This window comes from Dermacentor silvarum, chromosome 4 (genome assembly GCF_013339745.2).
Source record: "Dermacentor silvarum isolate Dsil-2018 chromosome 4, BIME_Dsil_1.4, whole genome shotgun sequence".
NCBI classification, from domain to species: Eukaryota; Metazoa; Arthropoda; class Arachnida; order Ixodida; family Ixodidae; genus Dermacentor; species Dermacentor silvarum.
In genome coordinates this window covers 185672392-185744480 of record NC_051157.2, presented here as the reverse complement: position 1 = coordinate 185744480, position 72089 = coordinate 185672392, and the positions used below count along the sequence as shown (strand labels likewise).

At 45.7% G+C, this 72089-nt stretch overlaps 1 protein-coding gene and 1 pseudogene across 2 annotated transcripts; one reads left to right on the top strand and one right to left on the bottom strand.

Moving 5' to 3' along the window:
- The first annotated feature begins 20003 nt into the window (after positions 1-20003).
- Positions 20004-37571, top strand: LOC125944865 (neuropeptide-like protein 30). 2 transcript variants are annotated; one of them, XM_049666284.1, is made up of 2 exons: positions 20004-20101; positions 37274-37571. In XM_049666284.1, the coding sequence occupies exons 1-2, from the start codon at positions 20080-20082 to the stop codon at positions 37492-37494; spliced, it is 243 nt and encodes an 80-aa protein (XP_049522241.1). In that variant the 5' UTR covers positions 20004-20079; the 3' UTR covers positions 37495-37571. The 2 variants fall into 2 exon arrangements, 1 of the variants encoding a protein (XP_049522241.1); XR_007466565.1 differs by lacking the exon at positions 20004-20101 and adding an exon at positions 34619-34671.
- Positions 37572-44582: 7011 nt separating this feature from the next.
- LOC119449108 (uncharacterized) lies at positions 44583-65057 on the bottom strand (annotated as a pseudogene).
- Positions 65058-72089: the final 7032 nt, after the last annotated feature.

Below are 72089 nucleotides of genomic sequence, written 5' to 3'. Positions count from 1 at the left end.
GAAATCCTTGTTTTACTATCCGACACTCTCGATCAACAATATCGACAAAAAGTGAACACACAAGAAATCAAATAAAATTCCTCCACTGATTATCTCCGTCACCTCCACGTAAAGAAATTTAATTTTGTGTTGTTTTCTTCTAAAATATCGTAGCGCTGGCGCGACGACACGGACATAGAAGGCGCATGAGAGAACGGGCAGCGCTATTCGGTGGCTTCCGGTATCGCAAACACGCACCTGAGACCACGGAATCGCGCTGTGTGTTGTGTCAGGTGCCTTCTACGTCCATGCCGGGGCACCTGCGCTATATCAAATTAGCGGATGACCTACCAACAAGCCAATATGGCCACACAGAGCCATCTTCTTGTGTGTGTGTGTTTCGCCATGTTTAAAGGTGGGTAGCCGTTACGCTAGCAGAAACAAAACGATAACATCATCAAATGCAGAAACACATGTTCAATCCATTATGAAGTACGAAGAACACACCGTTATTTGCATATTAGAGTTACAGAACACGTACAATGCTGCATATTTGTCTCGCCTTATCCTTGCATTCATCATCATCATCATCAGCCTATATTTATGTCAACTGCAGGACGAAGGCCTGTCCCTGTGATCTCGAATCATCCCTGTCTTGAGCTAGCTGATTCCACCTTGCGCCTGCAAATTTCCGAACTTCATCACCCCACCCAATTTTCTGCCGTCCTCGACTGCGCTCCCCTTCTCTTGGTATCCATTCTGTAACCCTAATGGTCCACCGGTTACCCATCCTACTCGTTAAATGGCTTACATCCTACGCGTTACAGTCAAATGTCTGTCTTGGCAATGTAAATTTAAGATGTCAAATTTAATACGAAAAATAATCTACATATTCGCACAATACTACCATTTGTCCATATATGCGCCGAATGAAATGCACTGAATCGACACTTTTGTTCTTTGAGTATTAGGTACGCCACGTATAATTACGCGCAAGCAATCCGTGCATAGATTGTGGTTTAGCAATGTTTAAATTGAAGCTCGTCAGGTGCGAAAACAAAAACTATTGGTTGTGTGATTCATGAGGTCTTTTCGCCGAGAAACTGGGCGAATAATTTACGCACCTAGATTTCTCTCTCTCTCACTGTAGCCGTTGGTGGCGTTTGCGCCTACAGAAAATTACTGCAAAAATAGCCAGGAGACAGACGAGAGATACTTCTGGGGTGAAAGTGCGCTCGCAGACTAGGTCACCGCACCAACGGTGTGCATAGCAGCTGTAAGAGGTGTTGTCCCTTTATCGTGAATGCTATTGGAATCTATTTCCATCGAGTCATCCACCTGTTCGCACTCGCAAGGCGAAAGGAGCTTCCCCCTTTCGCAAGGAATTTCGCAATCAAATAAGGAATTTTATGCGTAATAATAATCAGAGTTTTCTTTCATACACCTGGGACCTCGGCATTCCTGTGTATCTGAATGAAAGCACGGACAGTACTCATGCATATATTGCAGTAATTATCTTTTATTAACCAACGCCTATAGCTGTCTATATATAGCTGTGCACATCTTGTCTGCCTCGATTTTGTCCGTGTGGGTTAGCGCAGTTAAGAAAATATACTATATCTGCCTGCTCCGTTCGTAGCTTGGAAGCCGTTGGAATCATCTCTCGCATTCGTTTTTCGTTTTTCGGTATACGATCCACAACTGGGGTACAGTTCCCGCTCCATATGCTGAAAGAGCCCGTTTCAAAGCCTCCACAATGATATGAAGTGTTGGACATGCAAGCCCATGTGACGGAGGGTGAAAGCGTCACACATCTCGTATTTACTAAAGGAGAGACTTCGTCCACCCGAGGAAAATTACGGGGAAAGGAGCAGACGAATGGAGGGCATAATTCCCGCGTCCTGATGGAGACGTGACTCTTGGGCTAAATTATTAGGGCCGGAATAACTGCCCTGGATCTGAAGCGATTGGTGTCTAAGAGGTGTAATTGCGGGTGCGGAGCTATGGCGTGCTTTTCTGCCGCTAGACGACTGCGTTGTTTCTGACCCAGTGTAAAATGACGGTTGAATGAGAATGAGCAGCAAAAGAAAATGGTGTATATCTTCTTGCCCGACAGGAGGAATGAATTGTGTTATTATTTCAGCGTTGTTTTGCTACGACACGCTGTTTGTGGACGGGCAACTGGGCTAAGAGTACAAAGGAGGAATGTCGCCGAAGGTCTTCGAGCAACCCAATTTTTATAGATTGTGTGTTCAGTTTTTATAGCCAACGGACACACCACGAAGAATATTACGTGAGACCGTAGGATAGAAATTTCGAATCGCATTCGAATTTTCCGAGACGCGTCCATCATAAGACGCGTCAGTAATTAAAAAAAATAGAGGAGATAGCATAATTAAGCGGTTTCCTCTGGAATGCTTTCACCACAGAGTAATCGATGTGAGAATGACTCGATGTAGTTTTTAGACGAGTAATGATGCAAATTAGACTAATATTTTTTTTACAAGAAGAGATACGCAATTCATTCAAATGGAAGACTGGAAGCGTGTGTACCGAGTAGCTCATAAATGTTTCCAGAAATGCAAAACGTTGAGTCTGCTAATTTTCATAGTGCATAGAATTCCGATCAGTGTCACACCGAAAAGCGACACGGAACAGCCGAAGAGCGCAACTGCCACGCCGTTAGTCGAGGGCCATAATTGACGTGACTGCTTGCGCCTGCCTTTATGTTCGCCCGACGGTGAGGTGCAATGGTGTCTACTAAGCGTAGGGCAGTTGCAGTCTTGGGCATTTCAGAATAACTTTTCTCGCTGAAATTTGCCAGAATTCATTACCCTGTAAAAATGGTTATGTGCTCCTCGGATGACGCGCTTCCAGTATTCCATGCGGATGAATCGCGTAGCTCGTTTGGTCAAAAAATGCATTAGAATAATTTACATCATTACTTCTACAACTATTGTATCATGTCATTATCAAACCTATGACTCTTTGTTGATAGCTAGCCGAATAAAATCATTTAATCGCCTGATTTTCTTTATGGTTAAGGCATTTTGAACCCATTCCGTTCAACACCCGCTATAACATGATATTCAACGAAATGTCGTCTTTCGAGGCAGAAAAATTGGCTAGGATTTTTGTTCAGGCCTTAAAACCACTACGGATTTTCTGCAGAGAGCCCCGGGACACCATATATTACCCAGCGTGAGAAGAAGCCATAACTTTTTTTTGTGTGTGGTGCACAAATCTTACCTGCTAAATCGCATTTTAGGGTAATTGTATATGTTAAGCTTAAATATTACTAACTCAAGTGTGGCCGTATTCAAACGTTTCACTTAGTTATAAAACGTGCATTGAAATAGAGTGCAGGGCACTCAATAACTTATTAGTGAATTATAAGTTTTGTGCCGTAGAGATATATTTCCGCAATCGGTGCTGACTCGATGGAAAAAAAAAAACGGTTAATCGACTTGCCTCTAGCGAAAGCCTCCGCGCACGCTGGTGTGCTGTGCTGCTTATCTCAGTCCCAGAAGGTCAACTGCGGGCAGTCCAGCAGCCGACGACGCCGCCAGAGCCCAAGTACTCGTGGCAGACGCCTAGGCAGGGTGAAGTCCAGCCGGTTAACTTGCCGGTCAAAAAATAAAGTTTTTACCTGCGTACCTATTCGACTTCTAAACCAAACTAATTTACCGCAGATGCTGCGAGTTCCGTTGAATTTAGTGACGTTGTTGCAGCCACAGTTGCATCGCCCGTGACAAACTTCTTATCTGACGCTGATTCTCCCCGACGCCAGCAGCATATTACGTGACCTCCGAAACGCGCCGCGCGGGTCGAGAGGAGTCGGTGGGCTGTGCCGCACGTGAGTGAGCTACTTGGAACAGCAAGGCGGCGCCGACGGCGACTCTGTAAACGCACATCGTAGTTTCTATCGCAATAAAAACAGGAACCGATATCAACGCTTCCACCGCAATAAATATTTTATTCGGTTTCGGATTCTTGCCCTACAAACATCAACATAATGACAGGGCACGCAGTTAGACGAAACAGGCGATCTGCATATTAGCCGTAGAATCCACGACCGAATCCACCATAGCCTCCCAAGCCGCTGCCGTATCCTCCTCCAAAGCCTCGTCCGTAGCCGCCGTAGCCTCCGAGTCCGCGGCCGAAGCCTCCCCCGAAGCCACGTCCGATGCCGCCTCCATAGCCGAGCTGGGCAACTGCGATGCTGCACAATATGGCGAGCACCGAGACGACGAGGAGGAAGGACTTGCTGCTCACGGAAGTCATGGCTCTGTAGGCTGCTGTCGAGTGAGAAGACCATTAGGGGTGTCACTGGTTTATTCACACGTATTCTGAAGACGTAACCGAGGAAGGGGCCAAACATTACCAGCATTTATAATACAGGGTCTTTCACTTAGCTTGGGCCAAACTTAAGAAATATGCAATGCTACGTAGCTGAACAGAACCACGGTAATGTTGTTTGCCATGGCTTACAGATAGTCAGATAATTTTTGCAATCCACCTTATTGGATAATTATTCGCCCAAGTATTATAATAAGATCATCGTCGTCATCATCAGCCAATATTTATGTCCACTGCAGGACGAAGGCCTCTCGCTGCGATCTCCAATTACCCCTGTCTCGCGCCAGCCAATTCCAACATGCGCCTGCGAATTTACTAACTTCATCACCCCATCTGGTTTTCTGCCGACCTCGACTGCGCTGTTTATGCCAGCCTTAATTTGTGGTGTGTACCCAGAAACTACCAAGAAAGAAAAGAAAATAAACTTTCTTGCCGAGGCGGGATTCGAACTCGCGTACCTCCGGTCCCAAAGCGAGCGTCGTCACCACTAGGCGATAGAGCCAAGCTTGCAGAGCATGAATTTATGCGAACCATATGATTGCGGTCGAGCGTCGTCATCTTCGTCCACAGCTGGCGCGTTCGTACGCGCGTACTCTGCGAGGTGAAGAGGTTTTGCGCGCTACGAGAGCGAGCGAGAGAGAGAGAGACGCATTCACGTACCGGGTCACCTGGAACGCGGTGTCGGTGTCAAGCTGCGCTGGACAACGCGCAGTGACAGCCGTAAGTCTGAGACGCGCGAAAAGAAATTATCATCATCATGAGTAGTCATGACGAAGGCCTCTGCCTGCGGTCTCCAATCACCCCTGTCTTGCGCCAGCCAATTCCAACTTGCGCCTGCGAATTTCCTAACTTTATCACTGCACCTAATTTTCTGCCGTCCTCACTGCGCTTCCGTTCTCTTGGTATCCATTCTGTAACTCTAATATTATATTAGACAGACTGGGCAGGGCATAATATTATATGCCCTGCCCACCTCCACTTTTTGCGCTTAATGTCAACTAGAATATTGGCTATCCCCAAGAGAAACTCCCGATACAGCTCTCTGCTACTCAATGCGTGCTACATAAAAGTGTTTTTCCTAGCGTGAAAGATACTCGCCAATACACACAATGTGTTTGCACGGCCAGTCGCGTGGCAGTCTTGCGTGTATTGGCGGACTTCTTTCACACTCGGAAAAACACTTTTATATAGCACGTATTGAGCAACAGAAATCTGTATCGGGAGTTTCTCATGTTGCTCTACAATTTTCTCATTGACAATTTTCATATAAATATAATAATGGAGAGGTTAATTAAATAATTAGTTAAGAATAATTATCTAATTCGGCGGAATGCAAAAAATATGAGTACCGCCAAGCGACGGCAAACAACATTACCATGGTTCAGTCTAGCTACGTAGCCTTTGAATATTTTTAAAGCTAGGCCTAAGTTAAGTGAAACACCCTGTGTATGCGTGCGCTTCTGAGCCACTTGTACATTTCCGCAAGGTGACATGACTAAGCTAATGTTTTCATGTTATAATCAATAACTGTGCACAGGCTGTCGAAGCCGAGCAAGGTACATGCCAAATAACAACTTTTAAAATGTGCTTGAATGTTTGTCTCTTGTTTCGTTAAAGGCATTCCTACTGCAAAATGTAGCGTTAATGGGTCCACTGAGCTTAAACACCGTGTCAATAGGGAAAACATGTGCACACAACACCATTACTGCGTAATTAGATGCCTTTTAAGAAATGAGGGTGACAACGGATTTGACGTTAGGCTTGTTTACAATTGGTAACCCGAAGGAAAAATGAACTGAGGGAACGCTATCATTGAAGTACAACATGTAACTACATTGCTTGTTTGTAAGTGCAGACCTTTCGTCACATTTTGTTTGGACGTATCACATGATAATAACTAAAATATAAACTTTAATCAGTAGTTCTGTGGCTCTTGCCCCTCTACAACGCTTAGTGCTCTGATGTGCTGCATGTTACGAGGCAAACAGGTCAATATGTTATTAAGGCTGGCCTTTGTAGAAGCTGTAAACTGAGTCAAAGTGCGGCAGCACTGGTTAGTAGATTCATATTTCTTAGCGACTGCCCATGGTGAAAACTTATTCATCAGAAAGTAAAAAAAATTCAAATAAATTTAAGGTCTTCAAAACAGAAACAGAAGTAACTAAGCTCAATGGAAGGCACAGAAGGGGGGAGTAAACTGCGAGCTTTCAAAGCAACCCTGCTTACAATTTCTAGAGCAACAGTCAAGTGCAGCGTATGATACTGCTGGCAACAGTCGAATATCACCTGTTTGCTGTCTGAGGCAGTGGCTGTACAGAATGCTGTACTTTGGAGCACGCAGACACGCGTTTATATTGCGCTCTAATTGGACTCGTGGCTCTTGCTGTCTGTCTGCGTCACACTAAGTGCGCGATATTAAGTGCGATGGGGAAACCCCTTTCGCATTGAGAGCGCGAACACGTCGTCGGCAAGCCGGAAACAAATTCCACTTGCAGTCACGCTAAAGGGACAACCCCGTTTATAGTCGGAATAGACATGATTGCTCCGTTGACCTTCTCTGCAAGCATACTGTCACACTGGAAGTTTTTCCTTTTTTCTGTTTCCCGACTATCAGTGAAGAACGAGTGACTTCTTACGTCATTTAACTTGTGTCTGCGCGGACGTAAAAATTGACAAAAACGAAGACGTGCCGGTACGTGAAATAAATGTTTGATATCTCGCGTAAATAGCCGTAATGAATAACGCAACGAATTGGTTTTGTTTTATCATCTAATGAGTTTCAAAGGAAATATTGTTACAGCGAAGTCTATGAGATCATCATTTCAGTTTGGTTAGTTCGTGGTCGTCATTCGCCTGTGGCTTTTATTTTTTGAAGTTGTTTTGTGCGGTGAACTTATTCGCCTATCAGAATTCCAGCCACAGCAAAGGCTCTGCGTTTGCAAAGTGAGCCAAACTGAGGGCCGCTCACTAAACGCACCTGTTGTTTGCAGCTATTTTAGAAAAATAATATACTTCAAGGCAGTTGAACATTTTATTCTTTCAATATACTTGGTTCTTGCAATCTTGCTGCGTCTTGTTTATTTTCATTACTTAATACTGGCAAGCCTTAGAGCGCCCTCTATAATTTATTATGTGGTTTTTCTACGGTAAGTTTTCTTCCCTTTTCTAAGGAAGTGCATGTCTCGTGACATCATGACACAGAAGGCTGTCACGTGGGAGCAGGAAATCATGGCGTTTGAGTGCTAGCTTCAACTCATCCCATTTCTCCTCCAAACGGGGAATAGGGAAAACTAAGCGAAACTTGTTAGGGAACGAACTACTTCCGAAACTTTAATGAAGCGCGGGAGGTTCTCCACAGGAAGCTAATTGAAAATTGTGGAAAGCCGACGAAAACTACAGGGAATTTCACATTGACCTCTTTAACACTAATAATTTAGTTCAAGGGTGTGGCCGAGGCTTGTCGAGTGGTGGGGATGTTTCGGCTGCAGCAGCAGTTTCCCCCTCTCTCAGCTGCGACTAAATGTTTAAATAAATTTAGCCTACTTAGATGGGCGAAGACTGAAAGTGCTAAAGTCTGTCGCTGTACGTAGTTAGAATTCCACAACATGCATTACTTTATTAATGAGAAAGAAAGTTGCTTGCTTGATGAAGAAGAAAATGTCAGAACCTACTATTCTAATCCGCACTAGCATTTCTGCACTACTACATAATTATAATTTTCAATACTATGATAAATATTTTTATGAAATTCTTACGTTAAATTATTTCATTTATTTCTAACAAGTCACTCTGAACTGAGTTTTTGTCAAGTTCCCCGTAGTGGGTGGACGCAATTATTTCAGGTGGAAGCAGGCAAGCGAAAATAAAATGATGGTATATACAATGGGACCATGCTCCAGTTGCAGTAAATGAGTTCAGAGGCGAAGGAATCACTGAAGTCTCCTGATCTTTTTTTTTCTATGTTTCTTCTAACGTAGCGGCTACCTGCCTTTAAATATATCGGAACGAAAACAAGGACACACGCGCTCAACGGTAGGGTAGGTATACATAGGCGCGCTGGTAGCTCATTCGCTCATTTGTTGTAGCGTAGGCAGAACGACACAGACATTCAATGTGCGTGAGACAACCCAAGGAGCTATTCTTAGCACAGTCTGTTGTCTCATGTGTCTTCTTTGTACGTGTCGCTGTGGTGGCGCCAGTGCCCATCAGAAGCAAACGGCAGATTTCATCATTTCAGTGGAGGCGATGAAGAAGATGAGGCAGGAATGAAATCTGGGTCCAAAGTCACAAAACCTTCTTACGATAGAATTGTTCATAAGAGAAAATTTTAGCCAATATTGACGCTGGACATATGATTAACAAAGGCGACCGGCCAATAGCAAGGAACACTTACGAAATTAAAGTTTAGTGAATTCGGTGTATGATTTCTGGCTCGTCGACCTATTTCGATTCGACGAATATTCTTTAGTGATTGCACCACATTACCCCAGTATTTATTCCATGATCACTTCTGGAGGTGACCTAGCCAGAGCATGCAAAATAGTGTTTTTTCTTCTTATTTGCTGAATCTTCAAAAACATGTATCAGAACATACAACAAAAGTTTGAATACAAGTAAGCAGAAGCATCGATGTTTTTAAGCGGCTTTGAGAAGCGCTTTCGTCTTTGGCTCAGAAAAAATCCACACATTTCGGCGTAGCGAACTTGCATAACATTGCAACAGGACAGATAAATGGGCGAGTTGGAATGGATACACATAGCTGCGTTAGGTAACACGACAAGAAAAGGGCAAACAGCGTGCTTCTGGTTGAATCTTTATCGTTATGGTAGTATTGTACTTTCCAGTTTCCGCTGTACGTAAGCGTTTGGACTTCAATAAAAAATAAGTTGTCAAGAAATACAACTCTTTTACTGCCAGTTTTCTCCTTTCTCGTGCTTGTGCGGTCGATCATGAAGCTGATTCGAACAGAACTTGCTCATAGCATTTGAATCAAGTAATGTTGTACTCACGAAAAACGGTTAACATTTTCTCACACTGTATACGCTTCTAGTGTGTTTTCTATATTGTTTATTTATTTCTTTATTATTTATTCAGATATTTAAAGGCAAGTTGCCTTTCTGCTAACTGTTGTTATCCATACTTGTAATTTTGTGTATAATCTTTATTGCGGTCAGTTATCGTGTCCTTACTGTCGAACTCTGTAGAGCTCAAGAGCTCGTCAAACTATGGCTTTTTCACATGTAGCCCTCTGCTGATTGGAGCAAAAATAAATAAAATTATTCATTGATTTATGTACAAGATATTGATCTCTAGAAACGACGATTACAAAATACCGATACTGTCCTGATTATATATTTATTGAAGGTGTGAGCTCATACATAATTAGAGAACAGAGCGAAAGACAAGGAAGTAGAAGAGGCACACAACAACCACACGTCCCCCTCTCTACCACAGTTTTCTATTTTGATTTATTTCTTTTTACCTATTATTGGAGTTTTTTATTCCCCCCTGCCCTCTCGCACAAAATCTTACTTTCTAAGCTCCAGCGTTCAAATAGTTAATGCCCTTGTTTTTATACACCGAATATAACCACCCGATTCATATATCCAATCCCCCACTGTTGTATGCGCCACAACCACTCAGGTCAACAACAACACGTAGCGCGGAGATCATGGCTATGTAGGCTGCTGTCGAAGGAAAAGAAACAGGTTGGATATGACGACTGAATGGGTGATTTATTAGGAAGCATCTGGTGTACATAGGTCTATATTACCAGTACGCTTTGCTGAAATATATCTCGCCTTATTAAAACTACAAGAACTGACAGGCAGCAGCCAAGTCGGGGTTAGTCCCCGGCGATATAGAAATATATATATAAAGACTGTGCGTTATAGTTATTGACGCGCACAAATCGCACGGAGAATCTCTGAAGCTTTCTTTCCAGAAGCAGCAGTAATTTGTGGTCGGTGGTTGTATTTGTGGAAGCGCGTCTGCGGACCTCCTCCTTTTTAATACAAGTGGTCTAAATAAGGCTTATACAGGTGGGTGTAAGGCCGATGAAGTCCTTAATGAGCACAATATATGAAACCATAGTTATATTGTTCTTCACTATGCACTGTTGTAAAAAATACTGGTGAATGATAAACTTTGTATTTAGTAGGGGTAGTCGAATATTCGTAATTTCTAATACCAATCGAATACTGCACACTATAGCTACCTGTATTGAAAAGGAAATATTCGGTATTTTCGAATATTCAGAACTAAGTGTTTCGCAAGAACCGAATGGTAATGCTCAGTTAAATTTCTACCTAGTATAATCGTAAGGTATCTGATTAATAGTTATCGGAGGTGACAGAACAACAAACGTTTCTTGCAAATATGCGGGAACCAAATGAATAATGCAAGCTTTATTTTTGGTTTAGCGGCGGAAGCCTAATCAAGAGTTACCCGCCGTGGTGGCTCAGTTAGCTAAGGCGTTGCGCTGCTGAGCCTGAGGTCGAGGGATCGAATCTCGGCCGCGTTGGCCGCATTTTGATGGAGGTGATATGGAAAAAAGTCCGTGTGCTTGCGTTGTAGCGAACGTTAAAGAACACCAGGTAGTCAAATTAATCCGGAGCCCTCCACTATGGCGTGCCTCATACAAAGAACTGGTTTTGGCACGTAAAACCCCAAAAAGAAGAAGAATGAAGTCGATGATTTTTGCTTGTAGTCTGTCATTTGTTGTTCTTGGTCGGCTGGACACATAGCACATTTTATCTTATACACTACAGCTAATGTTTTCCTTACAGCATTCCCTTTTAGATCTGTCTACGACAAAGAAGCCTTTCAGATGATTTACATTTTCCCCGCATCATTTGCCCTTTCCTTTTTTGTTGCCAAAACAATTGTATGGGCACTCCAAGTTAACTTTTACAGTCGACGTCGACGTGAGGTTGCATATATACTTCGGCATATGCATGCTATATCCCATTCCATGCTATATGACATGCGGTGTAGGTGGGTTATATTGGCCCACCATTGTATCAATGAAGTTTCTTGTACCATGTCTTACATTCTTGACAAACTTATTCCTCAGAATTTTGAGAATGGCAACCCAGAAACAAATGCCGCGAATCAAAATACCCGAAGCGCATTCATTTTATCATAAAACATCTCAGACCTAAAATTAAAAGCGCAAAACAATATAAGAGATGAAACTTGAAAATGCTACAATTTTGCTGGCGCTGCTGTCACTACCTCCGGGATCAGCTTAGGAAAGAAGTTTGAACATACGTGACACGGAAAAGTGGCCGTAAAAGTTGATAAGACGACGGCTTTGTTTAATAAATATAAAGGAAATTGTCCAGTGGCAGGATTCAGAGGACACCCCTACTACAACAGATCGTTTTGACCAGCTTACCTTTACGTTAGTTCATACTGGTACTACAGCTACGAATCTTATACTTCGTATAATATTCTCATGCCGCTATCGCATTCATTCCATTGCCCTTATGGCAAAACGTCCGTCGTCTTTGTCGGCGCCAGGGCGCACTTGTGCACGAATACCGACGCGGCAATATTCTTTTGGCAACTTGTGTCTTTGCAAAGGTAGTCACACGGCATTCATTTGTTCTTGGAAAGCTTGTTTCCAACCAGTCTGTAAAGCTGTTGGCAGGCTATTTATGTACTTTCTATTGACAATTACAGATCTTTTTTCTAGAACTCACCCTAGGTATCTGATAGCCAGCTGACTTCTTTTACGCTTTAGTCTGTACAAGTCTGGTACCGAACTATAAGGAAATAAGTATTCCTGCTGCAAATATACGCGTCGGCGTCTGACGATTCACTATTCCATTCGATCCTTACTATTTGTATTCGATTCGTATTCGAAAAAAGTTTATATTCGCTAAAGCCTATCTTTAATGATAAATTAAAGCGCACACTGGCACGCATAAAGATAGAACATTGCCACACTCAGTGATAATTTTATTCTGTCACTTCTGCGTTGGTTATTGTCTAGAGCGCAGTACATTTACTGCTCGTCATTGATCACCAATAAGCCGAATAACGACCTGATTGAAGAGAATGTCGATGAGTACGACGTTCTTTATTTTACGGCCCCTTATCTCCTCGTGCACGCTTGTAGGCGCTGAAATTTTGCCATCTTAATCAGGAAGTTCTAAAATGTAGCCCCACATAGAGGCTCGTATGAAAACTCTCCTTAAAATTGCTGTACGACTTCAAAAATTTAACAGCCTCATCTCCACATTCCTTAACGCTTTCACGCACAACATGTTCCGGCGTAAAACTGTCGCTACATCTGAGCATCAAGTACAGCATTTAAGGAAAGAGAAGCAATATTCGACGTGAGGTTGCTCATGGTGGCGAACGTTGCAGTAGCGCAGTATATGGTAAGCTCATTTTTAAAATAATAATTGTAGAAAGGACTCAACCAGGAAACTTAAAAACATATATTTAAAAGGCTAGTTACTAAGAACCGCAAGTAAGTTAACTAAGTGTCGCAGGCAAAATGATCATCTGATACCTACCAAATATGGCTGAAGCCTCGTCACAAATAATTCAAGCATAGAATTCGACTTTAAGTTGCGCTCGTTACTGACCTTTTTGATGGTGATTGGAGCTGTTGCAAAGGCGGTCCTGTGCTTTCGACGAAGCTGATGCTCTCGTTTATATAGCGCCCTAACTAGCACACGTGCTGTGTCGGTAACGTACAAGTTGCGCAAAGTTACAACGTGGGGCCGCCCCTTTTTCTTCGAACGTGGAACCACGTCAATGATCCATGGTTATAACTGCTAAATTTAATAATTAATTCCAGTTGCGTGCACGTGAAGAGACCTCTCCACTTTACAGCTGAAATCGCAGACAGCGTCTGGTGACCTTGATCGAGAGCACTTCAGTGCGCTGATTCTTTCTTTAGGAGGTCTCTCTTGGCACAGTCTCTGTGATAGGCTATAGGTCATTTCCCTCGGCCTAGAATAAAAACCACGACCTAGGGAAGTCTTTTCAAAACAAAAATAAGATAAAGAACGACTGTTCAAGTGGACATTAAAATTAGAATCAGGACTTTTTTTTCCAAGGAAGTGACATTATAGCAGCCTTGTACAGTAAACGTACAATAATAAGTTATATTCTAATAAGCGCCGTATCCAACAGGATGCTGTTGGCCGTATGTAGTACCAGACAGAGAATGCTAAAATCTCTGCTAATGAATGTTCTTCTTAACTAAAACACAAAAGAAAAATTAATTGCAGAAAACCGAGGAAAGTTACATGTTGGTAGCACTATTCACCGCGGGAATATACATAGGAATCCAATTTCCCAAGAAAAAACTTGGAGGTCTCGGAAGACTGCATGATGTGCTATTTACGGAAGCCGCGAGCAAATCGGAGCACCACAGGAAGTGAGCAAAGAAAACATGGCTACAAAATGTGACTCCTCAATAGAATGGCAAACTGCGTGGCCGGACTAAAAGGAGTGTGCATAAGAGAATAAAGAACAAAGCAAACATCTCGGAAATTTGCAATCGATAACAAAAGTATTCGAAAGATAAGCGGTTGTATAAAACGACGGATAGACATGAACAATTTACGTGCATCCCTAAAACCTGAAATGGAAGAATTGTTTATTTCACCTCGTAGAAAATGTGCGTCATACCATTGCTTGTTTTTTTTTTCCAACAACCATTGATCACATCAGATAACGCTAAGACGTAGTCGATTTCTCGCTGACGACTTTCTGCAGTAATAAAAGATAGAGGCTGTAGCAAAATGACGCCGCGGCTGTGGGAGGCAAGTGCTGCCGCCGGGTACCTACCGGTAAAATAGGTACAAGCGCGCTCCCGGCCTGGTGCTCGGCCATTATGGGACCTGAACGCTTGGAAAGGGGTGTTTGACCTCAACCCGAAGGTGCCCCCACCTCAATAGGTGCTTGGGGTGCCACATGGGAAATGACCGCCATGGGAGCGGCCCAGACACCACTTTTTTTCCGTGCTCACGTTGGTTTCGACGGGAATTCAGGGCGCAGGCTCCTTTCCCAAGCGTATCACCCCTGAAGGAAGTCGAACGCCAGGCCGGGGTACGCTTGTACCCTTTTGAACCAGTGGGTACCCGGCGGCGGTGGGAATCGAACCCACAGCGGACTTGAGCAGTTGGACGACAGCAGTAATGAGGCTGTAGAAGTAAGTCCATTTTTATTTATTATCTTAAAAAGTAACTATCGGTGTCCTGTCGAAATTTTGGAAGACGGATTGTGTGTGAAGCGAGCCTTTTTATCAACATTTTTTTCGATTAAGGTTCGTTTCGAGATATGCGCCCTTAAAAGTTGCGGCGCAGTGCTTTTGCGTCCATGTGTCATTTTCTCACAAAGCCTTCTTTGTGCTCTTCAATACAAACTAATGTGGTACACCGACGTCTTCGGTCGGCGATGCTGGGGACAAATATCTCAAAATTGATAACGGTCTTAGTATTCGTACTAGGTAGAATAGGCGTTGACAGCTGAGTCAGTTTTGTTAATCTATAGCGAGCACCAAGGCCTTTTCCCATTATATGCGTTAAAAAATATTTCGTTTCCTTCTGTTCTCCTACGCCGAATGTTTCGAGAGGTACCTGACTGCATTATCTCTCGAAAATGTGAAGACTTTTGATGAAAGGAGCACACGCCAACAGGCCTAACCAACTAACTCATACTTAAGATATGCCGATATTTATATTATTCACTAGGCTCAAGGTGGCATTAGTCGCCTTCACTCACCCCGAAAGTGACCTATCATCGTCATAAAATAACGTAGTCAACCGTTTCTGCTTAAGATATTCTATTAAATTATTCTGTGAAATTGAGCTAGTAATGAGCATACGGAGCAGTCTTCGACGTCTACCAGTGTTATAAAATATGGCCAGGAAAGATTAATTTCTATAATACAATGTTTTCATTGTCTCTCATACATGGCATAACCTTGATCGAATATAGCAAATGTCACACACGGTCCGGAAGCGCTACCTGCCGCACAAGTATATCTAAATTCTCTCATATCACCGCACCGGTATAAGGTCTAATTTGCTGTAGCTTATTTTTGTCACCTCGCTTATTTCCGCATGGCATCAGCGTTCATATCACGATTACAGTTCTTACAAAAATCAAATCGAGCATCAAGATTATTGCGTGACTAGCTACAAATCTGAAGTCTCATGTTTCGCCAAACGTATGAAAGGAAAGGCTTTTCATGGAAATTTCTATAATTACTCATTTCGTGGTAGCCCAGTGGGTATGCCGTGGCCTGCTTCCGATTAAGTTCTCGGGATCTATTGTGATCACGGAAGCAGCATTCTCATATGGGCGGGTATGCAACTTTGAGATTGCATACTTACTTTCAGGACTCGCCGATATTTGAACAAAGTTCAAAGACGAAGTGCGATATCAGAGTAAAGTAAAACTTTTGACTGTGTGAAAGCGCTCCTATAGATAGATGATTTCACCACGTGATTATAGGAATTGAAATGGCGTGTCAACTACATCTTGCTTGTGTATATTGTTTGGGCTGATTTCGATGATGGCATAGATTCAACGGAAATGTCAGTGACGATTCTTGTTTTCGACTTGTTATCCGTTCCTTTTCAGCGTAGCATCACCAAGACTGTGTATAGAGAAATATGTAATAGATCTCCAATCCATGATATCATGATCGCGCTTCACACTTTGATGTCCCTCTTTATGAAAGTGGGAACTTTTTTTTTTGAAATGAATAATAGACGTATTCGGTTGCTTCATCACTGTAGGAGTACATCATTGCATCTTCTTTCGACGAACACCTTCCACTGCTTTGACTAAGCTTAGCGTTTAGTATTCCTACAGAACATGTAACTCAAGTGCCTGCACGTAACTCGTAACACGTAACTCAACCGACGGATGCGGCGGCGGTAGCATCCGTCGAGTAGCACATTGCGTGCTCCAACGTGACACGTGATTAGGACTTTCCCGTTACAGCGCCGCCTTGGTAGCACATTTCACGCGTATTAGGAAACGGCACGTGCCTTGGTTGGGTATATAAGCGCACTGCTAAGAATGTGCCCTTCACAAACTTCCCTGCTTGCAGTGCTGACAAATCCAACAGGTAAGCGTCAGAAAACCAGATTCGCTCTAATGCAGACGCAGCGACTTGCTATTGCGTGTAGCTGACACATCGGGTTTCTGTAGCTTTGTGGGCTCAATGTTTAGCGCATCTCCGGAAGCACTCTTTTCTTACATAGTCGATGTTTAGGAAAGCGCCAGAGTATAATCGTGAATATTTCTCATATTTTGTAGAGATTATCTCAAATGTAACAGCTAATATTTCTTTCGCGAATACTCGTTAATTAATGCCTAAGCCTCCATTAACGTGCATGCCCTTGGTAGGCTGCTCCTGCAGCAATATTTGGCATAAAATTAGTTTCCAGACGCTGTCATGCCACAGTTTTCGCTTCTACATTGCGGCGCATAGCGCAAGCTCCGTGTGACCGAGCGGCGAGCGTCCTCAAGGCTAACGATTTTCCAAATTTATCGTCATTGCGAAATAATTTTACTACTTTCTCACTGTGTTTTTTTTTGGCAAGTTTATTAACCGGAGCTTCTATTGTGTCAATAGAAACTAGAACACCTCGCTGCATGTGAGTTGGGTGACATTAATGGAAATGACTAGCTTTGGCCACTTGGTAAGTTTAAGTTTGTTGTATTTTTACCAATGTTATCAGGAGCAAAACCAGTCATGAATACCTTGGGCAGCAAGTCCTTCCTCCTCGCCCTCGTGCTTCTCGCCGTCCTCTGCAGCCTGGCAGCCGCCCAATCAGGCTACGGAGGTGGATTCGGACGTGGCTATGGCGGTGGCTTCGGGCGTGGATACGGAGGCTACGGGCGAGGCTTCGGAGGAGGATACGGCAGCGGCTTGGGAGGATACGGTGGATTCGGCCGCGGATTCTACGGCTGATCCGTACAAGTCTGCGTGTTCAACAGAAACGCAACACTGCCACACGGGACGCGAGAAATAAGGATGTAATTTGCCCCTACGACGTTCCCGAGAAATAAATTGTTCATTACATTAAGGCAGTTCTTGATTTTAATAACGTGCTTCCACGGTGCTTCCGCTAGATACATTGCGCGATCAAACGTGGAGAACCAGAGGGAGCGGTATGTAATGCATAACACATAAGAGTTTAAGTGGCACCTCGTGATTTCTGTCGATAGAAAAAGTAGCAAAATGATCTGATGCATGCATTTCTTAAGCCTCCAGTTTCTTTAACGCTTAGTTATCGATAACAACTGGAAGCGAAAGACGGAGTGGCTCCACGTTCAGTGGGGTGGGACACAACAACAAATGAGACCCAATAAATAAAAAGAAAACACTCAATTGCGCAATCCAGAAAATTAGGTTAATGTGAATGTACGAGTTGCATCCGCTTATGCACAGTGACTTGTACTTGCACAATGCTTGTGCAAGTACAAGCTAGCATCATTCGATGACGAAATATGACTTCATGTTGGCGTGTGTTTTTCTTTCGTTTTAGAATAGGCATGATGATGCGCAAGCGCGCTTTCTGCAAATAGACTAAGGTCCTTGTCACTATGTCCCTCAAATTGGTCACTGTTGTCCGAAACTGCCCAGAAGCGCGCTATCGACGGCCCTACCACTCTTGAGACGACCAACAACATTTGCCAAATCCGTCGCTGACAGCTTGTTGGCCATCATTCGCGAAGAATAATATGTCACAATAAAATCAACCAAATATATGTTTGAAATAAGGAGGCGCTACTTGAAGAGCAAGTCGCTATCTTTGCAGTGTAGTTTCACCGTAAACCACAAAATGGCATGTTTACTCGCAAACCAAATTTAGAAAAGGCTTTCTTTATTTTAGCATGTCACCGTCAATATGTGGCTGCATCAAAATGTCCTTATAAATTTGACTGCAACGCTTATTTTCACGCTGCCAAAACAATAGGTGTTCCTTGTAGAATTATGCCATGAATAAAGTGCAATGTAAACATTTCGAATCGACACGACCCCTTCGTCACACAAGGCTGGTACGGCGTAGACCACAGTGAAGTAAATTCGCTCCCAATAGCTGTTCATGATAATCTCCGAGCGTCTTAAGTACTCGCACCTAACGTTAGTAGTGCTCGCACCGTTTGGCTTGGACATTGTGCTTGACGTGCAAGACGTGTTGCGATCATTGAGGATATAGTTTTACTGCAGGGACACTGGATTCTCAGGAGTGAGCTAGGTGCCTCGCTTCCTATGGAAGTTGCATAGAGATGCCGATTTATGCAGCGATTGGTTACACCCGCCGGGGTGGCTCAGTCAGCTAAGGCGTTGCGCTGCTGAGCACGAGATTGCGGGATCGAATCCCGGCCACGGTGGCCGCATTTCTATGGAGGCAGAATGCAAAAACGCCCGTGTGCTTGCGTTGTGACGTTAAAGAACCCCAGGTGGTCAAAATTAATCCAGAGCCCTCCACTACGGCTTGCCTCATAATCAGAACTGGTTTTGGCACATAAAACCCCAGAAAGAAGAAAAAAAGCGATTGGTTACGTTTATCAGTGCTTGCTAATCGTGAACGATCACTCAGTTGTTGTAAGTTAGACTTGGTGGAGCATCGTATACCCACGCTTCGCTTGTTAAACCTTCCTGCTAGCGTCATCGATATACGTGACGGGATTGCGCTACGTTTAACTCCATGGCCTGTTTAGCACGACACACACACAAAAATAGGAGTCGCTTGGCCGGCCCACCTGTTTTTGCAGGGATATGTCCACCTGTAGCTAAACTTCACCTGCCATGTGCTGACCAGTAGACAAATAAGTGGAAGGGGATATAGCTTTGTCTTAACGTACGCATAAAAATTTAGCTAGTTGTAATTCAAATGAGTGGTGAAAACAGTCTGTGGCTTCGTAGCGCACATCTTGCATTGCGTGTTCTGAATAAGAAAGCAGGGAAAATAAAAAGATAATGCGCTGCGAGTATCCTGCATGCTTCTCAAATGACGTCCACGTTCGCAAGTGCCACATAAGTACGTGGGATAAACGTCAGTGTTCGGCCTCATAGCAATGGAATACTAGCGTAAGCCTGATTATTTATACTGCAGGGAGCCACATTCACATGTACAGTATGACGGGTTGATCTTCGTGAACACATGGCTGTAATTTTAAACCAATGGAAGCTCATTGAACGTGTTTCATGTGGGCATAAAGTTACTCTTTCATTTATTCATTTAATATTTCATGTCATTATCAGGATAATTCATGACGAGTATCAGAATCGGCCCCCACCCACGTCATCATCGGGAGTGCTTTCAGTTTTAAACCACATCATCATTGCTTAGATGGACATAACGTAGTATCTTGTTTGAAGCATAAGAATCTGTTCCTAACAAGGCAGTGTTCCCGAAAAGTCAAATCCAAAAGCTGATAGGCATATTGTTTGGAAAAATGTGGTGTAACGTATTGGTCTCACTATCCCTAGGTCATTTTCATCAAATATGGGAGTTACATGGCCTTTTGTGTCCGCTTGTGCCTCTTAGTAGACGCCTTTAAAATTATCGAGGGCAACCCCTGTACACTATGCTTCTGGACAATGTTCCTTGGTCATGAAGCGAAAGCTATAAGGGCGGAACTTCTGCCTATGTATCCAACACGATGTAGGCCAGACAGCTTTTTGTTTCGGAAGTTAGTCATCACGCAGCAGTCTCCGAGGAGAGCTGACCGAAGTCCCAGCAGGCGATGACAGTTCACCAGAAGGCGCGTACGTGATTCATGCTTTTCAGCAATAAGTAAAACATGTGACGGTCTCACACGGTCCAAAAAGAGGGCAAACAAAAAGTAAAAAAAAATGGTGATGCATCCATTCTTTGGAGATAATTGGCGACCTTAATTCTGTTAGAACTTGATCTGATATGTATTGCGTAATTGCTGATGTTTATTGATTATTATGAAAGGTGGCATATACCCAGTGGCACATGCGCTGTGACTCCGGCTTACGTTACCGAAGTTAATGAAGAGATGCACATGTCGAGTGGTACATATGCAATGACCCATGTGGGTCCAATGCTTGGTTTTCAACACGATTCCCTCAAGGTCGTTTTTTTCGTTATTTTCCGTGTGGTATACGCATGATTTCGCCCGTCGTCCTCGATGAACAAAACCGTGCACTAGGTTTATGTTTGCTAATAGTGAGGTCCAAGTAATGCATGATGTGTAGGCATAGTTCAATGTGGGTGGGTTAACTACGGCCTTTGCAGTAAATTGCGTATTCAAGCCCTCCGGGGCGTTGTTAGTGTCTTTGACGAACAATGTAAAATTTATCCCGCTGCCCTGGGGAAACATCAACACAACTGAGATTGAATTTAGGCGAACAAAAGGCTGGGAGGGGGGAGGAGAATAATATGGACAATGTTCTGGCAATGTAAGTTGTGTGCAGATGAGTTGCTGCGTTTGTAAAATTTCCTTAATAAGTGCTCGAAAGCATCATATGCGGGCAAGGCTTCAAACGGGCGAGTCTTAAATGGGCAACGTTTTAAGGTATATGGTTTGATTACAGCTATAAATAAAGGGCCTCGCTGAAAATTGGGTTGTGATTCTATATGGATGCACAAGTGCGTTGCCGTTTTTTATTTTTTATGCGACTAACATTATTACGGAACTTGACGAAAATTCCGGGGACTGTCTGCCACATCTCCGTTTTCCCGCTAACTTGGGGCACTGCGTAGCCCATGATATAATGGTGACACCATCGTTCTGCTGTGATCAGCGGGCGTGGTTTGAAACCAAGCGTCGGGCCAACTTGGGTCATGGGTATGTTACTTTGTGTGTGCCCCTCATCAAATACCCCGTTTCTCGCCATCTTGTTTTACTGGGTATGCACTACTGTTTTGGTGGTGCTCTTCAATAAACCTCTTTCCTCGCCACTTTAAAATGATATCCTGGGGTTTAAAGTGCCAGAACCACGATTTAACAATGAGGCATTTCGCAGTGGAGGACTCTGGATTCATTTTGACCACCTTGGGTTCTTTAAAGTGCAGTCAGTGAACGTGTGAAACGAGGTATGTGGCACACTTGGATGCACCTTTTGATGTCTATTTGGGTGACCGGGTATGAGCAGTGGGCTATGTACCGCTCTTCGTTGCACCTCTTTAGCCAAACTTGTGCCACTGGAGTGTTGCACAAGGAATGTGCCGCTACTCAATAAACCTGTTGTATGCCAAATTGTATCACTCGGTATGTAACTTGGTGTGGGCTGCTCTTTAACGATTAAAAGTCGTTTAAACTTCTTCGGTGGTAGGTGGAGTCCAACCCGCATCATACATATTCCATAACCTTGTCTGAATATACAGGGTGCCCCAACTATCACGCACCAAGGTTTAAAAAATATACAATTGTCACGTATCTGGACAGAACCAAGACAACGTTGTTTGCCGTCGCTTGGAGATACTTAGAATATTTTTCTGCATTCCGCCTAATTGCATCATTAGTCTCAATATTATTTTTTAAATTTTAGTCTCAAAAATTAACCAACTTCCGAAATATTATAATCAGATGAAAAGGGTCAATAAGAAAATTGTAGAGCAACATGAAAAACTCCCCGATACAGCTTTCTGCTGCTCGATACGTGCTACGTAAAAGTGTTTTTCCGATCGTGAAAGAAGCCCACGTATAAACGCAAAACTGTCGCCCGACTGGCCGCTCGGGGAACTTTGCATATATGTATCACGTATTGAGCAACAGAAAGCTGTATCAGGAGTATTTCATGCTCTCCAATTATCTCACTGACACTTTTCATCTAACTATATTATTTGAGAAGTTGGTTAATCAATTAAGACTGATTATGTAATGAGGCGAAACGGGAAAAAATAAATAAGTATCTCCAAACGACGGCAAACAACATTTGCTTGGTTCTGTCCACCTGCGTGGTATTCGCATATTATTAAATCTTGGTGCATGGTAATTGGGACAGCATGTATACGTATATACACACACCTCACGCGAGGACTTCAACGCGCCCTCAACAGATGCCGCAGCGTGCTTAGAGAGAAGCGTGTGAGAGTAGCCCGGCTGCATACAGGCTTCATACACACCGCGTTTCGAATTAATGTCCACATTCATTGCGAGATGGGTTCTGCGGGATTTTTGCGATAGCATTAACAAACGATTAATGATGGCAATGGACTCCTTTTGGACACAAGCGCCTTATTTAGAAAGTGAAAGGAATTACAGAAATATAAAATGACTCAGGCAAACGATTTCAATTTATATGATGAGCATAACTATGCAAATTCTCGCTCGCAGGCATTAATTACTGAAACCACATCCACGGAAACAACAAGTATGAACGTTATTGCAATCCCTTGTTTGCTTTGTTATAGGTACTTTTTAATCGTAGGAATAGAAAGAAATATCTAATACTAGTGCCCATGGGCAGGCTTCTAAAGAGACGTGATTCTTTTCTTAACTTGCAAGTACTGGTCGGCACTCATTCGATTTCTTCATGCATCCTAAAACTGTCGGGCCTATCGACCTTGTGGTGCTCTTTTACTGCTTCGCTCTATATGCCTTTGGAACACAATTAATAGAATACGAACTAGTCCAATCTGTCACTCTTCTGTGGATATACATTGTTCGAAAAAACGTTATCTCAACGTTACAGTTACCATTCGCGATGCAGATTAACGGAAGCGATACGTATCGATCGTTTCGTAGCGCATCACCGCCGGGTGTACTGCGATGGGACGCGCCATTATCGTTTTCATGTATCAAACGTCGCTTTAAAAGTGCAGCAAGCTGTCGTCCATTCCAGGCCAGCAGGCTCTCAATATAATCTATATAATTTTTTTGCTTAAATGTTGATCAAACAGAAAGCACATATAATATTCATAAACGAATAATATTATTTTATCTAATATCTTGACCACTTGCTCAGACAAGTCGGGCAACCTTCAGTGATTTTATGATGTGTGAATCTTATCTCGCCTTTTACGAAAGGGCGAAACTTAAGGGTGAAACTGGGTACAACTTGATTTTGACCAAACTTGTTCGAAGTGCTAAAATCGCAAATAAGCTCGTTTTATCTGACAACGACGGATGCTAGACATACTGTGTCCTGGTATCATTTGTCATTGTGGTGGGCAGGGAGAGTGCCACTTCGTGTGTCTGCTGTGTATCCATGGATGACATGGAGATACGGTATGGGGATAAAACAATCATTATATGACCATTGTATCGTATAAAACATATCATCACTACTTGTATGCCTACCATGAAAAAATTGATACTCGCATTATCGTCGCGAGTCATCTCCGATGAATGATGGCACCGTCAAATGTTTTAATGACAACTACGGGGGCAAGTGGGTTTGGGATTTTTCAATTTTTACTCTAGTGAATCAAGAAATTTTGCTGAAAGGAGCCTATACACTACATTTTCTACGCATTCACTATAGTGTTCTGATGGCTTGGAGATACACAAATGAAATAGAAAAAGGACAATCATTGCCACTGTTCCACGTTATTGATGAAGCAACGCGAGTGGTCTAATTGGCGTGGATCCACAAGTGGGTGTAGCACGAGCAGGAGTACAAGAACAAGAAAAAGAAACGACGAGCAGTATGGCAAATCTTCAACTACGGTTTACTGCAACGTAGGCTGGCCGTTATATAGGCACCCGGCTGTTACTTAAACATAGTGCTACGTGCATTACGCATGCGTCTCTTGAACGGTGCACATCGTCGTCGACTCTAGCGCGTTTGAATCAGCTCTTACTCATTATACCGTTTAACTTTCTTTTTCGCTGGTACGCTTCTCCTGAGCTTATATTATTGCGTTAGCATTAGGATTGTCAAAGAGGGAAAAGTGTACGTGAGTGAAGTGTGTCAAGCCGGTCACGTCGTCGAGGGAGAGAGGGGTTGGGGAGCTTAGAAGAACGTTTATGCCTGTATCTGTGTGTGTATGTATGTATGTATGTATGTATGTATGTATGTATGTATGTATATATGCATGTATGTATGTATGTATGCATGTATGCATGAATGTAGGTATGTATGCATGCATGCATGCATGCATGTACGCAAGTATGTATTTATGTATGCATGTATGTATGTATATATGTACGCATGTATGTATGTGTGTATGTATGTATGTATGTATGTATGTATGTACGCATGTATGTATGTATGTGTATGCATGAATGTAGGTATGTATGCATGCATGCATGCATGCATGTACGCAAGTATGTATTTATGTATGCATGTATGTATGTATATATGTACGCATGTATGTATGTGTGTATGTATGTATGTATGTATGTATGTACGCATGTATGTATGTATGTATATGTATGTATGTATGTATGTATGTATGTATATCGAGAACTGTACGTAGAACGTGTGTCGAGTGAGCTTTTTACGAACACTTTGCAATGTGATGAAGGCGGTTTTAATCATAGCGCCGGGACCTCAAAAAGGTGCGACGTAATCTCCACGCATTTCACTGACATTTGCCGCTAAATCGCCACTGACGTTTATCACTGTTGCTCTACTTGTGCTATCGTCGTTAAACACGTCTCCTCTTCGCAATGGATGGGTACTATAAGACAATAAATGTATGTCAGGGAGGATATACTGCTATTTTCTTTCCGTGCTTCATCAATCATCACTATATATATATATATATATATATATATATATATATATATATATGTGTGTGTGTGTGCACGTCAGAAATAATGCCCGCTTTTCATGCTCCTTCTTTTTGTGTTCAGGCATTACGCGCATTGACTTGTCAACGCGTGACGCGTAAGCAGGCTTACTTCATGAAACCTCAGTGAATACGACATCTTGGAAACATCCTGATTTTCTTCTTCAGTTGCACACTCATTGTTTGTCCAGTATAACACGCCACACGCTGAATTTTCCTCTGGCAGAAAAAAATACCCCATAGAACTTATCCCAACTTTGGTATTTTAAACTCGGACGCAAGTCAAGCTTTTTCACTTAAGGTTTACAGAACTACTTTAATTTTTCTGCTCGGTCGAAGTTCTTGTAGGAGCTGTGGTTTCTTAGAGACGATATCAAAAATACTCTGATGCGGAAGAAAGACGAAATGAGAACAATCGCGAGGTTGTATTTCCGCTTTTGTAGATACGTCGACAGAAAGTAAAGAAGCGCCATTATAAGCGCTCATGCGCTGGTCCCGGATCTGCTCAGAGACCTATTATTTTCAATAATAGCATGGGTACAGCTCACGACGTTTTGACGCGACTTTCGGTAGCGTGACGCAAGGTTTTTACGCGCTTCATCAAATCACGTGTCTTCTAGCGCAGATGCTTGGAGAAAGCATGAAGGCACCACTGATGGGCGCCTTTTTGTTTTTATTCTACGGCTGCTTACCCGACATTCCTGTAAATATTTTTAACGAAACATGCGCAACCTTTGGCAGCCTACATTTCTAATCGGCAAGGGTGACAAAAAAAAAAACTCGGCTTCTGTGAGACCGCTTCCCAATTCCGATGAATGAATCAATTAATCAATCAATCAATCAAGCAAGAAAAAAGCAATAAATTAGGAAATCAAGCACTAAACCTTTATTCTGCATTGTCAAACGGAACAGTCGTGCAAAACTATTGGGACGATAGCGCTTCCGGGTAGTACCCGGTCTAATACAAAAAGGTCAGCGTAGGTCAGTCACAGGCCTATTAAAAAGTATATATATATCTAAAAAAAGCAACACTTATTTAGTTAATAATAGACAATACATTTAAAAGCAACAATATGTACAACGCTAATGAAGAAATCATGATACTCGATGACAGATATAAAAGCGTTTGCAAGCAAGCTCAATGTTCCTGCAGATTGTGGTGTCCTCTCCCTGCTTTCCTTGTCTGCTGGCGCTAAATATGCTTTCCAAGCCAGTTTACCAACGCGCCTAACAAATGGCAATGTTACCGGTAGGTTTTGTTTCAATGGGCACAGAAGTCCGGTCTAGTGCACAAAAAAAAAAGAAAACTGCAGCAGTCGTTTGGCATACACATTTCAATTGTCATTAGTTGCTTGTTCAGTGTGCATACCTGGTAACGTTAACGTGTTATTCTGAAAGCGACAGTTGCTCCAAAGCATAACGTGCAATACAAAAGCGAACTTTTTTTCGTAAAGTTGTGAACCAAAGCTCATGGTAGTTGTCAAATAGGATGCTACTTATATGCTGGCTAAAAGAAAACATATTTCTAGAGCTTGTTGCAACAGACAGCGTAAAGGTGTCAAATAAGTTACCTCACACAATAACCCCCATGTTTCACGACAGTAAATCAGGTGAGAGTGAAATAAAGATATACAAAGTCCGAAGTGAATCCCGCGAAAATATAGCCGGGTGTGTAGAAGGGTGTAACTACTATGAGCTTGATTTTTTAAGGAAAACAGTGGACTTCCTGTTTGCAATGCAGTCTTAAGTCCTAAGTGAGACCTCGGTATTTAAAGGTGTCAAGTTGCTTGAGCAGATGGTCGTCTAAGGTAAAGACCAATGATTCATATTTCAGTTGTTTCTTATATGAAGATGAAGTATCACATAAGTAATATTTTATCCTCATATAAACAAGAACTTAAATATAAATCATTGGTCTTCACCTTAGACGATCATCTGCTGAAGCAACTTGACTGGTGCTATTTATTAGTGCCTTAATAAACATTCACGAAACAATATTGTTTTATAACTGTTTAGCACCAATCAATGTTTTGAGAATGGTAAGTAGTTGATAATATATTCTGTCCTGAAATTCTGAGTGTGTTGCCAATATAACGGTCGACCCACGTATTTTGATCCAAATAAAAAAATGCAAATGCCACGTGGCACAACAGAACCAAGGTAATGTTATTGGCCGTCACTTGGAGATGGTCAGACAATTTTTTTGCATTAAGCCTAAATGCACAATAATTCCTAATCCTTTAATCACCTTCTCAAATGTTATAATTACATGAAAAGTGTCAATGAGAAAATGGCAAAGGAACATGAAAGACTTCCGATCGAGATTTGTATTGCTCAATACGTGGTACGTAAAAATCTTTCCAAAGCATCAGAGGCCCGCGAATACACGCAAAGTGCGCAAGCGGCCAGTCGAGCGGCAATTTAATGTATTCGCAAATTTCGAGTATTATCAATTTTGCGCCGCACACAACAATGCAGAGCGCTCGCATGAGGAATTTATTGCAAAATTCACAATGAGCCAACCCACTTTGATTCTTACTTTCACCAAGTAGAGAAGAGGTGCTGCATTTAGTTCACAGAGGACATCGGGAGAACTTCGTATACCTCATCGAATTACCTAAAAAACTAAGGTTCGTGAATTATTTGTAACGCTCCTGATTAGGCCAGTAACGTCAACATTTGATTATATAGCATTTAAGATGCCCCGCATTTCTACTAAGCACTTCGTGCAACGCAGAGTTCTTTCGGGACAACGTGAAACGTAGTTGATAACGACAGCGTGACACTTGCGAACACTTGCCCAAGAAATATTTTGCAAAAGCTGTAATGAATCCACACACATTTCGCACACAGATTTTCTGTTTAGATGTGACCAATCTGTTTAGACCTGTTTAAATCTTAGTGGTATACGTAGGAAGCGGGCTAAATATTGCGCAGCTTCTGAAACACGCTCGCATATCTCCGGAGCTCCAGCACACATAATTTATTTAAAATTCCGCCATTAGCCCCCATATATTTAGAATTTTGTGTACGCATTAGCTGTAACATCTCCCTTATTTTAAATGAATGTAAACAAGGTGGCTTGTCTAGTTCACCGATGACAATGCAGAAACCAGTTGCAAACCTGGTGCGAGGCATAAAAGCACGAACACGAGGGTTCAGTAATTCTTTTAAACGCTGTTCTTTACACCAGGAACACGAAAGTTTCAATACAAATTACGCTTAATACTAAAACTAGTTTTACCGAATATGAGGTTGCTGTCTTACGAAGTTGCTTTAGGTCTTTGGGGAAATATAGCAATAAACGGCAGTATTACAGTCGCAGATTTGAATTAGTAAATTTCTAAAAAAGGCCGTATTTAGGCTAAAGAAATGAAACATTTATGATTCATCGCGAACAAAACGCGCCCTACTTCAACGAAATATAAGCCACGAGCTTCGCATACTTTACCAAGGAGACCGGGCAACGGCAACTGCATGCCGCGTGTAAAGTTTAAACATTTGGAAAAACAAGTATTCAGTAATTACTCTTAAAGCACATTATTACCCTAGACACTTCAAACTTTCGGCACTTGTCACGCATGGTTTAAGAATATGAAATCCCTGCCATATATTGCCCGCCCACAGAAGAGAGAAAACCTTTTATGCGTTTCAGAACGACGACGAAGTGTCTTCTTGATAGAACACTTGTCTCTGTGCTCTCTGAATTTTTGGTGAAATCTTCGCCTTTCGAGGTGCCTCGCCTCCCCGTCTTGCGGCCATGGACGCGGAGCATTCCAGAGGCCCGCCTGGCCAGCAGTCATCACGGCCGTCAACCGCAAGGAAGCGAGTTGGCTCCCCCAGCGACACCGAAGACACCGAGCTGTACTCTATGTCGGACGACGACTCATCCGACGACAGCTTCATACCCGTTGGAGCAAGAGGGCGAACAGAAAGATCGTCAACACATCGCCGTCAACTCCTGCGAGTACAACGACTGTGAAGTCAAGGCCTGCGCGCTGGCCGCACTTCATCATTTTTATGCCGGAAGCACCCTCAAGCAACCTACGGCTGCTGAACAGGCAAGCCCTATCCATTTTTCTGGAATGTGCGGTGCCAGATCAAATTAAGGACATCCGAATAAACCCGCGGAAGAATGTACTCGCCATAAACGTGTGCAACGTGAGTGCGCTTGGAAAACTTCAAGCAATCACGGAGCTAGGCGGCACCAAATTCCGCCCCTTTATCCCCATTGACGATACATCCATAGCAGGTGTAATTTATGACATCGACATTGCCATTCCGAATGACGACTTACCTAGCCTCATCAAGCCGGCAAACGAGGGAACTATCATTACGCAAGTGCGCCGGCTTGGGAATACGCGCTGCGTAGAAGTAATATTCAAGGGGGATTGTACACCATCCCACGTTAAAGTAGGACATTTCCGACATCCGTTTCGACCATTCATCCAGAAGCCGCTTCAATGCCATCAGTGACTCAGGCTAGGACACGTCCAGGGCGTGTGTCCCAACTCGCTACTGTGTCCCCGTTGCGCTGAACCTCATGCAGAAGAGAACTGCGGTGACACGGTTCTGAAGTGCGCCAACTGTAATGGCCCTCACGCTGCCTCGTCGAAAGACTGTACCCGCATCAAGAAGGAGAATGCAGTTCTCAAGCAAATGTCCAGAGACAATTCGAAACACAGCGAGGCAGCCGAAGTAGTCTGGCGTCGGCGTCGACGTCGGCACCGTCGTACGTCTTCAAAGAAGGCGCATGCTCGAAGTGATAGTGCCCACTCCACTGCGGCACCACTTAGTAGCGCCGCGAAAGGGCCCACCACTTCCACGAAGGAAGCGGATAAGACTCTTTCTTTGGAGGAATGGCCTACGCTACCGAGCCGCTCCCTTGCCAAGGAACCTCAGAAGGTCGTCGTCCCGCCGGAGCCTTCTCCAGCCGTGGATGATGCACCTAAAACAGATCGTCAGGTCATTTCGGTTCTGCGTTTCCTCATGGAAGCCATATCCGAGCACTTTTGGTGGACATGGGGACAACATCTGCTCGAAGCGGTCTCGAAGTGCTGGACGCCTTAAGCCCAGTGCTTGAATCCCTCAACTAGAAAGATGGCTACCCATACCCCATCCTTCCGAAAAGAAGTCAAGGCAGCGTCCGTCATCCAGTGGAACGCCAGAGTGCTAAAATCACGCCTTTTAGATTTTCGTCAGTTTGTGTGCACCAATGTGTTTCCACTCATCGTCATTTGTGAGCCCAACTTGTCGAAACCAATCAGACTGTCAGGGTACGAAGTTATCATGTCTTCAACAAATGATGCATGCAGCAAAATCATCGTTTTTGTTCGTCGTGAACTTACCTCTGTTTTGCAACCAATTATACCCCACGACGACAATCAGCATATATGCATCACAGTTAAAAAGAACAAACTCTTGTTTACTCTCATAGGCGTGTATATATCGCCTTCAAGCAATTTTGATACGAAAAGATTAGCGGATATCTTGAGTGTGTGTCCTGCCCCATGGGTTATCATAGGAGATTTCAATGCACACCATCCGGCATGGGGAAGTACAAGAACGAATGCAAAAGGACGAAGATTAGCAAGCATCGCCTACAACTATGACCTTACTCTCCTGAACGATGGTAGCCCCACCTTTCTTCGAGGCGTGGCATACGGCAGCTGCCTCGATCTTGCTTTCGTCTCCAACTCTCTCGCCAGATGTGTGAAGTGATTTCCGGATATTGATTCCGGATATTGATTTCCGGAAATGAAACGCATGGGAGTGATCACATTCCCACTTATCTTAACATCAAAGGCTTTTCGTCTAGATCTGGTCCACGGAAGACCATTCGGAAGATTCAATGGGCCACCTTCAAGTCTGATATGGAAGATGCGTGCCGCGAGGGCCTACCATCTGGGTTAGAGCAAACAATTAAAAGTACGATGCGAAACGCCACTCGCATGGTGACGATCTCTTCCACGCGAAACGACTTCGACATAGAATTAGAGCGACTACGAGCACTTCGTCGCCGGGCGGAACGTCGATATCGGCGTACAAAATCTATCCATGACCTCAGGGCGGCCAGGAGGATGCAAAAGAAGATTCAGTGTCGCATGGATAGATTAGCATCGGAACGTTGGGCAACGTTTTGCCAGAAACTAGACCCCCGGAAACCACTGTCTCACATTTGGAAAACGGTGCAAGGTCTGCGTTGCCTTCCGGAGCAGCGTTTTCCATTCAAGGCGCTCGCGCTCTTCCAAGGGCAGCAAGACGTCGATGTCGCAGAAGACTTTTGTGCGAGGATCGCCGACCAAGCGACTCGTCCAGATCCTCCAGCCCAAGGTGACGTCCCCCATTCCCGTGATTGCCGCATGGACCTTCCTTTTACAATGGAGGAGCTCGAGGCGGCACTAGCTCTCTGCAGACGCTCTTCATCTCCGGGTCCAGATGGTATATCATACCGAGCCTTGAGCTATCTTGGAGAATCCGCACGGAAAGAATTGTTGAGCCTTTACAACTCCTCATGGCAGGAGGGAAACGTTCCTGACGAATGGAAAGTAAGCCGCCTGGTGCCAGTCTTGAAGCGGGGCAAATCCCAACTCGAGCTCACCTCTTACCGCCCAATAGCGCTGGCCAGCTGTGTAGATAATGGAACGGATGATCCTTGGGCGCCTGGAATGGTACCTTGAGCACTACAAGATTTATCCGAATTCCATGGCTGGTTTCCGACGTGACCGCTCTTCCATCGACAATGTAGTTGATCTCGTTGCATATGTTCAGCACGGAAGGTCCCGTAAGCGTTTATCTGCAGCTTTATTCCTAAATGTAAAATGCGCATACGATAACGTACTACATGAGGCCATTCTCGATGCTCTTGCAACGGTTGGCCTAGGTGGTCGAGTCTTTTTGTCGATTGCAAGTTACCTATCTGCAAGATCATTCATTGTGTTAACTGACGATGGCCCGACTACGCGAAGCTATACCAGCAGAGGTGTTCCTCAAGGCGGTGCTCTCAGACCGACGCTATTCAACCTCGCTCTTCTTGGACTTGCTGAATACTTACCAACTACCATCAAGACTTCAATATACGCAGACGACATCTGTGTCTGGACTTCGGCAGTCACACGTCCACAGATACGTGCGCGGCTTCAAAGAGCAGCAACTTTGACAGCGAGCTACTTGTGTAAACAAGGTCTCAGCATATCACCATAAAAATGCGCACTAGTGGCATTTACTCGTAAACCAATGTCGCCTTATGTCATCTCAATCAATTTGCGGACCATTTCCTATGTCAGAACCCACAGGTTTCTTGGCGTAATCATTGACCGAGACCTCTGTTGGAGCCCGCACGTGGCTTACATGAAACGGCACCTGACAGCAATTTCCCAGTTGTTTAAATACTTGACAGGAAAGACGTGGGGGATGTCAGTAGACGCAATGATGAAACTCTACAGAGCTCTCTTCCTCGGTTTTTTTAAGATATAGTCTACCTGTACTGAACAACACTTGCTAGACAAATATTCGTGTTCTGCAGGCAGAACAAGCTCAAGCACTCAGAGTTTGCCTTAGGTTTGCCCAGATGCACGACAACAGAGGCAACTATTGCGATTGCTGGGGACCATCCGATGCAAACTCACATTACGGTGGAAGCCCTGAGAACGCACATCAGACATTTTGCACGTGCCCCCTATCACCACCTTGCAACACTACCTTCAGACAGGAGCCAAGCATCGTTCTCTAAAACTATCATCAAGTACAACGACAAACTTCCCTCGGGCTTCACCGCTGCATCTAAACCATCGATGCCCCCTTGGTGTCTTATTAGCCCCACAGTACATCTCGGTGTACCAGGAATCAAGAAAAAATCTGAGCTATCGTCACCTGTGCTGAAACAACTGTCTCTGCTTCTTCTACACGAGAGGTATGCGGACAGCGTACATATTTATACTGATGGTTCCACAAACCTCCAATGTTCGTCCGGTGCTGTGGTTGTCCCAGCAAGAGCTACTACCATCAGCTTCATGACTGACCACCCAACGACATAGACATCTGCGGAACTAGCTGCTCTTCGCGCTGCACTTTGTTTCGTCAATCGGCAACCACCTCGACAATGGTCAATATTCAGTGACTCTAAGGCAGCCCTACAATCTGTGCTATCAGCTCTGCGTCGCGGGCCAAACGAACAGCTCGTATTCGATATTAGGCACCTACTTCATACATCACATGAGAAAGGACACCACGTGGCATTTCAGTGGCTTCCAAGTCACTGCGGTGTCATAGGGAACGAAGACGCCGATAATGCCGCTCGGGCAGCTCTTGACGACACACAGGAAGAGGCCATACCACTCTCACGGTCCGACGCTTACAGCAGACTTCGAGTGCTTGCCCAGGAGATCACGCTCACACCCAGCGGCCAGATCAACCGGAGCAATCGTCACTACCACCTGCTGCCCTCTTTGATGCATCTCTGTATGCCATCTGGACTCGGCCGAAGAGAGGCTACTATGCTTTATCGCCTATGCCTAGGGGTGGCATTCACTAAATCTTATTCATTTCTGATTGGAATGGCCGACAACGCTCTTTGCGATGCCTGTCTTTGCGAGGAGACGCTGGAACACATTATATGCGACTGTCCATTATAATGCGACTATCCTGTTCAGAGATAGTCCCTGGCGTCCGTTCTAGCGCACCTGACAACATACCAATGTCAGCTTGAAGTGATTTTCACATGCCGTCGACAGAAGACATCGCAGCTGAAGGCGACGAAGGGACTACTTCGGTTTTAAAAGCAACGGGCTTGGACAAGCGGCTGTGACAGTGATGTCAGGTACCACGCAAGAGTGACGGACTGTGACTGACGATGTGTGTGCTGTGCTGTGTGCTCTCTCTCTCTCTCTCTCTCCTCCCCATCTTTCATTCCCCCTCATCCCGCTCCCATGTGTATGGTAGCAAACCGGTTGTGCTGAACTGGTTAACCTCCCTGCCTTTCCATCTCCACTCTTTCCTTCCTTCCTTTATGCGTTTCATATAAATCTTCTTTATGACCCAAACATGAAGGCTTAACAATTTCGCTTTAACCCCTATTTGACGCAGGCATGTCATAATTGCTTGATTATCTTGATTAACAATCCCCACATATCCTCAAAATATAGACTTCGCGAGTGATTTATTTTTTATAAAACTATGAAAACTGGTATATAACGTTTTGGAGCGGTTCTAGTCGCAATAACCGCTTCGCTGCAAGAAATGAAAAAGATCCCTCTCTGTACGCTCCCAGCTGACGTTAGATGTGAATTTATTCTATTCAGGTCGTTCTCTTTTTGCCTGCCGATTGAAGCAAGCGAAAGGAACCAGAAAAGGAAGAACAAGGATGCCCTGCAGCATTCTCTCATTCATCGTGATAACTGCTTTCCGCACCATGGATTACATGCAACATTCAATTCGGATTCTAGCGCGAGCTGTTTGGGCTTTTCCGCTCGTTAGTACGTGACTACTACGTGAGACAAATTGCGGGGACCGACTAGTGCAAGGCACATGCTGCCGGCCTGGATCTTATATAAGCGTACAGGTGCAGTCACACCGTTGTCGGAGTAGGTAAATACTGCGCATCTGCAGACACTACGCCTAAGAATACAAGGTAAGCTATGTGCACCATGTGTGACGAAGATCAAAGTTTCGCTTCAAACTTGAATGCCCAGCCCAGTCTAAAATGATCCGAGTTGTAGACGAGCGCGCACTGGCAGAGATAAACACATTTAAACTACGCCGCTTAAAAATTACCTGGGATAGACACTGTCGGGTCCGGGCACCTACATTTTCCGTGCTGCCTGCTCGTAGTTATTTGTCGGTGCTAAGAAATTATAACGAGGGAAGCGAGTATGCAGCACATATTGAAACCAGAACAAGTTGAAACAGAGTTAAATGTGCCATTTTATATGCGACATGGCCGTTCTGCGTATTATCTTCGGTGGGGAGTTCCGGGATTCGGGTATATATATACACTGACACAACGCGCTCCAGTCTTTATTTCCTCTTCTCGTATCAATTTATGCTGATACTACAGCCACGACAGGATAGCCTATATAACCGAGGCCGAATATTTCAATAACGGCAGTGGTCGTTCATATGACTCTGTTCTATATCCGCGCACGTCTATGATCGAGCACCTTGCGGACGGCGTGCATGTGCTACGCTAGTAAGTTTGACTGTACATATAAGAACAGGCTCCCAAGCCTCGGCAACGAATATAATAAAATAATACTTACGATTAGCTAGGTAGTAGATTAGTATTCCAGTTAGTTTCTTAACGAAACGTCGCTTTAGGCATTGAAGCACAAAATTAACTGGAACACCAATGCATTTCTCCGCAAAGTTCGGGAATTAATATCTCGAAACTGGTGTCATCCCGAGAATTCGTTCCAAGTGGATCCGCCTTGCAAACTCCACGGCTACAATTTGTAAATTGCAATATGAGCCATCAGGTAATTAGTTAAAAACTTAATTATTGATTTTTGTTGATTAGTCGATTGTGCATTTCATTTTTTTTTCTGCATGTAATGTCCGCCTCTTCGAGTAGACCAACTCATTAACTAGAATGGGGCTATCTGCCTCAGGCAACTTTAAATAAATTTTGAAAGTGTTCGCTGAAACACCCTGTAAATGTTGATTGTAAAGGAGGAAAGAGACGCTTAATTCTGCAGCCCTTATGGAGCACGGCGCAGAACGCGCGTTTGCTCTCCGCCGTGCGTTCGCTCCCCGTACAGTGCCTAGAATATACTTACTAGAGTGCCGACCACCGAGTGTTTGCAATGGGAGACGCTGGCACCACCGGTGATGCCTTCCGCCGGAGGCCACCAGACGGCGACACTCTTTGGGACCGTGCTAACCGAGCGGCGCAGCGCTTGAGGCGCTCGCGCTGCACGCGCGTGGCTTGCGCTTCAGATGCGCGTTCGTCGTTTCTAAGCGCAGTCGGTTGCGGTGCGTTGTTGCTTCCGAGCAAGTAGCTACGGTAAAGTAGCGTATGGTGCCTCCGCATGTCGATGTTGAGTTTCTTTTCTGTGCGTGCGTTTCGTCACTTGTGTCTGTTCACGGATGGAACCGCGATGTCGTCGCAGATAACGAGGCCTAAAGACAGAACCCGTTTTGTCCCATATTGTACGAGTGGATACCGCTTAAACAACGAGCGGGTCTCATTTTTCCGCGCACCTGCTGACCCGGAACGTTTAGTCGAGTGGGAGAAGAATGTAAAGGGGGCAGATCGACGACTCCCACGGCTGTCGTTTGTGAGAAACACTTTAATAATTGCTGCATTGAGCGCTCGTTCAGAATTGCAGTCGACGGTGTGTCGCCCATGAAAATCTGACCTGTTTAATTACCGTCAGTCGCAATAAGTGGCGTTAGGTGATTAAACAGATCATTAGTAAATTTATGGTAGCTAGCTACAAATTGGGGTGAATTTAGCATTTATGGACAATTGTCGCATATAATAGTTAAAAAAAGTTATACTTCTTCCTCGGAAACCACTTATTGATATTTTTAGAAGAAACACACGGTATCGTGTAGAGTAATAATACATGTCTGTCTGTACGATCGTTTGGAAGTGCAACGAAATTATATTCTTTCGATTACGCTTTGCACCTCAACCAACATTCGCAGCGCGAAACGGGCTGGGACCGCCCACCGGCATCTCTTGCACACGCACGCTTTGGCTAGAGACGCCACTCGGTATAGCACGGTGCCTACGGCTATCACCGTATGGTGGCCACCGGCCGATGGCATCATTCTCCGTGCCACCGCAACGTCGGCGGTAGGCACACTAGTAAGCATATTCTAGGCACTGTACTCCCCGTGAAAGCGCGCGTCCCCCGCGCCCTTTCACTCGAACATTCAGCATACGGCGTGCGGCGACAATTTCATCGCCGTTGACGTCATACGGAACCTCACGGCGACAGCGACGGCGAGCCGACGGCAGAAATCCGCTTTGGAGTGTCCATATAATTGCTATCGCAATAATAAACTTAATTAAATTGACTAACTGGCAGCCGTGGTGGTACAGCTGTGACGCAGGAACGCGCACTTGTGCTACTGCGACGGTGCGCCTGGAGCCTGAGCGCCTGCTGGCAGCAGAGTACAGCGTGCTTTGGAACCCTCTTTCCTGAGGCTCATAGACATTTGACAATGAAAAATAAAACAAGCAACAAAACAGGTCTCACGATTTTCCGTTGCTTTCTTTGCTTCAGCCCGATACAAGGCAGCGATGCTTGGCCTCAGCAGCAGCCGCCTCCTGGTTGCCCTTGTGGTGCTGGCCATCCTCTGCAGCCTCGCTGCTGGCCAGTTCGGTGGATTCGGACGCGGCTACGGTGGATATGGCCGCGGAGGCTTCGGTCGCGGAGGCTATGGTCGAGTTCTCGGAGGTTACGGCCGCGGATTCGGAGGCGGGTACCGTCGCTTCGGTCGTTGATGTTCCGGCGTCGGGAACGCAACAAACGTATGCGTGATGCCACACAGGAGCACCACTTCTCGAAATAAACAAATTATACCGACCAGTAATCTATTCGTTCATTTTACTGTTAACGCGGGAGTGAGTATATAATTTACCGGTTTTTGATTGCATAACTCGAACAGACTGATTTAAGTAGGATTTGCGCTACGCCACCACTGCCGGAGGGCGTTGCAGTACACCGTCTGTTTTGGCACACCGAGAATGTTCGGTACGGGAAATGCGCCAAATCTTTTTATCATTCGCTAGGTTGTTGCTACTAGTGCATCAGGGTGGTTTATGTTCGGATTGATGTGCTCTGAGTCCCCGTATTGCTCTTAAGCACCAAGAAAAAATTTTGTGTGCTGGCGTCTTTCGGAAATAAAACAACGGGCTGCAAGAATAATTATGCAGTGCTAACTCAGCCGGACTTTCGTCAAGTGGGGTAATAATAATAAAGGTAATGGCCCCTGTCCGTAACACGACAGAGCTGGAGAGAGAAACAGGTAAGAAATTATTTGTTGCTGATTTCTTATTTTTCTTCTCGGGTTGCGCGGCTAGTGCGGATACCTTCTTCAGGAACTGTAACAACAGAAAGTGGACCTGGAAAAACCCTAATGGAGAAACAAGAAATGAAGTAGATTTCACACGCTCTGCCGATCCCAGCATAGTGCAGGATGTAGAAGTGTTAGGTAAAGTAAAGTGCAGTGACGATAGGCTACTGAGGTGTAAGATTTCTCTCAATTTGCAGTGAGAAAGAGTAAAATTAGTCAAGAAGAAACAGGCCAACCTAGACGCAGTAAAGGTGAAAGCAGACCAATTCAAGCTGGTGCTCGCAAACAAACATGTTGCTTGGGAACACAAAGATTAAGATAACATAGAGGTAACGAATGAAACCGTCACTAGGCTGATCTCAGAAGTGGCAATTGAAGTGGGAGGTAAGCCACCAATGCAACCAGTGGGTAAGCTCTCCCAAGTAACAAGGGACCTAATAAAGAGAAGACAAAGTATGAGAGTGTCAAACTCAAGGGATCAGCTATAGAATTCGCTGAACTGTCAAAATTGATCAACAAGAAGGAAGTAAGGGATATTCGAAATTATATCGTGAGAAAGATCGAGGAAACCGTAAAATATGGACGCAGTATGAAATCAGTGACAGGAAAACTTGGCATAGGAGAAGGCAAGATGTATGCGCTGAAAGCTAAGCAGGGTAATATCATCAGCAATTGCGATGACATAGTAAAAGCACCGGAAGAATGCTATACAGACCTGTACAGTCCCCAGAGTAGCCAAGCTGCTTTCATTGGAAGTAGGGTTGAACAAGATGCAGAGGCTCCTATATCTAGCGATCAGGTTGGAAGGGTATTGCAACACATGACAAGGAGGAAATTTGCTGGAGAAGATGAAATAACAGTCGATTGAAGAAAAGACGGAGGAGATGTCATTCTTGAAAAGCTTGCGACCCTTTATACGCAACGCCTAACGAATTCAAATGCAGCAGAGAATTGTAAGAATGCCAACGATATGCTAATGCATAAAGAGGCAGACGTTAGAGAATTGAAAAATTATAGACCCATTAGCTTGCTGCCAGTATTGTATAAGATATTCACCAAGATAATTTCCAATGGAGTTAGGGCAACACGACTTCATTGAACCAAGTGAAGAGGCTAGCGTCAAGAAGGTATCTTCTACGATGGATCATATCCATGTCATTAATCAGGTAATAGAGAAATCTGCGGTGTACAATAGACCTCTCTATATGCATTTCATAGATTATGAAAAGGCATTTGATTCAGTTTTATTCAGTAGCGATACCAGCACTCATACAGGCATTGCGTAATCAAGGAGTGCAGGAGGCATACTTGAGTATCTTGGGATGTTTCTATAAAGGTTCCAAAACTACGTTGGTTCTCCGCCAGAAAAGTTGAAAGTTACCTATCAAGAAAGGGGTCAATCAAGGGGACAATATCTTCAATGCTATTTACTGCATGCTGAGAAAGAGTATTCAAGCTTTTAGTCGGGGAAGACTTAGGAGAGAAGCTCAATGAGCTCTCAGTGACCTTCGGTTTGCAGATGACATTGTCCTATTCAGCAACAATGGGGACGAATTTCAACGATTGGTTGAGGACTTTAACCGAGAAGGTGTAAGAGTGGGGTTGAAGATTTTTATGCAGAAGACAAAGATAATGTTCAAAAGCCTGGCAAGGGAACAAGAATTCTGAATCACCAGTCATACTCCAGAGTCTGTATAGGAGTACGTTTATCTAGGTCAATTACTCACAGCGGATCCGGACTATGAGAAGGAAACTTACGGAAGAATGAAAATGGGTTACAGTGCATACGGCAGGTATTACCAAATCATGACTGGGAGCTTACCACTGTCGTTGAAAAGAAAAGTCGACAATCATTGCATTCTACCGGTGCTAATATATGAGGCAGAAACTTGGAGGTTAACAAAGACGCTCGAGAACAAGTTAAGGACCACACAAAGAACGATGGAACGAAAAATGTCACAGTTTCACTCGAAAGGCGAAGCGCCAATTGCGATAGCAAATTTGTGGAGAGCTATACGGAGTAAAGATAGTAATTTTATCAGCTGTATAAACTTAGACATGCAGCTGCACAAGCAATGCGCATAACTGTTGTCGAGAGAGAGAGAGAGAAAATGACTTTATTGACATTAATCCGGCATGTAGGGGTGGATCAGGCCACGTAGGGCTCCATCAACCCCCTATCTCACTAGCGCGGACCGGTCCGGCGCTAGCTACTAGGAGTTGCCTCCGTTCGCTTTTGCCGGGCCAGGGCCGCGTCGAGCCACTGGATGGCTTGGAGTTGCGCCTGATGGTCAGGCGAACTGATGTAGTGTTCCATGTCCGGTGGCAGAGAGTCCCGCACGGTTCCCCCCGCACACGCGTCACACCCCCACAGCAAGTGGGCTAAGGTTGCCAGTTCTCGCGCACACACACTGCACGTAGCACTTTCAAACAGTCCGGGACACACGTGCCGGGCTAGGGCCGGCGTGAGTACTGTTCCAGTCTGTAGCTGTCGTAAGAGGACCCCCTCACGTCGCCCTAGTCTCGGGTGAGGCCCAGGCAACGCTCGGCGGCCCTCTCGGTACCAAGCGAGGATTCCTCCGTAGTCCAGTAGCGGGTCCGGGTCCAGGAAGTCAGCCTCGTCCGCTTCCGAGGGGCGGGGGGGGGGGGGGGGCGCCGCACGGTACGTGAGCTCACGCGCGACGACGTCCGCCTCCTCGTTTCGGTTGGCCGCTCCTCCTGGGATGACTCCGACGTGAGCCGGGAACCATCGTAGATAGGTTGTGGTTGACTTGGTCCTCGGCAACAGGCTCGCCGCCGGCGTCCCGACGCTCCCGCGGCCAAAGTTGGCGATGGCCGTGCGGGAGTCGCTCAGGATCGTGGTCGCCTCCGGTATGCCGCTCAGCGCCAGGGCGATGGCGGCTTCCCCCGCTTGCTCCGCAGACGTCGCTCGGACGCTGCAGGCGTTGAGTACTTTCCCGTCCGTGGCCCGGACAACCGCTGCCACGTACGTTTTCGGCTTGCGTTGGTGTTTGGCTGCGTCCACGTACACCGCCTTTGCGTCGTCGGCGTATGTTTCTGCCAGCGCTCTCGCCCTGGCCACCCTTCGCTCCTTGTTGCGGTCCGGGTGCACGTTGCGCGGGAGCGGCAGGACCACCAGGCGCCTTGCTACTTGCTTGCTCACCTCCTCCCGCTTCGGGGCTTCCTCCCAATAGGATTCGGCCCTTGGCGGGCGCAGGCCGACCCTCTGTAGGATCGCTCTTCCGGCTTTGGTTGTTGCGAGGCGAGTCAGCTGCGTCGTGCGCTGGGCCTCGCTCACCACCTCCAGGGTATTATGCACTCCTAGTCGAGCCAGGGCATCGTTGCTCGTACTGGCGAGGAGGCCCAGCGCCGTCTTGTGGGCCTTCCTTATTGCAGCGTTGATTTTCTCCCGCTCGTGCCGCAGCCATCCGTGGAACGCGCCGACGTACGAGACGTGGCTCGTCACGAACGACTGCAGCAGTCGCAGGAGATTCGTCTCTCGCATCCCATGTCGTTTGGTGGAGATCTGCTTGACCAGGCGGGTCGCCACTCCCACCTTCGTTAGCAGCCGGCTCAGAGCGGTGTGGTTGCCGTTTCCCGCGTCGAAGTGCATGCCGAGTACTCTGATTCCTCGGACGTGCGGGACGGTGGTGCCGTCTTCGGTCCTCAGCGTGATGTTAGCCGCCTCCTTCTCCGTTGACTTGCGCCAGTGACCAGGAGGTGGCAATACCAGTAGCTCCGACTTCTGCGGAGAGCATCGGAGGCCTGTCCCCCGCAGGCAGTCTTCTATCTGCCAGATTGCCTCTTGCAGTGACTCCTCTATGTGGCCGGTCGTGCCTCCCGTCATCCACAATGTGATGTCATCTGCATATATTGTGTGCTGGACCTGCGGCAATCGGGCAAGGCGCTCGGCCACTGGTATCATGACTATATTAAAAAGAAAGGGGGAGATGACGGCCCCTTGCGGTGTGCCGACGCTGCCCAACCTTCGCTCCTCCAGCTGCAGGTGACCGACGTGGAGGCACGCCGTCTGATTCGAGAGAAAGGCCCGGATGTAATCGTACGTTCGCCGTCCCAGCCCGAGCCTCTCGACCTGTGCCAGGATTGCGGAGTGTAGCACGTTGTCAAAGGCACTTTTGAGGTCGAGGCCTAGGATCACCTTGCAGTCGGTCTTGCTGGGGGACTCGAGCAGGTCGTGCTGGATCAGTAGCATTGCGTCCTGAGGGCTCAGCCGGGCTCGAAAGCCCAGCATCGCCGCAGGGTACGCGTCGTGCTCTTCCATGTAACTCTGCCAACGGTTGTTTAGCACGTGCTCCAGCACCTTGCCCGCGCATGACGTCAGGGAGATCGGGCGGAGATTCTCAATACTGGGCGGCTTGTTGGGTTTAGGGATCAATATCGTTCGGGCGGTCCGCCACTGCTTGGGCAGCGTGCCGGAGCGCCAACAGTCGTTGTAGAAATTCGTAAGGGCCGTGATGGCCACGTCGCCAAGGTTTCGCAGGGTCTTATTGTGGATCAGGTCCGGGCCGGCTGCCGACTTGCAGTTCAGCTCTTGCACCGCTCGGCGGACCTCCCATTCTTCTATATCCGTGTCGAGCGCGGGGTTGTCTGTGCCTTCGTAGTCCGGGTGGCGGACTTGTGCGGTGGCCGGGAGATATTGATCGATGAGGCGTTTGCCCACTTCGTCCTCGCCGTGTTCTTTGATTGCCGCGTGCAGGATCTGCGCCAGTCTGTGTTGCTGGAACGATTTGCTCTGCGTCTCGTCACGTAAGTGGCGGAGCAGCTTCCACGTACGGCTGGCGTGCAGCTGCCCGTCGGCTTCGTTACAGATGGCATGCCACTGCTGCACGCAGAGCTGCGTGCTGTATTTTTCGATTTCGCGGCCGAGGTGGGCGATGCGCTTGCGCAGTGTTCTGTTGTGCCGCATGCGCTTCCATCGGCGTTGCAGTGATTGTCGTGCCTCAATCAGGTGGGCCAGTCGAGGGTCCATAGTGGGGATCGATTCGTCCGTCTCCACTTCCGTGCTCACACGCGCCACCGCGTCTACCAGGCTGCGCGTCCACTTTTCGAGGTCCTCAATGGTGGGCGCAATCTCCTGCCGGCGGAAGGCGTTCCAATCCGTCAGCTTGTGCTTGCGAGTCGGGGCCTGCTTGCCCCGGACCCGCAGCGGCAATTCCACTTCTATGATGTAATGGTCACTTCCCAAGTTGAGCCCCGTGTTGCGCCAGCTCACCGGTCTGTCATCCGGGAGGTGCACGAAGGCGAGGTCGGGGGTGGTGTCCCTGGTTGCTGAAGTGCCAATTCGTGACGGCCGCTGCGGGTCCGAGAGCAGCTCAAATTCGGCCTCTTCAGCCTCGTCCAGTAGGCTCCGTCCTTTGGCAGTCGTGCGGGGGTAGCCCAGTTCCCTGTGGGACGAGTTGAAGTCACCCGCCACGATGATCGGCATGTCGACGGCTTTTCGCCTGGCTTTCTGGAACAGCGTCCGGAACCGCTCGCTGCGGTGCTGCTGGTTGCTGTAGGCGTTCATCAGACAAACGGACTCTTGCGTCTTCTTACCGACCACGACTTCGGTCGCGCACAACTCCAGGGCCGTGTTGCCATCGAGGAAGCGGTCGAGCTTGATGAGGGTGATGCCCTTGCGTACAAAGGTGCAGACTCCCTGTGCCGCGCCCGTGTTGCTGGTGCGCGCGCTGGGGGGTGATGTGTGAACGTGGTAACCCGGGAGTTTCGGGGTCTCTTCCATATGTGTCTCTTGAATCATGATCACGTCAGGAGGCGCGGCCATGGATTGTACTTGTTGTTGTAGTAGGGCCTTGCGGCACCGGAGGCCGTTGGCGTTCCAGTGCCACACTCTGAGCTTGGCGTTGTTGGCGGCCTTATCCATGGCTGGGCGAGGCTCCGGGTGACGTGTGGCTGCCGTGGCCGAGTTTCCCCATCTCCTCCTGCAGTAGTTGGACCATGAAATGTTTCATTTCCTCGAAGCCCGTGTTGATGCGGGCCTCCTCTCGGGCTTCGAGCTTTGCAAAGTCTGCCTTGACGTCGTTTTTGAAATTCTTCATGGCTGACGCCACGTTGTCGACCTTCTGTGAGATCTCTTTTGTGCACTTGTCTTGCCTGTTTAGGCGCGCGTTGATGTGTTTGAACCGGGCCCCGTAGTTAAGGCCGCCTTGGGTATCCGTGTCCCTAGAGTGAAGTGTCGAGATCGATGAGATGGATTCGGTCTCGTCGTCCCCGGTGTTCATGTTCAGGTGTTCGTCCTCGTCCGACTCGATCACCGAGCTACGGCGGGCCTTCTTCTGGCAAGGGGTCTTGCCTTGTTCCAACGATTGCGGCGATGGTGGTGGCGGTGGCATGACCGGCGTCCCCAGCGGGGTGAACGATGCCGTCTGCTGCGCCGTTCCCACACTCCATGGCGTATCTGATTGGTTTCCGTGCTGTTGCGAAGTGAATCTTGCAATCAGCTCCTTCTGCTGTTTCATAGTCTCCTGTTGTTGCTTCACCGTCTCCTGCAACAGCTTAATCGTGCTCTCGAGCTGCATCATTTTGGATGCAAGCGAGTTGTTCTGCGGCTTTCTCGCCGGCGTGCGCGAGCGCTGGCGCTCCTTCGCGTCTTTTTCGCCCTTGGCTCCGCCTCTGGCGATATCTGACCACAACTTCCGGCCGTCACGTGAGCGACTGCGCCGCCTATCGCGACTCTCCGAGCGTCCGCGGCTTGGGGACCGCCCTCGGCTCTTGCTGCGGCTCTTGCGCCGCCCCTCTTGTTTGCTCGGGGAGAGGTAGGGGAATTCGTCTTTTCTAGAAAATCTGGCCTTGCTCTGGCCAGACTTTCCCGCCTTTTCCGCCGCCATCTTGCGCTCGTGTTCGCGCTTCCGAAGCAAGAATGGCGTCTTGAACTTGTTCGCACAGTTTCCCTGTGCCGGTGGGATGCGAGCCTCCGCACAGTTTGCAGCGAGGTTTGCAATCCTGCTCGTGATTTTCGCCGGGGTTTGCCTTCCCGCAGGCGAAGCAAACCACCACATTCGGTCGGGGGCACACGTCTCTCCGGTGGCCGACCTGCCCGCATGTTCTGCACACTTCTTTGTGTTGGCGGTATAGCCGACACCTTATTAGCGCGCCGCAGTATTTAACGTAGGACGGGACTTTGTCCCCCTTAAAGAGCACGATCACTGCGTGCGAGTTTCCGATCCGGTGCGCTTCGAGCGCCGTACCGTTGTAGATATTTACAACTTTCGCTCGGATCATTTCAGGCGTTTCGCTGAGCGGGATGCCTCCGATTACGCCCTTCACCGTATTTTCGGGTGCCGCCGCGTAAGCGCACACTTCGTATGCTTGATTTCCAATCATGAGTGCATGGATGGCCGCGTAGCGGCTGACTCTCTCGCCTTCCGGCGTGCTGATCACGATAATGTTTTGTGCAACGTTTGGAGCAGATCGTGTCCCTCTGTATGTCTTCGAGACTTATTCTCGCCGCACCCGCAATCGCCTGCACGAGCTCCGGCATCATAATCTTGCCCACCAGCAGTCCCCCGCGGGGCCTGACCTTGCATTCGTCACGTGGCACGTGAGGCATGCGTGCCGTCTTCGCGAAGTTCGCGTTGACTTTCTTGATAATCTGGGCCCGGGTTGGCTGGGCTGCCTTCTTACCGGGCTGGGGTGCCGAAACTTGCTGCGGACTCTCGGCGTTGTTCAGAGTGGCCTTCTTGCCTCGCTGAGTGGCGACCACCCAACCGGCGATGTTTTCTGGGGTCTCGTCGATCGGCGTTCCGGGGACGGCAACCACCATGCGTCCCGAGCTGCGGTCCAAAATGGGCTGCTGGTCCCGGGCCGGACTCGTATCCATGGCTGAGTGACCCGACGCCGACATTTCGCACGAAGCGGGGCCACCGGCGCGGTCCGATGCGGCCGAAGCCGTCGCTAAGCCTAGCTGGCCGGTTAGGCCTAGCTGGCTCGCCACTTTGTCCGGCGCAAAACAGGCGTAAAATCCGCAAAAACGGGCGGACTCACCAAAATTTGGGCTCTACGTGCTCCGGGTGTCAAGCCGAAACCGATCGTACCGTTTTGGACGGGCTGGGGTCGAATGGTCATCCCAAAATTGGCCTCATCGACGGAGCCGACGCGAAGTACGTCCGCTCGCTCCAAACGCTCCGCAGCGTCCCAACAGTTGTCGACGCCGTCGGCGTTTTGCCCGCGTTCGCACCGAACGTGCGCGGCTTTGGTGACTGTTGCCGGTGCCTCTGGGGGCGCGTCGGAGGTTTTCGACGAAATCAGAACGGGAAACTCGTCGAGCAGCGTCGGAAGTCTTTACCACCTTCTCGCCTCGCAACGTTTTTATATAAATACGCATTTGGTGCCGCAGCTAAACGTCGCCTCCCCTCCCTCCCTCCCATCCCCCCACGGCCTATCGCCCGATGAAAGAAGCCGCGTTTGCTCTATATATATGGTGATTGTAAAGGAGGAAAGAGACGCTTAATTCTGCAGTCCTTCAGGGAGCACGGTGCAGAACGCGCGTTTGCTCTCCGCCGTGCGTTCGCTACCAGTGAAAGCGCGCGTTCCTAGCGTGCTTCCACTCGCACATACAGCATACGGCACGCGGCGACGATTTCATCACCGTTGATGTTATACGGAACCTCGCGGCGACACCGACGGCAGAAATTCGCATTGGGTGTCCATATAATTGCTATCACAATAAAATGTTATGCCTAACGTTAAGAGACAGGAAGAGATCGGTGTGGATCAGAGAGCAAACGGGGATAGCCGATATTCTAGGGACCCTTTCACAAATGATAGGGACCCTTTAACAAATTTGTTGGGTCTCAAAAGTGTGTACTTTCTAATTGTATGGTTTACTTATGTTAAATAAACTTTCAAACTTTCAAACTAATAATAAAAGGGAAAAAATGGAGCTGCGTAGGCCACGTAATGCATAGGATGGATTACAGGTTGACAATTAGAGTTACAGAATGGGTGTCAAAAGAAGGGAAGTGCAGTCGAGGACGGCCGAAAACTAGGAGGGACGATGAAGTTAGGAAATTTGCAGCCGCAAGTTGGAATCTGCTAGCGCAAGACAGGGTAATTGGAGATCGCAGGGAGACGCCTTCCTCCTGCAGTGGACATAAATATAGGCTGATGATAATGTTGTGCGGCTACCTCGCCTTAGAAGTTTTAGCGAGATGTGACAAGGTGTTGAATATATCAAGCGTGTTTTGGGCCAGAGCATAGACGTTTTCTGTGGTAAGGGTGCTGCGCTCTAGGAGTTGTGTGTATCGAAGCTTTAGCGGAACCATTCAGTCAGCGAGGCGGGAAAGATATTCAGCAACACCAGGATCCCTATTCACAAGAACCTTACGCTAGTATAGTTCATAATTCGACTGTGGTAATGCGCGATACACGGGACGAAGGAAGGCGGACAAATCGAACAACATGTTTTGTTTGTTATGCCTCTTGTGACTGTTGTGCGCCGTTGACAGCGTACACTGGCTTCCCCATTATGACGTTTCATGATGACATAGTGCACGAGATTTATGCAAATTTTGTCGCCTCGACTCGTTTTTTTGCGCCTGCTCCTTTTGTTGCCGGTTTCGGAGTGTCTTCGATGCAGGCTCTCATTTTCTTGCTGAAGAAAAAATTTCCTATAAACATTCAGAGTTGTTAGTACAGCGTTTCCTGTATGTCTAGTCTTTCCTTTTCCCGTTTATGACGATTCGCCGTATTGGCCTCGAAGACAACCATGGCTCCATCTGCTGAAATCTCTCCGTGACGTTGAAAGCGACATCATGCGATACTGGCTGCTTGAGAGTTCGGCATCTCCAGCGGTTCAGCCACGGTTAATTCCGAGTGCTTGTATGTTTCAAGTGTCGTATGTGTGGTGTCTTCGCTGCAAAACAGCCTAGTGCCTACATCCAAGTCTGGTGTGTAGGGAAGGGATGACATTTAGCGAGCGAGCAACCTTATGCTTTCATATTGGCCATTCAGTTCGCATGGTCTTTAATAAAGCCGTTTTGAGTACTTTTACCGCAATAACAGTACTAATGACCTCTTCAAATAACAGTATAGTAACGTTCGGGGAGTGCGGCTTGCCAATTTCGACAGAATAATCGGGGGACATGATTTAACATAGCGGTCAGTTGAGCGTGTTGGTAAACGTTCATGATGGAAAAAGCGCTACTAAAACGGAGACTAGCAAGAACAGATCTTTGTCCTGTGTTCTTGCTAAGTCTCCGTTTTAGTAGCGCTCGTTCCATCATGATTATTAATTATCGGTCGATTATGTTACTTAGAAATGACGCTGCTTATATTTTTATCTCCTCAATCCGCGCTTCCGCCGTGTGCGTGCATGTAAGTCGCATGCATTTCGGCGCAGGGTATTTTGACTGATGTCATATCAAGCGAGCGCTCTTCAAGACGTGTGTGCATTGCTTGCTGGACTCTTACGATTATCATATTGATACATTTTTAGTGACTTCATCAGCCAAGCATCTCGCTGCCGCTTCGTTTTGGGGTACGTGTGAAAACTCACGCCGGGCTCGGCAGAATACGTTCGTCGTTGCGACACCGCGCAGTAAACCATGCTGTAAGAGTGGGCAAGTGAATTGCGGCCTTTGTAATGAAACACGTTACCTGAAACCGTACAATCAAGTCTTCAATCGCAGAGCCAGACAGCTGCATTTACTGTGGCAAAGGCAGCAAAGGTGGAGAAGGTGCCAACGCGAGTCATGTAATGTAACTTTCTACTTCACAGTGATGGCAGCGCCGGTCGCTGGCCCTCGAGGCCAATATTCAGATATTCATCACCAACTGGAGCAAAATTGTGCTCTTCTACAATTCGTAAGAGAAAAGTCCCGCCCCTTCCGATGCGGGGCATAGTATATTACCCAAGACAATCGGCCAATGGCACGAAAGCAGAGGGTGGTAGCACGCATTTATTTAAAGCTTGTCTCGAGGACTGAGCACACGCCTCTTGCGGGATACGTAAGCACTTTAACATAGATAGCTAAACCTTAGGCTCAGCACCTGCAGCAATGTTGGAATATCTGAGACTGTCATGCAAAGCCCCATTGATTTTGGTATCATGGTAACTCTTTTAGCGACTGTGCTGCTGCAGATTTCGTTTCATTTAGGAAGTTACCTGTATGAATTTGGTCTTTGCACCCTTTCCCCTTATAAAAATCTCCAACTTGATGTTCAGAGACCGACGAGCGAAATATTTTTCGCCAACAGAATTTTTCGCAATGCTTGACGTAACATTCGTAAAATCGTAAAATCAGGATGGGCTCGAAAACTCACCACCTTCGACTATTGTCAGCGGGATTGGCCCTTCTTTGATTACCAAGTATCCGGGATCTGCACAGCTTTCTCAGCCATACAGTCGTTCCTGTAGAAAGCCTGCTGAAGTGCCCCGAAATCTTCGCTTCAACAAATGTCTCTGTGGCTACACCGGGAGTCAATCCCAGATCTTCCCGCATAGCAGGCGAACGCTCTGCCACTCTATGATATCGGGGTGCATGGTTGTTGGTAGCGTACTTTGGGTGCAGGTTAATCCACGTCGGTACCCCACGTTGTCAAATCTCGAGCAAGGACTACGGCGTCTTATAGTAGATGTGTTGCTTTTACACCTTAAACTCCAGCAAGGAACAATTCAATTAACGGGTTACATAGCCGATCGGTCAGTCGGTTGGTCAATTAATAACTCAGTAAAAATTTGTAGCTTGATTTCTACGCCGTTTAAAATTATTCTATTGCTCCTAACAAATTTCCCAAAGAAAAAAATGAATAATTCAATTCCACGTTTCGGTGATGGTTACAGTGCCAATACGGTATCAATTAGATTTTTTAAGGCTCCATCAATAGCACGCTGATTGTTTGCTTGTTAAGCTATTAGTCATGTGCATTTCTCTGTCAGAGCTAAGGGTCAAGTTAAATGTGGTGTTCGCCAAGTTTATTTATTGGCTGTAGAATTTTCAGCTGTCCGTGAGACTGCACACAGATTATGCCACGAAAGGTCAGAGTACCAGAAATAAACACTTCATTGAGCTCTATGCACACCAACATACCTTGAGGTTAATTTTTCCTCTCTTAAATAAGTGCCTAACTACAGCTGGTAAATCAGGTAAATAAATAGCGCCGAGCCAAAACGTGCTGTCATCATCAATGCAATAATGCAAGAATGCTAAAGAAATCTATTTAGGTCGCCTCGTGTACTTTACTTTTACAGGGGGTAGAAATGGGCCGTCTTTCTAGTTTCTGCAGTGTAGGAGTGTGCTTACTGAAAATCCGTATGGATTTCCCCAGAATACACCTAATGAAAAGTCAGATATGTTTTGAAGGGCTACAAAATGGGCTGCCTTTCTAGAATGTTGCAGTGTAGCAGAGTTGCTACTAAAATCCGTGCAGATTTCCGCTGAAGGTATGTGATAAAAAGTTCTGGTGAGCAGCAAGAAAAAGGGGTACGAATGGGAACTTGGTCCAATTGAGGAAATTTTGCTGTACGTGCAACCACTGTACCTTCTGATTTATCCACAAAACCTTATTTTTGGAGTGAACACACATGATGCTGTCTTCATCCCTTGGGGCTTCTTTTCTCATGCTAAACGGGACATGTTTCTAAGCTATTGATCAGAAATGTCAGAAATAAAAGGAGCCATCGTTCTGTTTCCGTGCAAATGTGACCTTGGCCACAGCCTCTTTAACATTTGAAGCACGTGTAGAGAGCACTGCACCGTCGATGACGACATATCAGACGATCTTTCTGCTTATACAGATGGCCTGATCCCGCGTGAAAGCGGTGTTCTCGCTTCACACCAACGTTTTTTTTTTTTTTTTTACTTTGCATAGTGCTCACGGCCATAGGGCGGAGAATTAACAGTCGCTTTTACCGCTGTCTTATCTTCCATTGCGACAGCGCTGACAGCGCGGTCGATTCCTGTAGGTCTATGAAGAATGGCTCGGTCGGAGATGACGCAGTCTTCTCGCCGTGGCGTGATGTCGAAACTCGCGTGGTACGACCACTGAGTTGCTTTAGGGCTACGTTGTTCATTATCTCAATTTAGTATGCAGGCGTTGTTTCCTTGAATGGAATTTTCACCATCATGATTGCTGTAGTTTAAAGTGATTCAGGAAAGCTTGCGCGGCCTTTTTCCGGGTTCCTGAGAGGATCTTTTCCGGCCGAACCTCTGCTATATATGAATTTTGTCATATTACCTAGACGTGTCGAAGAGGCTGCATTCGTTTCTACGGGCATATCGATTAGCTCGGTAGTATACCGATTTGTGCTTCCATGAGCTACCACACAGAGGAAGCTTCTCTTTTGTCATACGTAACGCGCTAATGTGGATAATACCGACGTCTGCATTTGTCGCGAATATTACCCGCCAGCACCTACGACTAGTTGCGGAAAGCCGTGCTGGGCTAAGTGATTTTAGCCTTCACTTCTCCACTTTGCCTTCTGCGTCTTCCCTATAGCGTCGGCCGACTCCTGGTTGGAGTCATCCGAGCGTCAACACGGCGTGTATTTGGCATCATATATAGTGATATGCGGCGGACTGCTATATTGTCGGACAACGACAAAAAATGAGGGCACACACAAAGTGCTGGTAACTAAGTCATAATAGTACCAACTAGCTCACCAGTACCTGTTAGGCATAGTGATTGTTCGCGTTATCAGCACCCGTGTCGGGCGAATCCTTATTTTGTCCCATTGTGACGCTCTTCGCAATAGTCTGGGTCATGCGTTCTCTTTTATCTTTCACTGTTTCAGGCCGAAAGCTATGTAACTGCTAGCCAATTGAAGAAGTCTACCATGATACAATTCATAATAGTGATAAAGCTTCTGTGAGCAGAAGTGTCACACTGCTAATGTTTAGCTGGAAGGTAGAGTCAGCCTAAAAGAATGTTAGCATCAAAGCTACAATGTTATCGCCATAACCTCGGTATTCGGAAATGCTTGGCGCGGCAATGTATTGGTCTTCTAATTGCTTAATAGCAGTCTGTTATGGCTAATAAATGTCTCTGTTATGACTGATAAATGTCACTAATGTATTTAAGTGGTGGCACTTCCCTGCATTGTTTGGTAAGCACGTCTTGCTCTTCGATTTGTCATGCACATTGGCGGCACCGTATTTATTCGCGCAACTGTGACATCTTGGGAGCAATGTGGTGCTAAGTATCAGTCATTCAACAGTTTATGGTGTTTTGCCGTCACAACGTCGGCGTTTACTTCATTGTAGTGTTTATCGTACGTACGGTATGCGGCATAAGCTGTAAAACATCAGACCATTGGAATTTCTCGTCTTATGTAGCTGGCACGAGAATCTGCAACAACATTCGGCTACTAACACCCTACAATCTTTGATACGTGTAGCACCTACGAGGGTTTGTCGTATAAGAGCCTCATAGATGGTATCACGGGATCTAATGAAGCCGGAACAGGAGCCAACGAGGACAGACCAGTTGAAGGATAGGCTACAAACAGTGCGTGAGAAATGGACAACGAAGGTCGACATACACAGCGCTGACTTGCTACTTACACATTTATTTCCTTTGTGGCGAAACATATGAGGGCACTCAGAGAGGAACCAAGGTTAAGCGGAGAAACGACAAAACGCGAACATAACAAAATCTAATTGAGCCCGAAATCTGTGCGGCAGCAAACCGCGACCTTGAATAGATTACAAGAATAAGTGTCGGGTTAATAAAACAACGTCGGGCCGCACATAAATGCAGCCAAATGGACGAGGAAAGGAGGCGTGCTACGGTAATCAGCTGGGGAGGCTGAAACTGCAGGTAAAGTGACGGGGCAAAGGGCAACCAAATATTGCTGTAAATTAGGCTGTACAGTGTACTCGCGGTTTCTGCGCCAACACCGCACTGGCATTTATCGTGGCAAATCTGTTGATACGAAGTGTAATTACTTCGAAAGCCTGCTCATCTTAATCAACCGGGGTCTCTGTGTGAACCAGAGCGTGCGGTTGGAGAGAGAATTACGTTTAGGTTTCCTCTTGTATGAAACGCTCGCTTCGGCAAAAATCGGCGGATGCATTACGGAGTTCATGGGTATTTTGAAAACGAGGTATTTAGGTGCAGTCATCTGAGAACGTGTCAGCTGCGGCGATTATAGATCGGCAAAATAGAAAGAGGCTGTAGGAGGCCAACGTCACGACCGTGTGGTTTCCACGACGCGCTGCTGGCCATGTTTGTTGTGGTCAACACGCACATTTTGAAGTGGCTAAAGCCCAAGACACGATTACCTGCGTTTAAGCAATGTGCTTCAAATGTTTGACCACAATCAAGCTTGTCCTTGCAGATTGACCCCGCACATCAGACATGTGATGTTAGGCAATGTATACAGAATGCCTTCACGGGTTTCGGCCGGATAAAAAAAAATTGCAGGCACAAGAACATTCACCGAGCAGACAAAAACGCAAGATTATTATGAATCATCGTGATCACTGACGCAACAGTTGTTGATATGCTGCACACTTCAGTTAACCAGGGAAAACACAGCGAATGTGGGAGATGGAAATTGAAGACAATGACAAACACAAGAACGGAAATGAGCAAGACAAGTCCACTTATCGAAACGTTGACTCCTTCTTGAACCTTGTTCTAGTGTTTCTAATCACACTTCAGATAAGTCAATTATTAGGCACACAGTTACGCGTATGCATGAAAACAACAGGTGCTGGCCCTACGGCCTAGAATCAGAAGATACTGAGAAGCATCCCAACGTATTTTGCACCCGCGTCAGCCGCGCATCCTCGTCACTTTCTGTGCCTGTGACCAAGGACAAAGGCCACAAAAGAGAAAGTGCTTTAGGGTGTCGGAATACTGGCAGGTCTAACCACATAATTCAAACGGTTAATTATGGAAAATAAATTCCACAGGTCGCTTATACAGCTTCTTTACAAATATGGTTTTCACGCACTCATATGCCACATGGCCGCCAGTACCATATAAAATATAAATAAATAAACAAGTAAAGAAACAAATAAATAATTTAATAAATTATTTACAAAAATAAAACCACACAGTAGTCGTTCGTTCCATGCTTGAGGGTGAATGGAAGGGCTGCTTCGAGGCGCCATTGTACTGCGCACATGCCAAATAATATGTGAATATAGGAAGCGACCAAAACCCAGGTAGCACAAAAGAGACACATAACGTTTTCCGTAGCGTTTATCCAAGACCATAAAAATGGTTCAAAGAAAACATCAGTGAGGCAACGTCGTCGGTAAAGCGTCGTATATATCGGCTAATGTCCGGCTTAATTAATTTTCTGAGACGATCTATAACATGCCTTAAAGACGTATTCGAAAAGCTCGTCTAGAAATAGGATTGGGAAAGAAACAAATAAGCTCTTTGCCAAAGCTATTCATATGCAATTTCTGAACATTTTAAGACGTTATCAAAAAGCTGCTCTAGAAATGGTCTTGGAAGGTTTACGATAATCTGAAGCTAATTTTCAGGGGTTCCAGATGAGTCGAAGCGTCGGTGTCGAGTGCGAAAGAGCTACTGGTGCACTACCAAGCACTGTTGCCTATTGAAGTTGAAGTTGAAGTTTATTTCACCGCAGTGTTTCAATGTTTACATTTTTTTATATTCATACATGAAGCAAAGATGCAATGTGTGGTGTGGAATGCGGGAAAAAAAGCTGCGATATAAACGCAGCTTGACGGGCCCCACAGCCCAGCAATACAAGGCAGAAAAGTGACAGCATTCGTAAAGTCATGTAAACAAGTAAATAGGCACAAAAATACATTTTGCCGACGCATCCTCTACCAAATCACATGAAAATGAACATGTCCGCGAAAATGAATCTCGAATACAGTCTTTGGTATGCAGCAACGATGTTTACAACCAAAATTGGAATGAAATCCCGCTAACAAAAAATGGGCGCGTCTGGACGAGCATCCAGGCCAGGCCTTTTGCGCCAAGTCCGCCTGGAATGAGGACAGTACGACGAAGCAAAAGTTTATTGAAAAAGTGCAAGATTTCAGCTAAATTTATAAGAAATACAAAGTAAATTGAATTAAAAGTACCACAACAATGAATACAGTTCGCAGATTCAATTCTTAATGAAGTAGAAACTGATAAACAATGACTACAATATACAAACAAAATTCGTAAAGTTTCTTATTTAGCAAAGTAAACAGCCCATGCAGTCAGATGAACAGACTAGTGTTATGTAGAGATTGATGTCACAGCACCTGCAAGACGCAGACTGAGAAATGTGAGATTTATACACATGGTAGCTGCCTACAAGCAATGTTACCAGTAATCTGGAAGCTTGAAAAGAACACAAAAAGGAATAACGCCGCATAGTATCAAAAACAAACACTGGGAACAGGTTCAAATAAACAATACTGCCTTTGGGATACGTCAAATAATGTAACGGTGTAAATTAAAAGAACCATAAAACCAAAAAGCAACAATCAAGTAAAAATAGTGTAGAATACTCAAACGGGAAAATCAGTGTCACAAGTGTGCACCATTGTATTGCAGTGTACAATGAGACTGAGTAATGCTACATAAATAAAATAATCTTAGCATTCTAGTACACGAGGCATGGATGTATAATAACAAACTTATATAAACCTGGAAATTAAAACTATTGCACTAAAAGCTTCACTCAAGTAACCAAGGAAGGAATTCTTGGTTTATACGAAAAGTATTCTACAAGAGGCACATATGTACCACTCTGAAAAAAAAACAAGCATAACGTCGCAATGAATCATCTTGAAACCAGTTAATACGTTTGTACACTGCCATGTTACACTTTACACACATCTCCTGTTTCCTAAATAAAATAGAAGCGCTCTGAATGACAAGAAGCTTTTGCACAAGTAACCCCGAGCAAACGCTTTACCAGTTCGCCCTCTAGCAGCCGTCGTAATCTTTCTCAGCCGCTTTTTATACAGGGTGTTTGAGGTAACTTGGCCCAAACTTTAAATATGCAAATGCCACGTAGCTGGACAGAACCAAGGCAATGTTTGTCGCCGCTTGGAGATACTCAGATTATTTTTTGAATTCCACCTAATTAGATAATTAGTCTTCATTATTATTCAACTTCTCGATTATTATAATTAGAAAAGTGTCAATGAGAAAATTCTGAGCAACATGAAAACCTCCTGATACAGCTTTCTGTTGCTCAATACGTGCTACTTAAAAGCGTTTTTCCGAATGTGATAGAAGCCCCCAGAACACACTCAGAACTGTTTGCGTGTATTTTGAGACTTATCTGATTGACACTTAACTTTTACTGAGAAGTTCATTAATTAATGAAGACCAATTATATATTTAGGCGGAATGCAAAATATAATCTGAGTATCTCTAAGCGACGGCAAACATTACCTTGCTTCTGTCCAGCTATACGTAGCCTTTGCGCATTTTTGAAGTTTGGCTCAAGTTAAGTGAAACTAGAGGCTTGGGCTAGTCGGTACATACTCGACAGAGGAACACCTCGAAAAGACGAAGGACAAAAACAGGAACGCACACCAGAGCTGATGCGTGTTCCCCTTCTCGTCCTTAGTCTTTTCGCGCTGTTCCCCTGTCAGATTGTATACGGCGAACTCCGGTGCGTGTCTAGTGCTGCACAGTTAAAAAAATGAAGAACAAGAGAGATTCTTCGGCTTCTGCCATCGGTCCGAACGGTACTCAGGTCTTTTACTGAAAGCGGGACTGCCGATCTTCGAGGTGCTACAGCGGAACTGTCGTTGTTGCTACAGCACCTCTTGCTGAATTGTCAGCGATGCAGTTGGCCTGCTCGGCATGATTGTCGAGGGATATGTCTTCTTATGTGGCAGCCAAGGCGACCACGCGATTCTGCGGCAGGCGCTGAAGGAACAGTTCACGCAGCAGCGGCCTGTTTGTGTCCCGCCTAGTCACTCAGAAGCCGCCGCATATATACGACATAGAAGTTCCGACGCCCGACGAGCTCTTGTTGGTTTAGAAGCAGCTGAAGTTGCCTGCGTGCAGACACGGACTTACGATCCTGCATCGTCGATTTGAAGTGGTAGTAGGGTGTGGTGTCGTGGGACGAGTCCACAACTTCTTGAAACTCCTCAACCACCTCTGTCTGTAGAGGGTACAGAGACAGCATGGAGAAACCACGCGCGCTGCGAGGTAATGTGCCGAGGGTCGAATATGGCCTCCACCTGAGTAAATCAGATTGCAGGATTTTGTGGTCAAAAGGACGGCAGGTGAATCTCCAACGTAGCGAGGCCCTCTGCGCTGGTCGTTGGTCTCTCGTTTGTGGCACAGTCCATGACGGGGTGCTCGCCGTACGATCACGTCCGGGTCACCACGTTAAAGCGACCAAGGTTAGGTCCACTACAACAATGTGTGTCAGCGAGCGGAAGATCTGATAACCGTTCGGACCGATGGCAGGAGCAGAAGAAGCTTTTATTTAACCCTCCCTTTTTTTATAACCTCGCAGCTCGCAGCACGAAGCACGAGACACACGCGCCCGAGTGCGCCATATATAAAAGGCGGCCGAGGAAGATGACGATGACTGATAGAATCCGAACTGTCACATCCAGAAGTATTTGGCACACAGTCAAGGCAGAATTCCATTGATGAACAGCTTGGGAGCGCACCACTTAACATTATTCAGTGCCTCTTGCAATGGAACTGTCGTACATGCTGGTACTTGAAATGTTTTAATGTAGACACACTTGTTGCCCTGGACAAGTACGCCCCGATATTTGCACTAGTGCTCAGTTTTGTCGAAATGGACACGTATCCTGCACTATGCTGGTAGTTGAAATGTTTTGAATTTAAATTCACTGGCTCCAGCTGAAAGGCTTGCCCACATACTATGGCTGGCGTATACAGGGTGTCCCAGCTAACTTTAGCCAGAGTTAAAAATAGGCCGCTGAACACTAATACGACGCGACTAAATGCATGTTGCGGACTATTGTTTGCACTAGTGCTCCATTTTGTCGAAATGGACACGTATCCTGCACTACGCTGGTAGTTGAAATGTTTTGAATGCAAATTCACTGGCTCCAGCACAAAGGCTTGCCCACATACTATCGCTGGCATATACAGGGTGTCCCAGCTAACTTTAGCCAGAGTTAAAAATAGGCCGCTGAACCCTAATACGACGCGACTAAATGCATGTTGCGGACTCTTGTTTGCAGTAAATCACACTATCTTTTGTATTCGGATCAATTGCATAATTAGCTGATATTAAATAACAACGAAGCAAACAAAATTCAATTATTAAGTTGTAGAGAGGTCTACAAACCGTCCGATTAAGCAGTTTCTAACTGTCTATTTATTAAGAATTAGTTTTTTTTCTCTTACTACAGATGCCTGCGAAATAAAATTGAAAAAATACCACGTGACATGCTCGCTTGCGCGCCGTGATTGCAGTGCTACCAAACGTTCCTCGTACAAACGAACATAACATTTAGCAGGGTGTGCTGCCGCTTAAAACGCGACAGGGCAAGCGTTATTGCAGCGCAAGCGATAACGGTTGCTGGCGTAAATCGTGCAGCCAACGCCTGCGTCGGTGCCCTGTCACCTTTTAAGCGGCAACACTCTGCTAAATGCTATATTCGTTTGTACGCGCAACGTTTGGGGGCACTGCAATCACGACGCACAAGGGGGCATGTCACATGGTATTTTTTTGTATTTTGAGGGCATCTGCAGTAAGCGGGAAAATACTAATACTTAATAGAAACTTAGAAACTGTTTATTTAGACGTTTTGCAAACCACTCTTCTTTCCTAACTTCGTTGCTTCAGAAGTTGGTTCATTATTCTTAACTAATTATGCAATTAAGCGGAGTACAAAAATTGTGACTTACATCATACAATCGTAAGCAACATGGGTTTCGTCGCGTTAGAATGCATTGACATATTTTAAAATTCTGGGTAAAGTTAGCTGGGATACCATGTATGTGCATTTCCTCTTCACTTCGTAGCACCAGAGGTAGCACTGAGGTGTAGCACTGAAGACTTCCCTCTAGGTGTGCTTGCTAGATAAGCGGGGAGGCCTACACATTCTTTCAAATTTTGCAGCTTGTAATGAAACATAACAGCACAAGTAAGCTACAATGTTAAAGACATACTAAATTTCATTATGACTTATGAAAGTGATATGTACACAAAATATGCAACTACAACACTGTATCCGGATCATAAAAACAAACATAATGAGGGGAACTATAAAAATTATTGCAGGAATTGTTTTGAAGAGGCTGCTCAATGAAATCACATATGTAGATTCTACATTAAATTTACCAAGCATTTCAAGTGAAATTAACGACAGCTTATGTAAAACCGTATTAAATTGCGTTCACTCGCCCTTCCTGTGCTAGCAGTGTGATTGCTGGCATTTCTTAAGCGATTTGGAGAACGCCCTTTAAAGCAGATGAGGGAAGATCTCCCAATGTATGTTCATGTGTTCTCCTGCACTTTCACCAGTGGCCACTGTGTTGATGCCAGTGGACTGAATCAGAACGATCAGTTGGCACATTCCAAGGGAGCAAGAATAATTAAAGCCGCTATGTGCTCAAAGCATTATCACGCTTTAAGTAATCTGTCAACTGCTCACTACCAATCAAAACACCACATTCAGTCACAATTCATTCGTCCGATACTTCAGAGGTTATTGGTACACTGTTGCCCTGTAACCGTATTTTGTACTTAGACCTCCCCGCAGGGACAAATTTATGCAACTAATCATGCACGAATTCATTCCGCACTGCCATGGTTAAAATGGCTGTGTAAATAACCCATCACGTGGACTCTAAGCAGCAAATGCTATGTACTTTTACCCTTCAACTTACTTAGTGCGCTGACATGCCTAAATAGAGGCTCCTATGCTCTGTCTGATGTACGCTAAGAAAGTTAGTTGCACAAGGACCAAGAACCGCGGCATGCCCTGTTGCGCGAAGTGCACGAAGAGCGCACAAATTGAAAGAACCGCGCGAGCCCTTCTGAAGCACCGTGCGTGCACTGGCACACGCACGAACTCGGCAGACGGCCGACTAAATGCCACGAAGGCCGCGCAGCGTGGAGTCCGACACCAGTCACAAACTGCAAAGGATCGTGACTACCTGGAGTAACAGGATATTTTACGACAAGGGCATTCACGATTCACATATGCAGTATCCACTAGCGAGTTACGTATCCCATATGCGGTATCCATTCGCGAACTAGAAAAACTATAAGAAAGCTCCAATAAGCAGCGCAATGTATCGCAACCATGCCGAGGTGCCTAATAAAATCTAATTTGCCCGTGTCACATTGGAAACGAAGTTCCTCTAAAGACCATGAAATACCAATAACGTAAGATATGACGGGCAAAACACAATCGAGAAAACCTGAATCGCAAGCGATAACAGCACGGTCTGGGGCGCAATATTTTATGGGTGCGCTGTAGCACAAGGCAAGGTAATAGGACGGGCAGTTGACCTCATCTTTTGCGCTACCATACCCGTAATGAATCATTAACAAACAGCCTGTATGTCAGTTCTCTCTTGTCTGCAACATTCTTGCGAAACGGGAAACTGAAATACCGCGATCACATGCTGTCTAGAGGATATAGGCAACTTGCGCAGAGACAGCAATACCCGCCTTTCTTCGCATCCTTCCAAACTTGATAGTTTCACTCCTGACGGCGGATCCCGATGTCAGGCACACAAAAGCAACATTTCTTCTGACCTTCAACCTCATACTAAGCTTAACGCCTTAAATGCAACATCACTGAAAAGGCTCCTCACAAAGCGACATGAGAATCAGATTGAAGAGCAAATTAGTGCCCTCCACTCAGAGCTCTTTAATGCAAAACTAAGCTGCTCAAAAAATAAAACCATACAAACAATTCACTGCACACGCATTGACGAATAAGACAGCACAGCACTGCAATACTTGCATGAGTGTAAAGGAAATCACGAGGACATTCGTCACACTTGTATGTCGTGCCGCGCAATGAGCAAAAGGACGCAAGAAAAGCAGTTGAACTCGTCATGGGAAAATCCAAGCTACCTTTATGAAAACTAAAACCAAACTACATTTACGAAAACTATAAAATCTAACTACAACCACACAGAACCTTACGTCCCATGACACGACAAACATACAAGGATAGAACAGTTAGGGTTGATAGGAGTCATAGAAAGAAACAGTCAACAGAGCTCACGGTACGGTGTACATGAGACGAGGGCTTGCCGAAGTGAGCGGCGATGACGTGACGACGTCGGACACGCCTCGATGTTGGAGACGATGCGGAGCGACCGAACCGGACTGAACTGGAGACGACCGCTCACTGGCGCTTATCGGTCAGTCTGCATCCGAGCCGCAGTGCACGTTGCAGGAACGGTCAGCCTGCCCAGCGGACAGCTTGCGCGCGAGCCGCAGTGCTCGGTGCTTATGCGGCCATTAGCTAGGCCACGAACGGTGCTCCGACGAACAACTTACCAAGGAGACTCCTTGCCCGCGATCCGCAATGCTCGCGGCAAGTGGTAGCACAGTAGGCCAAGCCACGCTCCGAGCTGCAGTACTCGCGCTGGCGAACGCCTTGGCGAAGGGAAACGGTCGGGCGGCAGCTCCAGGGACGGCCGCGTTCCTTAGAGCCTTGATTGTCGGCATCCGACACGTCGGCCTGCTGTCTTCCGTCTCCCGCTGACTAGACGCGTGTCTCGCCACGAAGCATTTCGCCACGTGCTCGGCATACGTGGCCCAATACCACTGGGCCATCGCTGATTCGGCGAGATCACTCACATGCGTGGCCAAATCGCGAAAGAACACGCGCGCACTTTTTCGTCATCGTTTTCTTTCACTCATCACAATGACAAAGAACAGCACAACCGAAAACAGGCAGAACCACATGACAGCCCAAACCAAGCGCAATTACGCAACTATGCACAGGCCGGTTTCACGCGGAAGCCGGCAGCCGCAGCCACAAGCTTCAACATGTACACCGCGGTCATGTGACCGATGAGACGACAGTATCGCCACCTTGCGTAAGGTTGGATAAATGACGAATTCTCCCGCCAAAAACGGCGCTGTCGAAAACCCGGTACGCTAGGTAATTGAACAGATACGAATAGTCTTATGAAAACGTTTCCAAGACGTATTCACCCATCGTTTTCAAGCTGTCGCGCCTGCGATGTTTTTAAAGCGTCGATTTTCGTCAAAAATCTGTTTTAGACGTTGAATCCATTAATACGACGTTTTGAAGACTCTGTGTTCTGCCTGGGAATATGTGTTTTTCGGTGAGGTATATGTGGTATGACTGTTCTTTTTCTTTAATCGGCGCTAGAAATTTATGAGCTCAGAATCACGCGATGTCCTCAACATCTCGTAACATTACGCTGGAACACTTCGGCATCATAAATAAAAAAAATCGCTGGATACGAACCAAGAATCTCTATAACAGCAATACGGGCGCTTGAACACTACTTTACGCCGTAATGCATTGCCGGTAAGAAAAAAAAAGCGGCGTTAAAACGGGAATTTCTGAACTCACCATGTAGTTTTATAGGGTAGCAATAAATTAGCTGTCAAAAATATGAAATACGTTTATTGGTGACAGAAATTCAAGCAGATAGGCATTCGTAAGTGAAGCAAGGGAGCTACGTTTATTGTTTTCTGAGAGCCATCACCTTGAATTTCATGGCCTCTGAAATTGTCTATAGATCTGCTCGCCACCGACTTCCCTCGTATCTGAAGCGTACACACACCATATGCGTCTGGTGAAGCCGAATCCCCCGGATGAACAGGTGGGGCCCGTTCAATTGGCGCTGTATGTTGCGCCATCGAGGTGTACATCTTTGAGGTGCTTTCTTCTGACAAAACCATATCCCATTTCAGCGAACTTAAAATTTCGCCATGTCAATGAGAATTCATACACGCCACACGGTGGATGAATTCGCCCGCCTGGAGAGGCACGAAGTGAGAACAGCTACAGAACTGTGGACAGTGGCGTTAAAACACAGACCAACCTTGAGCATTGCTTCCGCATTCGTAGGGTCGTATAACTGTGGTTGGTAGGTCGTAGAAAGGGGCAAGTGGCACTGGAACTTCAGTGGTGTTTATAGTATTCGGTAGGCGGCCGCATCTATCGCGATGTTACTCTGGCATGGTGCTCGTACTGAACTCCAATCACCAGTGCCATGCATTTATTTCTCAACAAGGGAACGCCACCGTCTCTTCGGTATACTTGTCACTGAACTGACTTGGGAGATATTACTCTTAATCAAACATAATTGCTTTAGGCAGTAACTCTATGTCCTGTGAGGTCTCTTGCAAAACCCAGCCTACCGAGTCTGATTGGGTTTCCACAGCCGATTCCATCAGCATGTATCCGTCTGAATAACACCTGACCGCATTCTTCGTACAGTATAAGTGGTTGACTCTGTGAGCCTTAGTATGCCCGAGTGACCGTGAATCCTGAGTGTTAAAATGGCAATTCCGAGCACATTTGCTCAATATCACTTGGAGCTGTTAGCGATGTGTTACGTTTTCGATGGTTTCTTTTCCAAGCAGTGAGAGAAACATAAAAAGAATAATGCAGACCGAACGCGCATCCCCTATTCTATACGAAGGGAATATTAACAGCGAAGCTGTTTAAGCCAGCCGTAATTCTTGGTGCGTACCAAGAAACAAAAGAATAAACTTTATTGCCAAGGCGGGATTCGAACCCGCGTACCCCCGGTCCCAATGCGAACGTCGTAAGCACTAGTCTATACAGCCACTTTTATTTTCTGTATTGCATGGAAATATTAGTAATTATATGCTAAAATTAGTTCCGTTACATATATACACAGATGAAAAACAAATTCACACACGCTAGGCAGTCCAATGAAAGTTAAAAAATCGGGTAAACAAACACAAGCGTCCAGACACGAAATCCATTCAGGAACGGGGTCAAAGGTTGCAACGACACTCCGCACTTGAGCAGCCTCTTCTCGAAAGACAGACCTTGTCGAGCGGGGTGGCTCGGCATGTCTGTCGATCATTCGGCTTCTCCATAGTTAATACAGTCCTAATAACATAAACAAATCAGATGGTGCATTACTGATTGTCTTTTTGACAGGAAGGAAGCGGATACCGTAAGGTGTGAGAGGAAATTCTTTTTTGATAGTTCTTTGCAAAATGTCCCAAAAATAAAATGCATCACGACAAAGAATAAAGCAATGTTATATTGTCTCGGGTTGGCTACAAAGTCTACAATTTGTATTCCACGGTACATAGAATCCTTTCTTATGAAGCCATGTTTTAACTGGCATGGTGGAAGTGTGCAGCTTAAAGAAAAATGTTTTCGCTGCTGGCGTTATACACATTCGACGAACACGGCAAAAAACATCTTGACCAAATAGAGACAGATACTGCTTTCGATACATAGGTGCAGGGAAAAAGTTATTTACAAGTGCAATATTTAGAGATCTTCGATCAACGCTAAATGTATATTCTAACGTGAATCTGGTTTTTAAAAATGAAATAGTGTCCACGAGTTATTTTAGGAAGCCCCATAACGGCAGTTCTTGAGCAGAGTTTGTCGTGACAAAAAGAAAAGGGAGGTGTGAAGCAAGACGTGTTCTATTAACTGCAAGGAGGAAAGGATGACCGACATTTTTAAGGTAAATTAATCGCGTGACCAATTGTCTCACAAACAAATGCACAAGACTGAGACCTCCCTTCTCAAGTGGAAGAAAAAGATTATCCCTTCTCGTGGCTTCCCATGATGACTGCCAAATAAAACATGCAAATATTCTGTGGAATGCCTGAGCATGGATGCGAGAGCAGTGCAAGACCTGTAGAACATAAAGAAGATTAGAAGCAAGGAATATATTGCACGCCTTAGCTCTTGCGAAAATGGATAAGCCACGTCCCTGCCAAGTTGTCACCTTTCGACGGATAGTGGTTATCGCGGATGTCCAATGAGGTCCACTATTACGGAAGTTATCGATAGGGACACCAAGATATCGCAGCGAAGACTGATTCCAATGAATATTCGAGAACACAGAGGGAGTTAGAGCCCACATGCCTAGCCAAAACTCCCTACCTTTATACTACTAGCTCCTGCCATTTCACAGAAACGCAAGGTAGTGTTTATTGTCTCAGTAATACTGGGCTTATCAACGCAAAAGAAGGCAATGTCATCCGCATAAGCTAGAACTTTAATTTCTTCATCTGCATACCTGTATCCTTTCATGCTTGAGTTATAAAGCACGCTTAAGCAAAGAGGTTCCAAGAATATTGCGAAAAGTAAAGGCGAGAGCAGACAACGCTGACGGACGGATGACTGTACCTGTTTTACATCTGAGAGGGTACGGTTCACAATTAACTTTGTAGTGCACTCTTTATAACAAAGTGCTATACCAATATACAATGCATCACCTAACTGCAGATGTCGTATAGTAATCGGAACAAAAAACTGTGCTGAAGCTTTGGCGAGGTCAATCTGAAGAAGAGCTACTTGATCCATGCTACCTTCTAAGCACTCAAGGACTGAACGTGCGATATGAATATTTGTTTGCATAGATCGTCCTCGAATTCCACATGTTTGATGGTCACCTACTAATTTAGCAATGATTGTCTGCAACCTATTTCTAAGTACTTTTGTAAATATTTTATAATCGACGTTACGTAATGATATCGGCCTATATCCGTTTACACTATTTAATACTTCATTATCAGTGCTCTTTGGGATTAGGGTCGTATATAGCCCTGATAGAAAGACGGAGGAAGCTCACCGTGTTTATAGGCGTCTTTGAAAAGCCGCTCAAGAAAGGAAACCGGAATTCCTGAAATTTTACATAAAACTCGGCACTAAGGCCATCAGGGCCAGGTGTTTTGTTTTTCTGCAGAACTTCAACTGCAAGCTTAATTTCTTCTCGATTTATTGGCTTGTCAACGCTTACTCGATCATCTTCTTGTAATTGTGGCATAAGAGAAATAAATTGATCAGCTTTTTCTTCGTAACCCTGCTGAAGCGTAACTGCAGTGAAAAGATTTTTATAGTGATCTTCAAATATGGTGATTATCTGCGACGTTTCCGTATATATGGAACCACCAGATTGAATTTGTAATATTTGCTTGGAAAGCGCGTATCGCTTTTCATCACCAAGAGCCCTTTTTGTGGGCTCCTCATCTGTGAAACGAGTTGTGCGTGAACGCCCCACTGCTCCTCTGTACGCTTCCGTCTCATATTTCTGTATTTGTGCTCGAACTGTATTTATCTCGTCGCTATACAACCCTGGCTCCTGACTTTCGAAAGCGTGCAACTTATGAAGTAGATTATAAAGGTGATGTTTTTCTGCATTTTTTCTTTGAGACAGCTCACATGAAATAGCAATCGCTTCATTTTTACTCTCTGTTTGAACATTTCCCACTGAGCGAACAATGGGAGCTGTCGAGATTGCATTATCTCTAGAAATAATTCTCTCACCTTGTTTACAAATTTTTCCTCTCGTAAAAGTTCTGTGTTAAGTTTACACAATTCCCAATTTGGAGTAAACTGGCGAAACTTTCTGGGACCCCATGAAACAGCTACTAAACAATGGTCTGTGAAAAATATAGGCTTTATGGCGTAGTTGTGAATGTGAGACCAGAGATCCGTCGAAACATACACACGATCAAGTCGAGCATGAGAGACGCCTTGAAAGTGCGTGAACCGCACGCAAGAAGGCATGTAGGCTCCCACGTCTACTAGATTATGGTCTTCCAGTAATTGCTGAAGCAAAGCAGCCACGCTTGCAGGACATGCATTTATGGGAACCATATATGGTTGCGTTCGAGCGTCGTCGTATTCCTCAACAGCTGACGCGTTCGTGCGCTCGTGCTTTGCGAGGTGAAGAGGTTTTGCGCAGCAAGAGAGAGAAAGAAAGAAAGCGACGCATTCGCGGAGCGGGTCTGCGGGAACGCGTTGTCAGCACTGCAACGCGGTGTCAGTGTTGCAAGCTGCGCTATGCAACGCGCAGTGACGGCCGTAAGTCCGGACGCGCGAAAAGAAATTATCATCATCATGAGTAATAAGATGAAAATTTCGCGCGCACATCCGGAAAATGCTGGGCTACGATCTCCCAGCTTCGCTGTTTCAAGCGTTGCGCGGCCGAGTGCAAGGTTAAGCGTTTTTCGTTAAGCGCTTAATCAAATGCTATCAATTTGCCTATTTCATTTCTGCGTCATTGGCGTAATGGAGACTGGTACGCGCGCATGCGCTCTCACGCAAGCTGTGCTACGCAGTGCGACTCACGCGGCGATAATCTCAAATAGCTAATTGGCGTTGGCACGATAAAAATATACGTGCGATTGTGCCCTAAGTGTCCGAGCCTCGTCCTGTTTACTGGGGGACCGATGTTCGATCCCACCATCGGGCACATGATACAATGTTTTGTTTAAGCATAAGCTGTTAAAGCGAAGCTTTCTTTGTCTCAATGATTCGTCCGTGAGCGCCGAAAACGCACTGCAGGAAAGCCAACTTACACACTGGGACTATTGCGCATCTACGCACACAATCGTAGAACACTACACTTTACATTCGCAGTTGTACAGTTAAGAACAATGGGAACTGCAACGCCATGCTACCCAGACGAACTGTGTATATCTGCATTGCATTACGCGCGTCAGAATGCGTTCCCGGCCGTCTTCGTGGGTAGGCCTCGGGTGCAGCGCACGGCAGAAGAATAGGCTGCCGTACGCGAACGTAAGCGCGAGCGCGATCATTCCCGTTAGGCCGATCTCGTGTATCGGCAACTGCATGCAGTCCGTGCAAGCGAGATTGTGTGCGTGTTATCAACGGCTACATGATCTAAAATAGAGGCTATGCAACTTAACGAAATGTGCTTTATTCAACTTCACAGTTCAAAAAATACATTACTAAACAAGCAATCCAATCACATATGCATCGCATCGGGTCGCTCGGCATTTCTAGGGTTCGTTAATTGCGTGGTCGAATTGGCTTTGCACTTTAACTTTGATTCAGTTTGCATGGGGGAAAGCTTCGCGTTCAGCCGTTTTTCTTTAAGAAACGGGCTTTGATTTTTCGGCCATACAGCAGCACACAGCAGCCAAGGCCAGCAAAGTCCGAGAGGGTTCACGAAGAAAGCTTCGCTTTACAAAAATAAAAGGCGAATGTTGCACGCCCCAGCAATACTGTCCAAACACTTTGCTGCTGCACTAAACAAGCTGCACGTATAACCACTGGGGGATAGGGAGGTGTGCAGTGCGAGTCCTGCAACTAGTCCGCTTCCCTCACCCGAGACATGCTGGCACTTCAACGTTGATAACAACGACCACGCAGTAAGCTCCACCCCCCTTCCCCTTCCAGTTCATCGTACATTTTGATGGGCCTCCGCCTTTCCCTTGACGCTGCCCTGGTAGCAGCCCTGCGTGTAACGCGGTTATTGCATCAATAATCTCGTGGGACGTTTTCTTTTGGTGCGGCCGCTAAGTTCTTGCTAGAGACGACCCTTCGGCCCTGCTTGCGTCAGAAGAGTCCCACAGTTTACAACAGCGAGGACCTTCTTATCGGGAACTGAGGCGCACCTCTTGATTAGCTTCGTCGTGCGAACACGAATGGGAGCGCTAATCTAGCGGTTATTTCGAAGAACAGTGACATAATACATTTATTCGGTGGCCTGATCAGTTAATCGACATAATTACTTCGTAGACATCATGCTTGCGAGCAGCTAGGCTGTTATGCACAACCGGCAGAACTCATAGGCTTGTTAAATTCTTGCGGACTTCCTTTTAAACAGGAAAAATATTTCTGCAAAAGATAGCACGTCGAAAAATGAAAGTGGGGCTTTCAAATGTGCTCTAAAATCTAGTATTGAGCTGTGATGTTATAGTTCAAAGCAGTAAATTTGTTAGTGATAATTATCTAGTCAAGAGTTCGAGAGAACACCATCTCGTAAGGTAAAAGCATCGCTATTACAACAGGTAGCTTTGTGACAAAAACTAAGCGTGAGCTTTCGGAATCTCTGCAGATCTCGAAACGTCAAGCTTCGTGCGTTTGAGAATGGTGAGAGCCATTTATTTATTTATTAACAGCGGATCTGTGTAAGGTCGAGGTTAATCCCTACTGAGCTGAGCGGTGGTGTTCGCAGTTTTGAGCGAAGTGGAGAGAGTGAAATGAGGAGATGCGGTGCAGAGAGAGAAAGAATGAGAGACATACATAAAAGGAGAGAAATTTATAAATAAATAAAACACAATGAACTTTCTTGGTCAGGCGGTATTTGAACCCGGGTACACACGGTGCGAAGGCGAGTGTTATACCCACTACGCTATACACCCACGCCTGCAGAGCTCCGCTGTTTGATCATATTTCACAAGCGTGGAACTGGCTTAAATTTATTCATTTTATACACACTGCAGCCCCGTAAGGGCTATTGCAGCAGTGGGTATATATGAACAGAAAAATAAAAAAAATAATATTGCGATAACAAAAAAATCAAGCAAGATTGAACGACTCCAGCAAAATAAATCACTAAATTCGTGGTAACTGTTGCTAAGTCTAGACACAAACTTCTCGAATTTCAGATAACGAATACCACCGCTTAAACATTTCCAGAGCTCAGTTGTACCTTTTTTGTGTTAGCAAAACGGACAAAGGCGTCAGGTTTGTTTCGTTTCCTAGAGCGCCTGAGCATTCATACTTGAGGTGAAAGACGCAGGATATCTCTGTACAGCCAAGTATTTCGTGTTTTTTTTTGTTTTTTGTTTTTGTTTTTACCGGAACGAAACCCTCAATACACATTTTAACAATATTTTCGAAGTTTCTTACAAGGGTACCAATATCACCACTATCACGGAGCATCTTAAGCGTACCAAAATTAGAAACAAGCAGCAAGACTATTTCTAACTGAAGTGTCAGCCGCGTTGTTAAAGTCACGAAATGCGCTAGATAGAAAACATGGATTCGGAAAACAGCAATTAATAGTAACGAAGACAGCCCTGCGGTCCCAAATACCTTCAACCGCTTCCCACTCAAAGGCCTAAGGTGCAAGGCCGGAGCTTATATACAATAAGACTGGCACAGAATCTTATAAAAATGCGGTTTTCCGCATTGAAACCTTGTTGCAATTATGCGTTTGTCTGTGTTTCTTGTGATCCCGTCTTCGTTAGCGCTTTTAACTTAATAGACTATAGAATACCAACTAGCCCAAACTGCCACTCTTAATCGAAATTTCCCTGGTAGCGTCGCACACTACTTTAGTCAGCCCAAGAGATGAAGAAAGCTTGATAGCATCTGCAGCTAAGTGAGCAACAGGACCTCAAAAAGACATTGTAGGCCAGTGGAGAGTAGGAATATTGCATCTGGAGATGAGTTGGGTACTTGTTGTAATAAGGGTAATTATTTATTATTAAGAGCATGGGAGTTCCCGTAGTTTTCTTCATATGAATGCCAAATCCATAATGTTAGTTTAATCCGTAAAAGAGGCGTGACCAATTTTAAAAGCTCTGACCCTTTGTAGCGATGCTAATTTCCTTTCGGTAGCATCATTGGGGCACCTACCAACATAACTTAAGGCTGTTGTACTTAGTCCGAACTAAAGGTCTTTTGAAATAATCACGCCTGCAAAATGTTTTGTAGCGCCAACCGAAGCTTCCGAACGTAAAGTGGCGGTAGCTGAACATCCCTATCTAAGTAGCTCATATAAAACATGTCTTTCTCTCGATTTCGCTTTATTCGCCTGAAATATATTTGGTTTAGGTTACTCGATATACCAAATGCCTTTCAGATGCACGCACACACACACACACACATACACACGCACGCACACGCACATACGCACACACACAACACACGAAGAGAGAGACGCACACACCCACACGCACGTATACACACAAAGAGCTTCTCAAAAAGATAATGTATGAAGGATTTCTGTTGCCTGTCATTACAGCACTCGCTTTAAAACGTTGCCCGCCTACAACACATTCAAATCCTTCTGAAAATTTTAACAAATACCATACTCCACCCAAACCCTTCTTCATATTAAGAGGCACGAGTACATTCGGAGGTACGAACACTCAAGGTGGGCATGGGAGAGCAGCTACCATGCGGTCGCTGCTGAGCTCTCCTTTCTACTTTCTTGTGAAGCTTGCTGCTTTCGGCTCATGGCTGTCACCGTCTAACACGTGTGCTGCGTCTATATCTACATCATGTTTCCTGCTGGATCTACTTCTGAGCATGGAAGACGTCATCATCTTCACGCCCGTATCAAGGGGGACAACGACACTGCCGCCAGCGGCAGCGCTGCAGCGCTCAGATTTAAGCAACTGGCATCAGCAAGGCGCTTCCAGTGAGCACGGGAGAGCAGCAACTATGCGGTCGCTGCTAAGTTCTCCTTCATGCTTTCTTGTGCAGGTTAGTCAGTCCGAATCGCTTTTTGTAAACGTACAAACAATGTCTGCTTGATGCTCTTCCCTTGCCTACAAGTGCTGGCTGCACTCTGAGTGATTGTGTCTCTGTTGCTATGTTGCTGTTACTTTCCTGGGATGTGGAATTAAACCCTGGTTTCCATACTGAAGCTGAACATCAGCACAAATTAGACACGCGACATGCCGAGATGATGAATGCCATTGCTGAACTAAAAGCTAACCAAGAAAACCATACTGACACCGTTTGCCACCTTTCCAATAGAATGACTGCCGTGGAAGCTGCTGTTGAGTCTTTTGAAGATTTGCCCTCATGCAGTGATATTACTACCGCAGTCCAGGAAGCCGTTTCAAATGAAAGCGCTGCGCTCGCGTCAAGACTAAACGTTCTGAAGGACCATTCAAGTCGCGACAAATTGATCATCTATGGGATTTCAGACAACGTATCAGAAACGTGGGCTCAATCAGAACCCCGGACGCATCACTTTCTTTGCAAGTGTCTCAAAGCGAATTCCTCGGAAGTCGCAATTCATAGGGCTGATAGGTTAGGCACATACGTTGCCGGCAAGTCACGGCGTGTTATTGCTACGTTTGTGTATTCGAAAACGAGAGACCATATACTTTCGTAAAAACCAAAGTTTAGAGCAGATAATATTTCAATCAGCGAAGATTTTTTCAATGCCACCCCTCAA

What these genes read in the sequence shown, in the direction of transcription:
- LOC125944865 (XM_049666284.1), top strand. Translation starts at nt 20,080, where the DNA reads ATGACAGTTCACCAGAAGGCGC. An exon ending in GACAGTTCACCAGAAGGCGC is followed by an intron (nt 20,102 to 37,273) that starts GTACGTGATTCA and finishes TCTTTGCTTCAG; the next exon opens with CCCGATACAAGGCAGCGATG.